Here is a 72089-nt window from a genome sequence, read left to right on the forward strand (position 1 = left end):
TACTTAGGGCGCCCAGGCGAAACTACGAGAAAACTGGTTTATAACTACGGTTACAGAACCGAGGTATATTCAAGTTAGGTAAAAAGTCTAGACTTTTGACCTCGGTTCAAAAACCGAAGTAAATAACTTATGATTATTGTCTCGGTTCTAGTTTGAACCAAGGCTGTAAACCCTTAAAAATAATTAATTTAAGGGTCTAGGACCTCGGTTGGGGTCCAGAACAGCTGTCTAAAGTATGTTTTTTTTAAAAAAATATTATTCGTTTATGTAAGCATTCCATACAATATATACAAGAACACAAACCCAGAAACAAACCATTAATCTGAAGTTTAAAAATTATTTGCATTGCAAATCTTAAAAAGACTCTAACTTTCACTTCGATTAATCGTTTTCTATTTTTACAAAAAAAAATGTTTTTTTTTCAAACTTTGCAAAACGAAACATCAAAAACTTAAAATGAAACTAACCTTGAATGTCGAAGGTGGCTTCTATGCTGAAACAAAACGAAATAAACATCCAAAGAGCACATATACACAAAAATAATTGGTAAAAATGAAAGACATAGAGAAACAATTAATCAATGAAAACCGAAAGAAAAAAATAAAAGAAATTAAAGATAATAGTCTGGAAGGCGTGGAGAGAGCAGCAGCGGCGCAAAGGAGTTTACAAATGTTTCAAATGTGCAAGAGACTCGTTTAACCCTAAAAACATGTTATTACCTCGGTTATCTTTTTAACCGAGGCAATAAGGGTCTATGGCCTCGGTTCTATAAAGAACCGCTGCCTAAACCCGCTCAAAAAAATAAAAAACAAAATTCAGTTTTTTATGCCTCGGTTCTCTAAATAACAAAGGCATATACCTTTGTGCGATAATTACAAAAGTGTCACTGTGCCAATTTTAGACATCGGTTCTTTTTGAATCGAGACATATACGTTTGCAATAATTATAAAAATGTCACCGCACCATTTTTTGCTTCGGTTACAACTAAACCGGAATCAAATATGCAAGTTAAAATCCTTATTTTTTACTAGTATGTCAAACAATTGTTGATACAAAGGTTTACACTTAGATTTTGCTATAATTTTGTTTGTATTATATTCTGGTCAATGTTTTTATCATTTAATATCTTGCTTTTTTTTTTGGCACCAAAACATTCATTTCCACAATATCCTTTAAATATTTAATTTCTTAATTTAAATTCCTCAAATTTAATTATATTTTTCTTTCTTGAATAGTTAATTTTTATTTAGTTATTAACTATGATTTCTAACAATTCTTTTTTTAAAAAGTATTAAAATATAAATACTAAATTAATTATAAGATATAAAACATGAGTATTTGGGTATTACTTTTAACTAGAGCTGTCAAAATGGACCACCCGGCCCGGCCCACCACAGGTTGGTCACTTAGTGAGCCAACCCAACCCGGCTTATTTATTAGCGAGCCAGAAAAATTTGAACCCGGCTCGACCCACCACGGGTTGGTGGGTAAATGGGTTGGCTCACTGGCTCACTTAATTACAATTTTTTTTTAAATAAGAAAAATTACAAACTTTCTATAATACAAATCTAAACAAATTTCACTCCCAAATTTCACTTCCAAATTTCATTTCCAACATGGGTGTTTAATTAATTTTGAAAATAAGAAACTTAAATAATTTTTTCAAGCAAAAACAAAATAATAAATATTTTTTATAAAATTAAAATTAGATTTTAATAAAATAAAATTAGGTAGGTAGGTTGGTGGGTCAACCCGGCCCACCACGATTCAACCCGCATGAGCCGGGTTTAAACGAGTCGGGTTGAAATCTGACTCGCATAAAAAAAATACAATTTTTTCTAACCCAATCCGATTCAAACCTGTGGTGGGCCGGGTTGACTCGCGGGTTGTGACCCATTTTGATAGCTCTACTTTTAACTAAGGGAGATTCTCTAGAACAAGGCTTACCGTACATGAAAAAAAAATGAGTATACCATTTTCACCATTTTTATTGAAATAAGTTTAAATATAATCAAATTTAATATATTTCACTCCATTTTTAATATATTTTATAGACTTTAATAAACTTAAAACCAACTACCTCAAGTAACTTATTTTTTTCTATAGGTGTTTTTAACAATTAAATGTTTTATGTCATCACATAATTAAAAAAAATTAATGACTACATAAATTGTGAGAACCTAAAAAAGTGTACTTCTAGGAGTGAGAATGCTTTAAAATATGGAGATTTTTTTATTTTATTGATAAAATACTTTTATATAAATGAAAAGGGTGAGTGTCTATTTGCATTGTTGAGCATTCTATTTTGCGAATGCGTTGAGCGATAGCAAGACATTAGTGTAACTCTTGTATTAGAGGTCACCATTAGGTTTTAGGGTTGATGAGTGCATATTTATGCCCACATTTATGCTTTAAAATTTAAATTTTTGATGGGATAATTTGCTTAAATGATTGATTTTAAGTGAATTTGTGATGATTGGAATTGTTGGGTTTGGGAATTAAAGAGACGTAAAAAGTGAGTTTTAGCGCATAAAATATTCTTGGATGTTCTTACGTTTATTTGTGCAGCTGAAATTATAAGTTCTATTGGTCCAAATGGCAATTCAAGGCCCAAAATCAAGTTTTATTTGGAAGATAATGTACAAATGGGCCAAACAGGTAGACTTTACCCTTGCACCCCCTAAAATCCCTACATACACTCCTATTTCTGAAATAGGCCAAAGACCAAGCCCAAACACTAAGCCTTTTCTACTACACCTCCCTAAGTTTCCTATACACACCCCTCCTAAACTAGACTCAACCTGATCATGCCACATGGCAATCTAATACCCACACATCTGACCATCAAGAAGGTGTCATGTCATTAATCCTCTACACACCAAATTAACCAATCAGTTGTTGCCACGTCACCACCCTTGACACATCATCATCTTCTCCAAACAGAAACCCTAATTTCATCATCCTAACCTAACCCTAGCCACCACTGTCGTGCCGCCGCCGCAAGCCCCAACGCCGCTCTGCCACCAACCTTCAACGCACAACATCCACCGTAACGCGCAGCCTCCACGCCTTGCTTTAGGGCACCATCATCATCCAAATCGGAGCGCAAGTCGTCACCTTCATCGCGCCATTAACGACGACGCCACCATCAACACGCGTCAACCTTCGTCGTGAACCTCTATGGCCGCCGCAACCTGCACAACTCAACACACCACGATTCATGCTTCTCACCATCTCCACAGCACCGCCTCGGTCTCGCCATCACCACCACGGTTTGGCATCTCGACCATCTTCATCTTCTCCATTCTCGGAACCAAATTCCGCCACCGCAAGAAACCCCACCATCGACACGAGTCCTCCTTCCTCCATGCCGCCACCACAAAATCGTCCTCCTTTCTCGCCGGACAGCCACCATCAACCATTACCACCGTTCATCTTCTCTACTCGCGAAACACAATCGCACCATGTCGCTCTTCCAGTAATGCGAGCCCTTTTCCTGACCGCGACTCCCTCTTCTTCATCGCCCCAACCATCGAGAGAATCCTCCACGCATCAGACCGTCAACACGCATCTCCCATGGCAGCTATCATCGCGCATCCTCACCGTCATCTCCAACCCCAAACCTGCAAACAGAAAACCAATAAGGAACCAGAAACGCAAAAACGCAAGCAGCGACGCAGAGGAGCAAAGCGGCGCAGGAATTTCCCTTCCCCAATGTTCTGAAACCCTAATTGGGAGGGGAGAGTTCTGACACATGGCAGCACCTCATTGGTGCATCCTCCTCTGGTCAAAGCTGGTCAACTAAGGGGCTTTCTTGCAATTTCAGAAATTCAGAAGGGGCTAAAGTGCAGATAGAGACAATTTCAGGGTATTTGTGCAATTTTGGAAAGTCAGAAAAAGTTAAAAGATAAAATTCAGTTGTTGAATTAATTTAATTTGGGAATATCAACAGAAAATATCTTCCAAATAATGTTATAATTATCTAAATCTTTTAGTTATTTGGAAGATATAAGATAAAAGATTTTGTCAACTGAATACTCAGAGTCCAAGCCCAATCAAGCCCTATATAAAGAGACCTAGGGACTTCACTTAATTCATTCATTCTCTCATACTCCTCTCACTTTTCTTTCATCTTGTATTCAATTCCATTCGTAGAGAGTTAAGCATCTAGGGCTATTCTGTTGTAATTCCATTATGGATTCCGAGGTTAGATTGAGTTAATGCAATTGTTTACTTTGGTTATTGATTTAAGTTGTTCTCTCTATGTCTTTCATCTCTCTATCTTGTTAAAAGCAAAGATTTTTGCATCATAATGTGTTTGAATCTACATGCAAATTGATTATATGAGTTTTAGGGTTTCTAGGTTTAAATTGAGAATCTACTTTGATTTAATTTAGGAACTTTCATATGATTAAATGGTTTTTACTATCAATTGAGAATGTACTTTGATTGATTAGTAATAATTTCAACTATAATCAATTGAGAATTTACTTTGATTGATTAGCTTTTAATTTGGTTAGGAGATTTAAGAATAGACATGATTAAACACAATAGAATTTGATTGAGAATGTACTTTGGTTGAATTTATTGTGAATAATCTAGAAAGGTTTTGCATTTGATTGAGAATTTACTTTGGTTAAATGCATGATCGCCCTCAAATTAATTAAGAATGTACTTTAATTAATTTGAAACTAAAACAATAATCAATTGAACAATTATCCGTGAATAATCGATGACGAATCTACCTTGGAAAAGCAGTGGAATTAGTCTATTTCATCGTAACTATTTTTAAGTTTCTTATTTGTTCTTTAAACATTCTCCAAACATTACTTTTATCCATAAGTATTGCATAGCATTCGTAAGAGTCAGATATTCAAAAGCAATTTCGTGTTCATTAGGAGACGACTCAAGGTTACTTTAGCCCTATCTACTTTCTTGAATACTAGTTGGCAATACTGAAGTTGCCTTGAAAAGTAGTATTAATTTGATAGCTTCAACGATAGCCTATCAAGGGTACTGAGCAACAAAAAGTTATGTTGAGCGTAACTTTTTGCAAGAAGAATATAGTTGAACGTCAATATTTTCATTAAGGGTTGCGAAAGGTTTGGCGCTAAGCGCTAATTGGTATGTTGGATTTGTTGTCTTCTTTTATTGTTTTATACAGATCTATAATAGACTTTGTGTATGTTTATGATTATTATTGTGTTTAATTGAAGTGAAAATGTTGTTGTGAGCATGTTTAATGGTGATGGTGTTTAAGGAATTTCAAGAAGAAATTTGTGGAAGTGATAACTTATTGTATGCGTTGACATATGAGATTCAGTAAAAGGGTATCCTGAACTCTAATAACCATTAACACTAATGTAGAGTAGAATGGAATATACGATGAGAGTCACAAGAGGTCTTAATCACTAGAATTTTTTGGTCCTAGACACAAAGGAGACTAACCTTGGAAGTAGTATGGTGATAACTTCTTTGTCTATGTCTTTGTACAGCATAAGTAATACAATAATGCACTCCTCTAGTGAATTCTAATATCAATGGCATATATCCAGATAATATAGTTTAATGTCAATTGTTTGTGTGAATATATATATATATATATATATATATATATATATATATATATATATATGATTTATTGTATTTATATACGTTTAGTTTATAACTGATATAATTTAAATATTTTAAGATAATTCTTTTGTACACTAGCTTATCATGTTGTTCTTTTGTATCATTTTGCATATTGTTTGTTTCTTTTATGATGATCACTTCTCGACATGAGCAGATGAGGAGTTAGGTTATGATACACATCTAATGAAAGGCGGAGATGAGGAGTACTTTCTTTTTCAAATACTCATGTGAATCATAGTTGTTTTATATATATTTTCATTATTATAGTTATTTTATTTTGGAGATAATTGTATTAATACATTAAATATGAAGTTTGTTTGTTTTTTATTTATCGATTTTGAAATGTTTTATTTAGTAGTTCTATACTTATTAAATGTGATATTACATGAATGACTAATGAGACCTGAATGAAAAATGAAATATTTAAATCACTACAAGAAAAATGAAAATTATTGATGAATCATTACCTACAACGTAAGATATGTCGCTAAACGTTAATTACTGACAAATATTTATGCTTCATTTACCGGTCGAAATATTAGTTAGTAAGTTTAATTTACATTTTGGATTTCGCTCCCTTAATTCCACTTTTCCTTTCCTTAAAATTTTAAGCGTTGTTCTCTCTTCCTTCAGCAGCCTCCACTCTGCCATCGTGCTTCACTCTAGCCTACACATGAAGTCTGGTGACCTTCGTTTGTTTGTTTTTTATTTATCGATTTTGTAATGTTTTATTTAGTAGCTTTATACTTATTAAATGTGATATTACATGAATGACTAATGAGACCTGAATGAAAAATGAAATATTTAAATCACTACAAGAAAAATGAAAATTATTGATGAATCATTACCTACAACGTAAGATATGTCGCTAAACGTTAATTACTGACAAAATTACTGACAAATATTTATGCTTCATTTACCGGTCGAAATATTAGTTAGTAAGTTTAATTTACATTTTGGATTTCGCTCCCTTAATTCCACTTTTCCTTCCCTTAAAATTTTAAGCGTTGTTCTCTCTTCCTTCAGCAGCCTCCACTCTGCCATCGTGCTTCACTCCAGCCTACACATGAAGTCTGGTGACCTTCGTTCTAAGCAACCTTGTCATCCTTCATACATCCATAGTAGAGCCTCCTTTAACACATCATTGGTAGAGCCTCTTGTTGTGTCTCCTACACTCGACACTCCTTTTGTTGCCTCTTCCAAGCCATTGTTGTGATGCATTGGAGCTCTAGCGAAGCCTTATATAGAGACTAGGTGTTCTCATTTATTTGTTTCTCTCTCGTGCCCTAATTAATGTGTTTTGTGTTTGGTTGTGTTAGATTTTCATTAGGTTGTTTGTTTCTGTTGAAGGTTATTATGGGTTATATGTTTGGGTTGCATTGTAACTTATATTGTTGATATTGTTTGCGATGTGAATCCCATGTTGTAATTTCATAAAAGGGAAATACATGGCTCGTGTTCTGTTTTGGTGAGGATGCAAATTTGTTTTCATGTTCTATTTTGTGCCTTTTTCCCTCTCCAAACTAAAATAGTAATGCCTTACTCTTTTATGATAAACTTATCAAAATTATTGATGGTAAGGTGATAGGTGTTATATATGTAGACCCCAAAAATGATTGGCACAAGAGTTGGGACACATTGTGCATGCTGATGAGGTGTTTCAACATACTCATCTTCGAAATCGATTTGGCCAGTTTGTTGATGAGAATCTCGAAGGACACATGTAAGCAAACTCTTTTACAAACTTAAAACTTGTACTATTCTTTAATAGGAAGAATTTTCAACTAGACTCTCACAAGTCATTTAAATGATGTCGGCCAAGCATGCCATGAACAAAGTTCCTTCATCTTTTTAAATACAATTAAGTTGTGGAGCCTTGAAAAATAAAGTAAAATTATGGGAGGGATAATCTCAGCTGATGAAACATCTTTAGTCCAGCTTTCAATAAATTATATGAAATTAAATTTTATTTATTTTCAATTGTTAGATTGAATTTTTTTTAAGAAAGTATCATTTTTCATATCACAAAAATCATATATTTCATTTACATTCTCTTATTTAAATACAGTAATGAAAAATATATAAAGATGGATAGAAAATATATCAGAGAACCCTCCCAGTTTTAAAATTACAATTCTCTTATTTTTAAAATATTTTTGGAAACAAAATGATTTTAGAATAGAAAATAATTTTACAATTTTTTAGAGTTGGTGATTGTAACATCCCAAAATATAGTATAACACTATATCATAGATTAATCACATATAATAATAAGGTAGATCAGTTCATCAAGGATTAGTAAAGTATTTAACAATTACAGTTATCCAAAAATAACCATAAAACTAAAAACTTTACAGAATATCATAAGTTTGATACAAAAGATAGGAATAAATCAAACTGTTATACTACACATTGTATAAGCCGATCAGTTCGCAAAAGGAATACTAAATCTATTTGACCGAACGGTTCAATTCAAAACTATACACCACTGATGACCGAGCGGTCATAACTTAAGCAACAAGATCTTCGCCTTCCAACACTTGCTCCACCGAACACTCGTCACCTTCTACTCACATCCACAGGATGATCATCGCAAGGGAAAAGAAAACCAAATGGACAAGACAAGACAGAACAAGAAAATAGGGTAAGCTATTGTAATTTAATTATAAACACATATATGCATTTCATGCAAGTTTAATCCATATGAAACTGAAAGGTACATCATACAACAATGAATACAATTCATCATCACATACAACCAAAACATCATAATTCATATAAATATATATAAACCGAACACTATGACTTGACCATCTGGATTGTATGAATATGTAGCTACAATCGTCCTTGCACTTGTGGTAGTGTAATGGTTGACACTAATCAAGCTACTACCTAAGGTTAATCCCATAATACCTACCTCGGCACCTTGAGGTGGTAGGACCTTCTACTATTCTCACAAATGATATACCTCTATCTTTGTGAGAATAATACTCATAGAATTTCAGGATGAACGCCATCTTAGCATATCCATACTCATACTTTACAAATCAATAACCATACATGAGACATTCCACCTTGGAATTCTCTTCCACTGTATTTAAAAGTTCAACCTTCTCATTTTTACCACAATCTATCATTCATCATTTATATTTCCATTCACAAAATAAAGAGAACATGTGAACGTTGTAGACTGGACACCTTCACAGTTACCCAACTGAGAGAACCGAACAGTTCATAACAGACAAAATAAAAGAAACTGACCGAACGCTATTATTGACCGACCACCATAGAAACCAACTACTAGACACTTAGCCCAATCCAAAGAGTTTAAACCACACACTCATAACTTACACTGAAAACTCTTAAAAACTTATATCAAATATTATACTAGACCGAGTACTCGCTACAAGAATTTGGCTTATTACCGAAGGCCTAGGGACCATCGGTAAATAAGTGTTTTCGACGGTCAAAATGAGCATTACCGAGGGACATGGTGAAATGTAATTACCGAAGGTCAAAAGAGCATTACCGAGGGGTTTGTGACCTTCAGTAAGAAGCTCGACCTCTTAAACTAAGTAATTGGGGGTATTGTAATAGCTCGTCCCCAATTTCGTAAGACAAGACCCTATTCCTTCTCTGTTCTCGTCCCCAATTTCGTAAAAGGTCGACTTTGCGTTGTGCTCCCCCATTCCCTCCCGATTCGTTCTCGTCCTCAATTTGTGCTTCCCATTCTCTCCCTCTCGCTTTTGTTTGACGTTTGTCTTCCTCTCCCTCTCCCTTTCCCGTCTGTCCGGTGGCATTGTGTGGGTAGGGTTCAGTGGTGTTCCAGCAGTGCGTTGGCGTTGCCGTTAAGAAGGTGGTCCGTTAACATCGCGGTGTGTGGACGTTGCTGTCAGGAGGGTGCTCCTGTGACGTGAGGGCGCCTGTCTTCGTCAAGGGAGGCTATTGGGAGACGCATTGAGGTATGTTCTTTACTGGCTTTTGGATTAATAAACTGGGACAATTTTTCCTTAATATTATTGGAAAGTCGAAATAAAATGAAAAGCAAGTTATTTTGAATTGGTTTAGTGAAATGGGAATAGGAATAACAAGAAAGAAAGATGCAGATTAGTTGGTAGAAGAGTGGTTCGTGTTGATTTGAGGAAGGAACAGATGCAGTATAGTTACCCATTGTAGACTGTTTAGATGGTTGAGTTAACATAGTAGAGATGAGAAACAATGCGTAGAGGAAGCAAAAGAAGAAAGTGGTTTTGGTATTCATGTTTACTACTAGGTTAAGAGTTAGTGTGAGATACAAAGAACGTAGTTTCTCAATATATAGCTATTTATAGTGATCAAGCCAAAAGTATAGAAGAGAGCCGAAAGTAAATGATAGGTCTTGGTTCAAGACAGAGAAGAAAATGGAGTAAATGATAGGTTCCAAGGGAAGAAATTCCCTTCTACAGAGGACAATCCCTGTTCTGAAACAAAATACACTCCACCCACAGAACTACAACACCCCTCTCCTTAAAAGACAAAAATTGCCTTACTACTAATTAAAACATCCTAACTGATGTTTAAACTCCTCCTAACTACCCTAACCACTTCATACTAACTTCTATGTTTTATTTTTTTTCCAAACTATATAACAATTGTCTACAAACTATCAAATACATTACATATGGTAACAGAAATGCCCTAAAATGGATTAAGAAAGCAAGATAATTCAGCAAAGTGGAGTAGAATCATGAAATTGAATTTTCAACATTGAAATTTTAAAAGTGTTTGATAAAAGTCCTGACTGAAATTTCTAGATTGGAAGTAGATTTATGCTTTTCAGATTTGAAGATGGAGCTTTGGATTACTAAAAAATTAACAGCCTTTTACACATATATTTTCATTCTTTCAAGCTTGTTGTACATTATTTTTGTTGATTCTAGGCTTTTTCTCAATCCAACCAAGTCTTCTTGCAATGTGAAATTAAAATCAGACTTGACAACTTCCACTTATACCAAAAATGAACTCATAATGGGTTTTTGAGATGTGAAAATGCACACAAGTTGCTCTAAGGTCAATTAATCAATTCCAGCAACTTTATATTATGAAATTAGAATTGTTTAAGCTGGAAATTGGTACATAAACAACATAGATCAGAATATGACCTCTTAACAACCCATTATGTAGGAAAATAAGCAACCTCACACCCCAAACAGAGTTTTAGTGAAAAAAAGCACCAAACAACAATGCAAACAACTTTCAAATAGGTATTGACACTGAACTAAGCTGGAAAATATAAACTAGGTAAAATTAAACTCTAATAAATTGATTGCCTTGTTCTTCCCTAGTTATGTGCAATGTGTCCATCTAATTGGGTGTTGCCCTCCTCTTACCAATATGCGTGAAGTTGTTTGCACTATGGATATTTCTGCTTTGGCACCTTATATGTATCATGTGATAATGTGAATTGTTTGGCTTATACTGGGATTTTGGGTTGAGACCGTGAGCAAAATGGGGAGACCAGGTAGGTTAGTACTTATCACGTTTTCTGTTTAATTCCTATATGGCATTCTGTGTACTAGAACTTGTTCTGGTATTGTTGGCAAGTTAGTTTTGATTCCTCTTGATTTTTTTTCGAGCTTGGAATAAGTTTTGGTGATTTGTTTTGGTATAAGAGAAACTTTCAGTAGTTCCCTTTTTATTATGCTTTAATCCAGTGCCTAGTTATTATGTTGTTGTTGTGAAGTGTTTAAAGTATACATGTGTTGCTATAAGGTTCCTAATCCAAATGGTTGGTGGTCAAATTGTTCATACCAGTGTTCCAGTTGTTTTAAGGAACAATTTCAGTTGCTTAGTTGCTAAGAACCAATGTCTTTTAGGTAATTGAGTTATTTCCAACGTGCCCTAACTGTTTTAGGACCTAAGTTAGCAATTTTAGTTGTTGTAAGGCCTTTGTACAATAGTTCAGTTCCTATAATTGGAAGGGGGAGTTTAGGGATGAGGAAGTAAAGGAGAAAGGGAACAAAGGGTGTTAATTTATAGAGGAAAAAAAACAGAACAGTAAGGAAGAGCAGAGAGTCACAGACAGACACAAAGGATGAAAATAAAAACATAAATAAAATAAATTATAAAAAGAGAGAGAGGGAGAGAGAAAGAGTGGAGGGACGTGCCCCTCTTCTCTTTGACACAACAATCATGCATGTGTAAGCATGGAAGGCGGTCGGTTAGTAGCCTAAAAGATTTTATGTTTCGCTTCTATGATGATGCTTATGGCGTCATGCCAATCATGATGCTATACCTTTCATTTTGCTTTTCAATTTTTTTAAGGGTACGTTCTTTCTTCTTTCATCACTCAAATGTTGGTTAGGGTTCACATTTGCCACCAACTATACTTTCACATGATTGGTACATATATATTTAATCTAGATTACATACAAGTATCTTTAGATATCACTCTTTAACTTTATGTCCAAATGAACAGAAACAAAACAAAGCAATTTGGTAAGAAACTAATCTGGTTTAATACAAAAGAAAAGAAGGAAAAATGTGTATGGGGAGGGTAGAGTGGGAATAAAAATGGTTATAATGGGAGAGAAGAGGAGAGGAGAAATAATGGGGGCTTTCAGTTTAGTGTTTGGAAAATGATGATGGGCTAGGTCGTCCCAAGATATGCAATGATGGTTTGGATTGGGTACAAAACCACCATCAACACCCTTCCTTAACCCCTGACCCCTATCATCAATTATTGTTTTCTTTTATTTATCCTCTGGTTCTTCTATTTTTAGGTCTCCATAACACTTTCGTAGGTGTAATTTTCATGTGTTGGGAAGTGTTGGCAGTAGTATATTTTTAGGTCTCCATAATTAACACAACCAACGCTTTGATACTTGTCGTTGAAATGCAAGTTTTTGGCGTTATCTGACTTGTTTTTAACTCCAATTTATCTACAGAAAGAACATAATTGTGTAGTGAGGAATTGCCATAAGATAACATATTGTTCTTGAGTAAAAGGATATGGACATGTGGTCTTTGTTGAATACAGAGATGCATAATTTTTATTAAACAATAACTATTGTTGTTGCAGAATCTACCAATTATGTTTGTGCCTTTCTCTTTCTAACAAGATCATATCTCCTAAAGATAAGGATCCAAATCCATATATCTCCTAAAGAAGTACAACACTGAAACCGTACACATCACTCTTTTATGTGATCCTTAAACTGTATCCATATTCTGCAGTTTGAGAGATAATGTTGTGGTGATTAGTAGCAGTCACAATGTCATAGGGATAATGACCCAAAATGGACAAAATATACGAAACAAGAATAAAAGAAGATTAAAGTAGGATATAGCTCTTAATTCTAATACGGTTTCAGGAAACTATTATAGGTGTGGCCCCCTTCAACTTCCCCCTTTGAATCCTTCTTTTGGACTTTGCTTGCATCAATGTATGTTATCTAACACACTTCCCCCTCCATCCTTTTCAAATTAATCTTTCATCCTTAACACACTTGTCTACTTTCTTTCTTTTTTAAAATTTTCATCTAAGTTCAAATTTATGTTTTTATTAGCATCTTTTTATATCTTTTAAATTAAAATGTGAAAGTGTTTAGTGTTTTCAAAAGGTATTCATGGATATGTTGGTAGGTTGTTTATAACTCATTTTAGAGTTTAAAGACAATTAAAATCATCAAACAAAGTTGCTTGAACATTCAGTTGTGTGTTTAAATCATTTGGAAATGCTTTTTAGTATCAAACCACCAAACTAGGGACTTTCTCTAGTGCAGAATTTGTTTTCCAGCTAAGGTTTGATTCTTTTCTCTACTTGTAGTGCATTTGTAGCCATATATGAATCATATAAGGCAATGAGACAATGTCTAACCTTGATTATATATGCTACATCAGTTAAAACATTATTTTGTTTCAAAAATTCTGCACAAAAAGGAATAAATGTAGTGCAATCTCATAAACTAATCACTCCAGCAACTTCATTTGGTTTTTTGAAGCTTGTTCAAATTTTGAATTGGCTCTTATCCAAACTGTTACTCAAAAACACCTTTCCAGGTCCAAAATTTGACTCAAAGTTGATGATTTAGTATCTATTATGCACTTAGACCATTATATCACTAATTGAACCATGCTAACAACTTTTATACATCATTTTAGACTTCCTCAAACAGTCACACAACATAGAAATGCTAGACTTCGAAATCTGACTTTCGTTATGGGCAAAAATGCAGAAAAATCACTCCATCACACCACCAAAACTAAGTTTATAAGATTCAATGGACTAGGCAATGTTAAAAGTGACTCTAGAATATGTAACTACATAAGACCAAGCTGGAAAATAGTAGGAAGGTGGAGTTAAACTGAAATTAGACTCATACACAACTTAAACAGCATGGGTCTAAAGTGCACTAAATTATAATGCAGTTATTTTGGTCAAATTTTGGTAACTACAATGAAGTAACCTAAGAAACTACAAAGAAATTGTTGTAAGATGTTTCGATGAGTAAAAGAAGGCTAACTAAAAACTCACACTACAAAAACCATCTAGAACTCAAAATATGACACCGTAGAACCTAAAAAGTGTACTAAGTTGGTGACAATTTCGAAAATCACCTAAACTAACCTAAGAATGTGTAATGTTCTTATCTTAAAATATTGAAATGATTAGCAAAGTGTCAGATTAAGCAAGTTGTTGAAACTATTGATCTAGAGCTACTGTTGTGTAATTTTATTTGCTTGTAGAAATTTGTTATCAAACCTCCACTTAGACCATGACTGAATGTTCATGTATATGTTGTATGTTGATGTATATATTGTATGTTCCTGTATATTGTATGTTCATTTGTTAGACTACAACCTGATTAAGTTAAGTAGTCATTTAAAGTCCTATGGTACTACACACATTCTCAATAGAATGAGAACGGTAAAAGTACCTTAAACAGTTACAATGTACAAAATATGTGGAAGTACTCTATAAAAGAGAACTTTAGTAATGTCAAACAATTGACTCCCCCAAATTTAATACATAACCACTTAGGATGTCAAAGACATTTCAATACTGAGGACTTCTCTTTGCATGCCCTTATTGAATGCCTATGACAATAGTGTTCAAATTGCCTTCCATGTTCGACTTGAGTAGTAATAGGTTTATTACTTATGTCACATGGAGTGTTGTTGTTTCGGCTAAGTTTTTTTTTTTTGGCTTGTCACAGAACATGGCCCATTTTCCCAACCATCGTGGATGGATGTATGATCGTTGTTATAGTGGAAGAAGAGGTTTGAAGGAATCTTTTGTCATCAGAGTTGAAGAGTTTGTGGAGACGGCTCGACGATATCAATATTATGCTCTTGATGGAGGGATTTGATGCCCATGCATCAAGTGCGAATGTACAAGGATTTTGAAAAATGAAGTCATCAAAGTTCACCTATACCAAAAAGGATTCATCCTACCCCTCCAGTACACCCTTCTCATACCCTTGCAACAGACTCTCTTCCTTCTCTTGTGATTATAACCCCACTCCTCCCCCTGTTCCTATTACCCCCACTCCACCCCCCGTGCCTATTACCCCCACTCCTCCCCCCGTGCTTATTATCCCCACTCCTCCCTTGTGCTTATTACCCCCACTCCTCTCCCTGTGCTTATTACCCCCACTCCTACCCCTGACCCTACTAGGATACCTTCCTCATCTTTTGTACCGCCTTTTGAGACTGTCACACCATCTGCTGAGCCAGATTCAGCTGTTGATGGTAAAGATGTTGACCCGCCCCTCCATGATCGACCATGGATTGAGTCGTTTGGTAAAGGGTAACATTTTAATCCCTTTTTTAACCATTTTGATGTTTAAAGATTGTTTTAATTCAATTAAATTTTATTATGTAGGTTTGTTCCATCCAAGATTTCTTCTCAAGCCATCACATGATCAATTAAGCAACAGTTTTTAAGTCCATGGCCTACTTGGGGAGGAATACCTAATGACGAAAAAAAGCCATTCTGGGAGCATTTTCAGGTGAAAAATCCATTAAATTAATTGTCATTCTTATTTCAGTGTGATGATTAATCAATGTTTGTTTTGTTTAATGTTATAGATGAAGGTGCAGTGGAAACCTGAACATGAAACACAGATTAAAAGAAATTTCCACATGAAAGCATCTCATCGGCTGTCAGAGATGTTTAGGGATGCTCGTAATGCAACAGAGCACCCTTATTGGTTGGGCGAGCACATTTGGAACTCTTTACTGGCTCGTTGGAATTCAATAGAGTTTCGCAATAAGTGCGCCAAAGCCTAGAGGAACCGAGCTTCTGAAAAGAGTGGCACCCTGCATACTGGTGGTTCGATCACGATTCATGAGCATGTCATTCGTATGGTAAACTTTCATTACTTTTCTGTTTCTTTCATATATAACTTACGTATTTTTTATTTCATATGCACACTTCTAACTCTAAATTATGTTTCAGGAACAAGCTCTAGGACGGGCGGTCCATGTTGATGAGGTCTTTGCACAGACTCATGTTTGGAAGGGCACTAATGAATTTGTTGATGAAAGATCTCGAAAGACTCATGTAAGCAAATAACACTATTATTATTAGTAATTTTTCATTTTTGTTATTCTATCATTCCCTAACATTGCTTTTAATGTTTGAATAAGAAGAATTTTCTACGAGACTTTCACAGGTTAGATATGAACATGGGTCAGCTCCTACACCAGATGATGCGAGTAATGCAGAAGACGACATCCGTAGGACACAGTGCTGGGTCAACATCGTTGATGGGAAGAAAGAGGGACGAGTGTACGGTGCAGGTCAACTTGCTGCAAACTATACAACATCGAGAGGAGGTACTCTGAAGCACCAACCTTCTTCTTCCACCATTACTGCTGACGAGGCCGTTTTCCGCCTCATGCAGCCACTAGAGCAACGTGACCAGGAAATCATTGATTTGAGATTAGAGTTTAGAAACTTTAAGGCCCTGGTCATGAAAGTGTTGCCTGAAACTTCACAAGATCCATTCATTATGCCTGCGACCTAGCCACGATCCTCCTCGTCACCCACCATCCCTCAGCAACCCACATCAGTCCAACCCTCATCCGTCCAACCCACACCAGTCCAGCCATCTACAGAGGAGCAGGATGATGAAGATCATTCTGGTGATAACTATGTACATTATTAGTTTTATTTTGTTATTGAACATAGTTGTTATAGAAACATTTCGATATTAGAACATTTGGATGTTAGATCATTTGGATCTTAGATCAATTGGATGTTAGAACATTATGTTAGATTGTTTTATGTTTTATGTTTTATTTATAAATACATGTCCTATGGATAATTGGATGATTCAGATGTTATATTGTTTTTTTAATCAATGATTGGATGATTGAGATGCACATTAGGCAGGTTTGTATGTTGTTAGAATATGTTATGCAGGTCTGTTTGTGCTGTGAAAAAATTTATACAGGTTTGTTTGGTTTTATGACCAATCCAATTTTGCTTGACATTTGCATGGAACTTACCGAAGGCATCTGCCCTTCGGTAATTACCAAGGGTCATAGCCCGTCGGTAATGGTTAGCGACAACATGTTTACAAACGGTCTCACAGCCGTCGCTAAGCCTTCGGTAATGCCCTCCTTTTTAGAGATTTTTGGATACTCTATCCAGACCGAACACTAGTTTAATATTATAACACTGCGATTAGACCGAACGGTCATAAATAGATAATACTGCTAATAGACTGAACCCAGTTAATGACTGAGTACGTAACACATCCGAATGGTCAACAAAACCAATCTTTGAATAATACTTCTTAAACCAAAACAAGTTATTTTTCTTAATTTCTAACCCTCCAAACGTGATTTCTAAGTTATTTTAAACCTATTCCACTGAACCTATTACACACTGCTCACCACTCACATTTTCACACACTCTCTTCTCTCACCCATACTGACTGAACGGTCTACATTAGGAAACTCCAACCCAGTTCACAGGTCTCGGCCAACACAGAATTTGAATACAATTCAATCAAACATACCATCATTCATACATGTAAACGTTCACACATCAACTTCAAATACATAAAAATATAATTAAATCACTAGCTTCCCTTACCTTGGATAAACGAGACACTTCCTAAGCTTCCACAAATTTAACTAACCAGCAACCACTCATAAAGCAACCCACTACAATTCCGATCGGTGAAAAGGGACCAACTAGAGGATTAAAACAAAAACAGGTTCAGAAAAAGATAGATGAAGAACACATGCAAGTTGAACCGTGCTTGCATGTTCCAGAAAATACCGAAACTTAAAAAGAACAAATGAGTTTACTTACTCACTTCACACAACAACTAGATTGATGGAAAAGAACTTCTTGCAAACAAGGAAGAACTCACACACAGTCTAGATGATGATCAGAAGAAGGATAAAGTGAGGATTTTTAGAGAGAAGAAGGAAGGTTATAGAGAGAAGGAGGAGAAGCTCAGAATTCTTGAGAGAAGAGGTTCATGCAAAAGTGGCTCAACATTTGAAGATTTTTCGTATATATTACCGTAAAAAACCAATTGGCCAACCAGATACACACACCTGTCTTCCACTTTCTGAATTTTCTAAACCCTCATACTAACACCTGGATTCCACTGAAAGCTGAATTTAATGGTTTTGACAGTGATTGTTTTATTACTCTTTGTTGTTCAGTTTGTTTCTTGATTTTGTGGTACATTTGATGATAACACATTTGTTTTGTTGGTTTTCCACTGTGAAGTGTCGGCAAAAAAAAAAAAGGGATAATTTTGCTGCAACCTACAAGAACTTAAAGAAAAGGAAGAATTGTTGGATTAAGTTCTGCCACAAGTGCCTCTTGAGTAGGTCAGTTCAGCATTATAAATCTCGGGTTTTTTTATTTATTTATTTTAGATGTTTGTATTTTTCATAAAAGTGTCATGCTTAGCACCACGGTTGAGGAAGAAATCTCAACTAGGTTACTGCTATATTCCTTCCTATCATATGCAGCATAGCAGAGATATATATGAAAATATGGGAACAGTGGAAGGGCATAGAGGAACTCGAGGTCTTGGTTTTTTGCCATTGTTTTGCAAGAGTATACAAAGAAATCAAAAAAATATCTTATCTTGTACTATATATAGGTCACCGATATCCCTCATGAGATACTATATCTTGTGTGAACAGGGTAAGACCGTGAATAACACAGTTGTTGTCTATAGTGGTTCAGCATAGCTTGAGTAAGATTGTTTATTATACTTCATACCTGTGGCCTTGTACATACAAAAAAAAAAAGACAACACATTTTGGTGGTTTTTGTGTGTTTCAACTATAGTTGCAAAGCAATGGAATTTTGGACACACGTCCAATGCAAGGAACAACTTAAAATTTTCTAAAATCTATGACTAATATTGTTTTTTTAAATGTGAAATGTTCAAAATGTGGGGTCCAAACATGCTATACATTTAGAAGAAGTTAGGCTCTGATTGTCGGATGAGATATCCTGGTACAAAATGAAAGAATAAGAGAGTATAATATATGTATATGTTTTCTTCAATGACGATTTCCCTGTAATGAATTAGGTATGGTTGAGAATACTGAAGAGGTCGTGCAGTGTGCTAATTGGAGATTTGAAACTAAAGCCAAAGTCACCTTGAGGAAATATACTTCTTCTTAACCTTATTTCATGACATGATTAAAAGTAAGACGAATAGATTTTAAAAACTATCTTGTAATAGAACAACACATTCACCGTTATAACTTTTCAACTTCAAAATTTCTAAACCTTGGCGTCCAAAACTCATTTGATTGTCACAACATTATAACCACTTTTCTCTCTAAATTAGATAAAACAAATATCAATCATTACAAAAGTAAAAACATTAAATTTTACCACATATAGAATAACAAAATATATATATTCAAATGTAAGAGAATGTTAGCTATGTATAATTGATATAGTTAACAATTGGAACTATAACTTTCAACACCTAAGAGAAGAGAAGATGAAGAAAAAAATGTTACTTTTATGCTTCGTTTAATTTCTAAAAATATAAAACAAATGAATAAAAACCATAAAAAAAAAGTACTTAACTGATTATTCATGAGATCAAATTACACATAATCATATATGAGAATATTTATTCACCTCGTCCAACGTCCAAATGTTACTCACATTGAGAACAATATTTAGTAATATAACACTTACTAAATTTAATCTTAAGCCTATCATGGTTAGACAAATAGTGAGTAAAAAAATTACAAAACTAATAATATATATTTTCTTTTTTAAAACCTATGGATAGACTTAATATTGAAGGTTTAAAGTTACTAATTTAGTTCTAAATTATTTATTTAAAATATGCTTTTCTTCCAAAAATGAGAATTGAATTTAAAACATACACTGCTCAAGTTGAAGAGTAAGTAATTTTTATCACACACTTCATCAAATTTTCGTCTTATCTTTGTAAGAAGAGCATGTATTTAAAAAATTGTCCATTCCTAAACATAGTCATTTTAAATACTATAATTAATTTACATTTTTGTTATGTATTTGTATACCTCATTGACTTTTTTATGTATTATACTCTGGCACATGTAATCATGCAATCAGATGATGCCATAATTTTGTTTAAAAGAGCATGCTCACACTTACTGACACAATACACTATTCTCCATTGATTTAATTATATAATGTATAAGGCATATATCATTGATCCACAACAAGAGCAACAATAAAAACATGTGCATTCAAATAAAGTCAAATTAAGCCTGCACTCCCAAATAAAAATCATTAATTAATTTCCTTTTACAAAGGATATGCAACTAATGAGGTCTTTATATAATTAAAAGATGACAGTGAACCCATTTTATAATAAGAACATATTATATTAAAGAAGAAATAGGTATCTGTTAGTGCATTTACCAATAATCACAACTTACAATTGAATTTCTATTGTTATTCTCCGTATTTTCTATTGAAGAAAGAACATCAATAAGTGAATATAAAAATAAAAAATATAATAATTGAAGAATCAAACATTTGAAAAGTGACAAATCATCAAAATCAAAATGAAAGATGTATCAAGTTTAGAAGAAAAAGAAAACATGCATACTTTACCTATTCATTTTGCAGCAATCCAAGTAAAGCAATTAAAGAAACTGTTTAATTTTCATATATTTGAAGATATTAAACACATTTTTATTCTGTTCAAGAAGAATTGGCACACACAGAAGAAAGAAGTTCAGAAAGAAAAATAGCATTGAAAAGTTACTTAAACCAATATGATCCTGCATAACACTTAAAACAACATGCTCAATACAACCTCGGATGAAGTGAACCATTCCTTCAATGTTTTATTATAAACGCAGAAACACAGCAGTAAATTGGTTGTTCTTTTATTGGTTCAGAAAAAATGCAGTTTTCAATGAAAAAAAGATGCTATTGAAAAAGATGAATACAGTTGGCAATAGAAAAAACCCTAGAAATTGCAGAGAGGTTTCGTCTACTACCTTTCTTTCATATTCATCCTATTGGTTCAGAAAAGAGGTAAAGGAAAACAGTTTTCAACAAAAACAAGATTCATTGAAAAAATAAACCTGCTGTGATCGGAGACACAGTGCTTCCACATGATATTGCAGAGAGGTTCGCTAGTCCTCTGCTTCTCTTCTTAAATAAAATTTGTCTTCTTGCAGAATTCAAATATTTTAATTTTAGTTGTTTACCTATGCATGAACATTAGTGTATATATTAATTTCTTTTAATGATTTGAGACTATATGTAGAACAATCAAGAAAAATGAAAAATCATTTGTTTTAAAAACATTCATAAAATTTGTATAAAAACATAAAAAAAAAAAACTAATAACAATATTATAGATATTCAACAAACCTTTGAAATTTATAAATAATTCATACACATTGACCTAATAAAACTATTTATTATGAACAACTTCTACAAATAATCTTACACACTTCTAATAATGGATTATATGGTTATGGAAAATAGTAACACTAAGTAGTATATTGCTAACATTTGATCAAGACAAAAACTCTAGAATTCTTCTTATTGTTACTATTAGAAATATTCAGAATACATTATCACTTTATAATGAATATATCATTGTACATCTAACTAGTTAAATAAAAAAAATACAACTGTAAATAATAATTAAATTACAAAAAAATCATTTCATTTCGTATTCCACTAAAATAAAATACAAAAAAAATTATATACAATTATTACACTAATGAAGGTCCCTTGAGTCCAAAAACAAAGGAGATTTCCAACGAAACCTACAAAAATAAAAAATGATATCATGTTAAAAAGAATGTTAGCAACATATTGTTATTAGTAGATAAATTTACAAGAGTCTCGTCATTAATACAATACCATTACTCCACTGAAAGAAGAGCCATATGGAATGAGGGTGTTTGCCAGCATTATGCTATTAAGAACAATTAACATTAAACACAAACTCCTACAAACTTTTTTGAGAATTGAGACTCTTCAGTCTTTTAGCCCTGCAACCAAGGTAGAAAAGAAACATGTGATTCAATAGCTGTGGCTTAGTTTACAAATAAAAACATCCGAATAGGACATTAAAAATTTAAGAAAAGAACTCACTTTGAAGATATATAATTATCAATCTCATCCTTATCTGGAAGACCGTAAACAAACCAGCTTTCTTCTAACAGTTTCATCTTGTATCTTCATATCTGCATTGATGCTTTCTTTTAGAAAACTTGCTAATTCCCTAGTCAAAATGGTATCATCAATCAGACAAATTGAGCTCATAAATTTTGAGAATTACCTTGCAGAAGAACCGATTCGTCATTGTAACTTTGTAAGTTCCAAAATGTCATCCCATTGTTGTCCACAAACTCTGGATTGATTCTTGTGGCATCACATCCACTTTTGTCTTTAACATAAGAAAAACAATTGTCAACCCTTACAATAGCATAAACATTAAAACTAGTAACATATAAAACAACTATATGTATCCAAACATTCCATTTTGGCCTTGTTAAGAGGGTTAATTTATTTAAAAAACACAATTACCTACACATACTCTATTTTCTGTTTTTACCACATTAAGAACATTTATTTCTTTATTAAACCAAGACCTACCTAGATGTTTAACCTTAACATCTATTAAGAAACAATTAATCATGACATACATTTTTCACCTGTGCTCTTTAACCTTAACATCTCAATGTGTGCTTCGTCAACCTCAATTCTTATCTTTATATGAGCATCATGCTCCTCCCCTGGAATGGAGGACACTTTGGAATTCTCATTCTGGAACTTTTGTGCAAGACACTTTATCTGTACATATCATACACACAGAATTATTATGAACTGTAACAGCAAGGATAATCCATATACAAAGAGCATCATAAGACCTTGTTTTCTATTACCTTTTCCTTAGCTGCAGCAATCTTAAGTTTTGTTTCTTTCACTACTTTTGCATCTTTTGAATTTTCGTCCTGAATATAGCTCCTTAGTTTTCTGAACATATTAAGCAAGTTTCCAACCGCTTTAATTGATATTAAGACAACAAAAGTAAGAAGAAAAACAAAAAAAAGATGAAGTGTTGAAGTAATAAAACAAAAGAAGAATACACAAAAAAAGAATATTTTTTAACAGTACTGAGTGCTCAAAGCTTGGTCACAAAGAAGAGTCATCAGTTTAAACTTTTTACACAAATCCAATTTATAGTATCCACTTATGCCTTCTTGAAACCAATTCCAAAGAGAAATCATTTAGAAGGTGATATGATTGCATAATCAAATCCTCTAAATGTTTCAACCATGAATTAGTTTCATTCTTGGTTGAGAAGGATGGAGACCTACACCAAAATAATCCATATGGAAACTTTAATTCAAGCATTTCAAAAAAAATTAATCACTGAGAAAACTTCAAACAAGAGTTGTAAGGGATAACTCACTCTTTTTTCGAATTGCTTACAAACAATCCCAACAATCTAATGTGAAATTGAATCAGTGAGGAGTTATGTTCATCCATAATTTCTTCAGTGATCAATTCTTTAAAAATGGCTTCAGCTTCTCCTTCCTTGAGATCAAGAGCCTGATTAAAATTACACACAGGAATAACAGTGAAAAAACACTTGATTAATATATTATGAATAGTATAAAGCAAGAATTAAGCTTGAACGATAATACCATTTTTTTCTAGGGTATATAATTTAACGTAACAGAAGGGAATATCATTCATGGTCAAAACGTTCAATTAAATGACCAACTGCAAAATCATCTAAAATTTGACTTTCAAGTTGCATGATATTGACAGAAATAATTAGTTCCAATTTGGTAACATCCCTCTATAGCATTAAAGGAATTTGCCGATCGTGATTATTCAATCAGTGAACTATTAAATGCAATTAATTAGAAAAACCATCAGGAAACTTTGTTAACATGAAACCATACCTTTCCAAACACTCTGCAAAACTCTAAAATCTGTAACGCATTCCCAACCTCTTTGGGTGGTAACTCGATGCCAAATATTTCTTTTAACTCCATGCCCGGTGGCAAAAGAATTTCCTCTGCAATTGCTTTGCTCTCTAAGTTCATTCCAAAATTCTCACCACCATCATCTTTGGTGCAAACTGCAGTGACATTTGCATCTGAAAAATTTTCATTTCCAAGTTCTCCTGAGAGAAATACTTCAGACTCCTGCAAGAAATAACAAAAAAAAACACGAATCATCTCATGAAAAGTTTATCATAAATTGAAATATAAACACATTCACTCATATCATCATTAACTTATCATGAATTTGCACAGTTAAACAAGGGACCCTTTTCAACCAAATCTGTCAACCACAAGAGATTTAGCAAAGGAGACAGGTAGAAAAATAGCATACCTTTATCAGATTTAATGGATTTGATGTTTCTAAATTCTTCTTCATTGCAAGCATTTCTGCAACTGACTTAAAGCCAGATTCCTTGGCACTACGATATAGGGGACTAGTAGGCTGTTCACCTCGTTGCTTTCTACGAACATAACTCCTTTATCAGAATGAAATCATGGATACACTACCAACTCAAAAACCAAATAGAAAAAATCGAAAAGAAACTCACTGGCAAAGACTACAGTTGCAAATGCCTTGACACTTCGGACATGTCCAATTAGCCAACTGTACAACCTCTTCAGCATTCTCTCCATACCTAATTTACCACAGGAAAATCGTCATTGGAGAAACATATACATATATACAAGTATTGTATTGTTATACTTCCGATTCTTTCATTTTGTACCAAGGATATCTCAGCTGACAATCAGAGCCTAATTCCTTCTAAATGTATAGAATGTTTGGACCCCACATTTGGAACATTTCACATTTACAAAAAATATATCAGTCATAGTTTTTAGAAAAATTTAAGTTGTTCCTTGCATTGGACGTGTGTCCCAAATTCCATTGCTTTGCAACTATAGTTGAAACACACAAAAACCACCAAAATGTGTTGTCTTTTTTCTGTACAAGGCCACAGGTATCCAGCATAATAAACAATCTTACTCAAGGTAAGCAGAACCACTATAGACAACAACTGTTTCATGGTCCTACCCTGTTCTCACAACATATAGTATCTCATGAGGGATACCAGCGACCTGGTACAAGACAAGATATTTTTGATATTTCTTTGTCTACTCTTGCAAAACAATGGATCTTGGTGTTGCAAATTAAAAAAGGCTTTCCCATAAACTGGCCAAAAACAAGGTCCTATGCCCTTCCAATATTCCCATATTTTCATATATATATATATATATATATATATATATATATATATATATATATATATATATATATATATATATATATATATATATATATATGCTGCATATGATAAGAAGGAATATAGCAGTAACCTACTTGAGATTTCTTCCTCAACAGTGGTACTAAGCATATCACACTTCTATGAAAAATACAAACATTTAAAATAAATAAATAAAAAATCCAAGATTTATAATGCTGAACTGACCTACTCAAAAGGCATTTGTGGCAGAACTTAATCGGACAATTCTCCTTCTTTTGCCGGCACTTCACAGTGGAAAACCAACAAAACAAATGTGTTATCATCCAAAATGTACCTCAAAATCAAGAAACAAAATGAACAAAGAGTAATAAAAGAAATCACCACACTCCAACATGCAAAATGAAAAATTGCAAATACATAAATTGTACTCTACGAATGTAACTGAGATGTACAAGTAGATATTTAATTTCTTTGACAAGGCTAAATTTTAGAACTCTTTTTTAAGTTGAGAAAGACGACCATCATTATGTTATTTGAGTTGAGAAATTTGTGGATGTAAATAATGAAAAACAGAAAAAAAAATATTTATATGTATTATATTTAATTTTCAGATTAATTTTATAATAATTTGTTACCATAGAACTTAGGTGAAAAATATTTTTTATTTATGGCATCCTTGTAATAGATTAAATGATACGTTAGTCGTTTATCTTACTTGCTCATCTTTTTTTATTCTCCTCATTGATGAGAGGATAATTAATTATTTAACTTCTTCCATTTTTACATTTGGAAGAATCAATATTACTTTATAGAAGGAAGCAATTTTAATCTGCAGATTTAATTTTTTGTTACAAACGTACAAACACAGCAGTAAATTGTTCTTCTATTGGTTCAGAAAAAATACAGTTTTCAGTAAAAGAAAAAAATGCTATTGAAAACCCTACAAGTTCAGCTCATTGATTCTAAAAAGAGGCAAAAAGAAAAACAGTTTTCAAATAAATTAATATTCATTGAAAAGCTAAACATGCTGCGTTGCTATGCAGAAATACAAATATCAAACAACAGCCACAAAATTGCTGAGTTGGAATTCAAAACTCTATAGTTTGTTTCATAGCCTATGGTCCCATCCAACTCATTGGTTCATAAAAGAGGCAAAAAGAAAACGGTTTTCAGCAAAATATAGCTTTCTATTACCTTTTCCTTAGCTGCAGCAATCTTGAGTTTTGCCTCTTTCACTACTTTTGCATGTCTTGAATTTTCGTTCCGAATATAGTTCCTTAGTTTTCTGGACATATATTAAGCAAGTTTCCAACCACTTTAATTGATATTAAGACAACAAAATTAAGAAAAAAAACAAAAGAAGGATGAATTGGTGAAAGTAATAAAACAAAAGAAAAATAAAAAAAGAATATTTTTTAAGAGAATTTAAAATACTTACTCATACAAATCCAATTTATAGTATCCAGTCATGCCTTCTTGAAACCAAACCGAAAAGAGAAATCATTTAGAAAGTTTTCAACAAAAACAAGATTCACTGAAAAGATAAACTTTTTTTCATATTACCTTCATTGGTGTTAGTATTTTGAGGTTGTGAAAGGAATAGTTGATGATAGAGAAAATGTAGAGATAGTTGAATGTAGAAGTAGTAGTTGGAAGAAGTGTTGTAGTTGTCTTTAGTTGTAGTAGATGTTGGTTCATACAAATGATAGATGTTGGCTACATACAAATGGTAGATGTTGGCTACATACAAATGGTAGATGTTGGCTACATACATCAAATGGTAGAGTTCATGGGTATTTATAGACCCATAGATTATTCTAGAACATACTAGCCACAACTTATGTGGAATGTTCTAGATTTTTACCTATGTAGAATATTCTTGATTTTTCTTCCTATCTTAGGTTTTTCTATAATATTCTAGAACTTGTATTACATGTCAATTCTTCTATCTAAGGAGCTTCTACATTCTTCTAGAATTTGCATTACACTTTAATACTCCTCCTTAATGCAAATTCGGTAACTCCAAGCATTGTGCGCAGTAGTTCAAATCTTGGTCTTGGTAACATATCTTCAATTTGATCTTCTTCCTCCATTTCCTTGACCATAGTTCTTGCTTTGATGCTTCTTCATAACAGTTAGGTTCAATCATGGCCATATTGCAGGTTTCATACATGTCTACCAAAGATCTTACTCTTCTTGGACTAGATTCAGGTGAAGAATCTTGTTGTGCAGGTGGAGAAAGCATACCTGAATTTTCTACCTCTTCTTGAGTTTCTTCTTGAGATTGTTGCACTAGAAGTAAAATGTTGCTTTTAACAACTTTTTCTTCTTCCCAATTCCAAGAAGCATTTTCATCAACTTCAACATCTCGACTGATGATGAGCTTTTTCGTTTGTAGGTTGTAGACTCGATAGCCTTTTGATTGTGTGCTATATCCCAAGAATATTCCTCGTATAGTTTTGTCTTCAAGCTTGTGCCTCCTTTGATCAGGAACATGTATGTAGCAAATAGACCCAAATACTCGTAGGTGTTTAGCCGATGGCTTTCTCCCACTCCAAGCTTCAATAGGAGTCTTGTCTTGGACTGCTTTAGTTGGACATCTGTTTAGAATATAAACTGCAGTGTAGACTGCTTCAGCCCAAAAAGTGTTAGGCATACTTTTCTCTTTCAGCATTGATCTTGCCATCTCCATAACTGTGCGATTCTTTCTCTCTGACACGCCATTTTGTTGTGGAGTATATGCGACTGTAAGTTGTCGCTCTATGCCTTCATCTTCACAGAATTTGTCAAACTCGCGAGATGTGTACTCCTTGCCACGATCACTTCTAAGTATTTTTAGCTGTTTTCCACTTTGCTTCTCAACAAGGGCCTTGAATTTCTTGAATACTCCAAAAACTTCTGACTTTGCCTTTAAGAAATAGACCCATGTCATTCTAGAGAAGTCATCAATGAAGAGGATGAAATATCTGTTGTTATGATGTGAAGGTGTTCTCATCGGTCCGCAAACATCGATATGAATCAACTCCAATAAGTCTTTTGCTCTCCATGCTTTGTCTGTCGAGAATGGTAATCGATGTTGTTTTCCAAGGAGACATCCTTCACATGATTCATTATTCTCCTTCAAGTATGGAAGATCTCTCATCATGTTTTTCGTATATAGAAGCTTTAAGGCATGTGTGTTGAAGTGGCCAAATCTCCTATGCCAAAGCCATGAGTCATCAACTTCTACCTTCATGGCAATATTAGTTCCAGGTTTGAAGCTTATAGGAAAGCTTCTATTTCTCTTCCCCATTTTTACTTGGCCAATTTCTATCATTTTATTGTCATAAATTTTGCATGTATCTTTCTCAAAATGAAGAGAATATCCATTCTCCATCATTTGGCCAATACTTAAAAGATTTTCTTTAAGATTTGGAACTAGTAAAACGTCTTTGATGAATTTAGTACCTTTCTTTGTCTCCACCATGACAGTTCCTTTGCCTCGAGACTCCACTGTGGTGCCATTTCCTAGCCGAACTTTGACATTGACAGATTTATCAATGTCTTTGAAGATACTTTGATCTTTTTCCATGTGATTACTGCATCCACTATCCAAGTACCAACTTCCTTCTCTACCAGAAGATTCTTGATTGGCGTAGAATAAGAGTTTCTCTTGATTATCTTCTTCAGCAAAGTTTGCTTGATGTCTATTTTTACTACGACAATACTTCTCTATGTGACCAAACTTCTTGCAATACTTGCATTGAGGTTTTCCATGATGCCAACAATCTTTTTCCAAGTGACTTGTCTTTTTACATATGCCACATGGAGGATATTTTTCTTGACGAGTCATAGAGAAGCTTCTAGGATTTTCTTTATTTCTAGAAATTTCTTCTCTACTTTTATCTCCTTCATATTCTTTATTCTGAGACCGTAATTTTAGTTTTGATTGAAAGGCATTTTCAACCGAGTCTTCTTCATGCCTTTTCAATCTTTGTTCATAAGCTTCAAGAGAGCCCATTAGTTGTGTGATTGACAATGTAGCCAAATCTTTTGTTTGTTCAATCGCGGTTGCGATTGCATCATACTTTTGGGGAATAGAAATTAAAATTTTCTCAACGATCTTTTTGTCAAGAATATTTTCCCCATAGGCTCTCATCTGACTAACTATTTCTTTTATTCTAGAATAGTAGTCTTTAATGGTCTCAGATTCTTTCATTCTTAATAATTCAAACTCTCGTCTTAGAGAATGAAGTTTAATATTGCGTACCTCGTCACTTCCTTGAAACTCCTCTTGTATTGTGTTCCAAGCTTGTTTTGCACTTGTGGCACCAATTATCCTTGGAAAAATTGTGTCATCAACTGCTTGTTGAAGAACAAATAAAGCCCTTGAATCCTTCTGCTTGTTTTCTTTCAACTCCTTCTTTTGAGCTGTAGTAAGAGTAGAAGTGTCTTCTGGAATAGTGAATCCCTCTTCTATGATATCCCATAAATCTTGAGAGCGAAAGAATGTCTTCATTTTGACACTCCAAAAATCATAACTTTCTCCTTTGAAAATAGGTACTGGAATTGATGATGTTTGATTAGTAGTAGCCATTGTTGAGAATATATTTGGGAGTAGTAGAATGAGTTATAGTTTTGTTTGAGGTAGTTGAAAATTTTATCTACGCCCAGTAGATGACCGAACGTAGCTCTGGTACCACTGTTAGTATTTTGAGGTTGTGAAAGGAATAGTTGATGATAGAGAAAATGTAGAGATAGTTGAATGTAGAAGTAGTAGTTGGAAGAAGTGTTGTAGTTGTCTTTAGTTGTAGTAGATGTTGGTTCATACAAATGATAGATGTTGGCTACATACAAATGGTAGATGTTGGCTACATACAAATGGTAGATGTTGGCTACATACATCAAATGGTAGAGTTCATGGGTATTTATAGACCCATAGATTATTCTAGAACATACTAGCCACAACTTATGTGGAATGTTCTAGATTTTTACCTATGTAGAATATTCTTGATTTTTCTTCCTATCTTAGGTTTTTCTATAATATTCTAGAACTTGTATTACATGTCAATTCTTCTATCTAAGGAGCTTCTACATTCTTCTAGAATTTGCATTACACTTTAATAATTGGATTGATTTAATGTTTCTGAAGTCTTCTTAACTGCAAGCATTTCTGCAACTGGCTTAAAATCATATGTCTTGGCACTTTGATATAGAGTACCTGATACAAGATAAGATATTTTTGTAGGGTATGGTCTGATCAAAACTTCAATGCACAAAGTAACATATGTTGTAGGGTATGGTTTGATCCAGTTCATATGTGAGAAAAGAGAACAAAAATATGATTTACAAAGAGAGAAAACAAATACCATTGGAAGCAAGCTGAACCCATTGCCACCACCATTCAATACAAATATGAACCTCAGATGAAAAAGCAGTGACCGAGTTCAGTGATGAGTTGGGAGCGAGTTGATGGTGAAGAGTAAAGAATCGATGACCTGAGGACAGTAGCTTCATTGGACATTGCAGAGATGTTTTTCTGGTAATAGCTTTTTCCTTGTTATCATACAGAAATTTATTATTAATGGTAAGAGGGTTCCATCTTTACAAGGCCATTTATAACCAATGTGCTTTCTAATATAGTGCTTCCATAATTATACATAGCCATGCAACGGTGTCCCCTCCAATAGGGTGTCTCCTTAACGAGATATCACGTGATGTCCATTTTATTTTTTATGCACCTATGTCCAGTCCAATAAAGTACCCGCTTACTGAGATATTATCCATTTTATTTATCATGTTTTATATATTTTATATTACTCATTTACCTTGCTCATCGTTTTCTTTTTTCTCATTGATGAATCTTTTTATCAATATTACTTTATAGAAGGAAGCAATCTCAGTCTGCGCATTCAATGTTTTATTATAAACGCAGAAACACAGCAGTAAATTGGTTGTTCTTTTATTGGTTCAGAAAAAATGCAGTTTTCAATGAAAAAAAGATGCTATTGAAAAAGATGAATACAGTTGGCAATAGAAAACACCCTAGAAATTGCAGAGAGGTTTCGTCTACTACCTTTCTTTCATATTCATCCTATTGGTTCAGAAAAGAGGTAAAGAAAAACAGTTTTCAACAAAAACAAGATTCATTGAAAAAATAAACCTGCTGTGATCGGAGACACAGTGCTTCCACCTGATATTGCAGAGAGGTTCGCTAGTCCTCTGCTTCTCTTCTTAAATAAAATTTGTCTTCTTGCAGAATTCAAATATTTTAATTTTAGTTGTTTACCTATGCATGAACATTAGTGTATATATTAATTTCTTTTAATGATTTGAGACTATATGTAGAACAATCAAGAAAAATGAAAAATCATTTGTTTAAAAAACATTCATAAAATTTGTATAAAAACATAAAAAAAAAACTAATAACATTATTATAGATATTCAACAAACCTTTGAAATTTATAAATAATTCATACACATTGACCTAATAAAACTATTTATTATGAACAACTTCTACAAATAATCCTACACACTTCTAATAATGGATTATATGGTTATGGAAAATAGTAACACTAAGTAGTATATTGCTAACATTTGATCAAGACAAAAACTCTAGAATTCTTCTTGTTACTATTAGAAATATTCAGAATACATTATCACTTTATAATGAATATATCATTGTACATCTAACTAGTTAAATAAAAAAAATACAACTGTAAATAATAATTAAATTACAAAAAAATCATTTCATTTCGTATTCCACTAAAATAAAATACAAAAGAAATTATATACAATTATTACACTAATGAAGGTGCCTTGAGTCCAAAAACAAAGGAGATTTCCACCGACACCTACAAAAATAAAAAATGATATCATGTTAAAAAGAATGTTAGCAACATATTGTTATTAGTAGATAAATTTACAAGAGTCTCATCATTAATACAATACAATTACTCCACTGAAAGAAGAGCCATATGGAATGAGGGTTTTTGCCAGCATTATGCTATTAAGAACAATTAACATTAAACATAAACTCCTACAAACTTTTTTGAGAATTGAGACTCTTAAGTCTTTTAGCCCTGCAACCAAGGTAGAAAAGAAACATGTGATTCAATAGCTCTGGCTTAGTCTACAAATAAAAACATCCGAACAGGACATTAAAAATTTAAGAAAATAACTCACTTTGAAGATATATAATTATCAATCTCATCCTTCTCTGGAAACCGTAAACAAACCAGCTTTCTTCAGGTAAAGTAGCAGTTTCATCTTGTATCTTCATATATGCATTGATGCTTTCTTTTAGAAAACTTGCTAATTTCCTAGTCAAAATGGTATCATCAATCAGACAAATTGAGCTCATAAATTTTGAGAATTACCTTGCAGCAGAAGAACCGATTCGTCATTGTAACTTGGTAAGTTCCAAAATGTCATCCCATTGTTGTCCACAAACTCTGGATTGATTCTCGTGGCATCACATCCACTTTTGTCTTTAACATAAGAAAAACAATTGTCAACCCTTACAATAGCATAAACATTAAAACTAGTAACATATAAAACAACTATATGTATCCAAACTTTCCATTTTGGCTTAGTTAAGAGCGTTAATTTATTTAAGAAACACAATTACCTACACATACTCTATTTTCTGTTTTTACCGCATTAAGAACATTTATTTCTTTATCAAACCAAGACCTACCTAGATGTTTAGAAAAATACAAAATCCAGGAATTTAAACTAAGAAAGGAAACACATCTTACAGGATATTATGTAAGCGAATACTAATGTGCAAGAAAAGAAACAAGATATTAAATGAACAGTATATAATGCAAATGAAATTATAGAGAAACCTAAGACTAAGCACTTGTTTGCCATTCATATTAGTTCTTTTTCATCGTAGATAAAACAAAACAACCATTTTATTTTGCTTTCAGAGTCCTGAGCTAATAACTAGTTGTTTACAACTTGGATAACTTTGAACCATGGACTTTTGTACCACACCAAAATATTTTGACCTAAAAAGATGAAAGTGGAGAACTTTAGCCAAGATAACATGAATTTCATAATCAATGTGTGCTTCGTCAACCTCAGTTCGTATCTTTATAAGAGCATCATGCTCCTCCACTGGAATGCAGGACACTTTGGCATTCGCATTCTGTAACTTTTGTGCAAGAATGCCTTATATATTATATATTTTTTATTACTTTAGAATACTATTATTTTATAATTTTTTGAAAAAAATAATCCCAAAACATTACAAAGGTCTAAATTCAATTTAATTCCCAAATAAATATAATTTAATTTAAATTGCTTTATTATATAAGAAAAAAAGAATCCAAGGTCATTGTTCATACACTTTTCCAGTAAACTGCACACTATTATCATATAAAAAAACTAAAACAAATATCATTTCCTTCTGCATTAAGAATATTTTAATTAAAAAATAATTTACTGAGTTGTTACATCTTAACATACGTACTATTTCTATTTATTTAGTAATATCTTATATAAGAGTGCCTTCTAAATTAAATATTTTAATTTTATTTTCATCATGTCATCTAGGATTACAGCTTTTTTTTAAGCATGATAGATATTTAATTTGTTTTCATCAAAAAGTATTATGCTGCATCCAATAGTCTATTTTCATAGAGGATTTACTTTCTGATAAAATTTTGTTAAAATAAGATGAATATATTTAATTTAAAATTATAAAATGTAACACATACAATGAAAAATATTAAAGGTTATCCTAAAACACAAGCACAAGCAATCTAACAAGGAAGAACAAAAGCTATTTGGAGATGAATATAAAATATTACAAGAAGATCAAAAAACACAAGCAGGGAAGAACAAAAGCTATTTGGACATTGATGAAGGCATATTTATGCACATGTTTATGTTTTAAAATTAAAATTTTTAACAAGATTATTGTGCTTAAATGTTTGAATTGAAAAGAGTTTGTGATGATTGGATTTATTGGGTTTGAGAATTAAAGAGACGAAAAAGGTGAGTTTTAGCACATAAATTATTCTTAGATGTTCTAATGAAATTAAAGCTTTATTGGTCCAAAATTTCAAATCAAGGCCCAAAAGTCTCAAAAGGAAATTAGTTTATTCAAGAAAAGGGCTGAATGCACCTTTGTTTTTACAAATGTACACCATTCTTTTCTAAAAAAGGCCAAACAGTTCTACACCCCTAAATTTTCCTACCTACACCACTCCTAAATCAAACTCATCAAATGATGCCATGTCAGTAATCCTTGCATTCACCATTCACCCAATGAGAGAGTGCCACATCAATAGCCTTGCCACATCGCATGCCATGTCATCACCATCTTCTCTAACAGAGAAACCCTAACCCAGCAACCATCTTCTCTAAGGGTTATTTTATGGTCATTTGAAACTTATCTAAGCTCTTAGTTAATTGAAATATCAAATAAATGAATTAGTAGTTGAACTGTTAAGTAGGATCTGAACTGAACCTTTGAGTTTGTTCAGTTATAATAGTGTTTTCCTATCAATTATAATGTTGAAGGAACCAATTTGATCAATAGAATGAGTCTTAAGTGCATCAAAAGCCATTTTCGAAGTGTGTTGTCAATTGGTATAGCGTCCCTAAGCACCCCTATTTTAGAGGCGTCATCGCTAACTTTTTGACTCTGAGCGCCCACTTTGAATGGCCAGGGCGTTGAGCGCCCATTTCCAGTGGCCCCGACACTAAGCACCCACTTCTAGTGGCCAAGGCGTTGAGTGCCAACTCTTGGGCGTCGAAGCGCCCTTCGTACAAATTTTTGATTTCCTTTTTCTGAGTTATTCTGTGATCTTGGATGCACTGTTTTGGGTTTCTTTGACGAAAGTGAAATATTTTCATGAGTTTTTGTATGATATATGGTGTTATATGTATCCATGAATGGAAAGTTGTGAAAAGGAGTTCCGTGGAGGAATTTCTTATTGTTGGTTACTTAGTATTGTGAATATGAATGTATTGGAGCTAGTACTGATAGTTTATCCTGACGCTCTCAATAACCCTAACCTCAAGTAAAGATGAGTGGTTATATCGTGGAGAGTAGCAGGAGGTCCTAGTCTAGAGACTTTATCTTGGCCAAAGACTTTTGTTGGAGGAGTAACCTCGTATGGTAGAGTAGTGCAGTAAAGAAATACAACAACAGTTATTTTCTCCAATTCGCACCGGTTCTGCAACCGAGGTATATACAAGCGAGGAAAAAAGTCTACCACTTTTTGCCTCGGTTCTAAACCGAGGCAAAAAGGTGTATGCTTTTGCCTCGGTTAAAATTAAACCGAGGCGGTAGAGGGGTTCCTTTTTGACTTTTTTTTTTCGCCATACTTTTGGTCTAGGTTTCTAGTGAACCGAGACAGTAGAAGAGTTTTTTTTTTTCCTCAACCTTTCTGCAAGAATGGGTAATATACATTTTTAACATCAGGTCATGAACAGATCCACCTTCCATGAACTTGATCAACATTTGCTTATTGTCATTTTCTCTATTGCATCATCTTTTAATCGCGACTCTATAGAAATCTGAAGTCAGTCTTCTATCCCACAACTAGAAAAAGAGAGGAAAATATCATAGAAATAATAAACTTTAAAACTAACACCCAGGCTAGAATCATATTCAGTTCCTTTCATAACATAATAGAATCATATAACACAAAAAGAAAAAGAAACCGTTTTTCCTCCAAGCAAGTTCATCCCTTCAACCTACACTACACGGAACACACCACAAAAGCCATATCCAGAGAGGAAAACATCACTTTCTCCTTCAATTCCTCCCTAACAAAACATGCCAGAAAGCCATAAATAAAACAAGATAGATGTGCTCTGCGCCTTCTTTACCTGTGTCAAATGGAGCCAATAGCCAAATGAGACTCAATACACCCGTATTTCTTAAGTAACACATCAAATTTTGTTAAGCCATTTTTTCCTAACCCCCGATTCCTCTCCTCTACAAGAAAAAACCCAACCACCCCGAATTGGTTACGGCGACCATTAACAAAAACAAATAATGAAATTAAGCGTCCACGCCTCTCTGTTCATCTCCAATCACCAACAAAGGAGTCGAACCCTTAAGCAAAAACCACGGGAGATTACCTTAGGGCTTTGGGGGGTTCTGTTTTAAAAGGAGAAGAGAGTGGCGTTCTAGCGACATCTCTGTTTGGTCGCGGTGGGAGCAACTGTCTCCCAGGGTTAAGGTAGCAAAGGTAGAGGCCGAACTGTCGTACACGGCACGACTTCCTCCAACGTGAGCAACGACGACTCCGACAACTAGCCTCGGTGAAGACGTGGCGCGAAGGATTTTATCACGAACATTTTTGGTTGAAAAATAGATCTACATGACTTTTATGTTCTTAATATGTATCATTTACTTTTTAGTTCCATTAATATTTTTTTAACTGTACCTTCTAAAATAAATATTTTAATTTTAGTTTTTTACCTATGCATAAGCATTAGTGTATTTATTTTCTTTTAATGATTTGCATTGTAGAACACTTAAGAAAAATGAAAAATCATTAAAGATATATATATATATATATATATATATATATATATATATATATAGATATAATATATTGTTTAAAAAATAAAACTAGTAGTGGGTCCACTAGTTCAATTTGTGAAGGAGAAGAAAGTTATGCAAGGAGTAGTGGGTCCTATTGTTTCCAAGAGGTAAGCTATGCAAGCAACAACAACAAAGCTAATCAATAGAATATAGGGATCGCATTACTCAAACCATTTGGTATGGTCCCATTCTTCTATTTTATTTTTAATGAGTAAAAGATTTTCCAATTCTCCCAATATGAGCAAAAGATAATCTCACGTCCATTTGGAGTAGGAGAAAGGAATTCCCGCTTTGAATGCTGAGTTGAAGGGAATAGCAAAGGTAAGACAGCTGGTTTGCAATTTTGAGTGTCCTTTCATAACTTTCTTTACTGATTAACCCCAACAATCTAATGTGAAATTGAATCAATGAAGAGTTATATTTATCTACACTTTCTTTACTGATCAATTCTTTAAACATGTATTCAGCGTCTCCTTCCTAAAAAATAGAGCCTGATTAAAATTACACACAAGAATAACATGGAAGAAGCACCATTATATATTATGAATGGTTGTCACACCATAAGTGTAAAGCAAGAATTAAGCTTGAACAATAATACCATTTTTTTATAGAGTATATAATTTAATGTAACAAAAGGCAATATCATTCGTGGTGAAAAAACTCAATTAAATGACTACCTGCAAAATAATCTAAATTTTGACTTTTAAGTTGCATGATACTGATAGAAATATGTAGCTCCAAAATTTGTAACATGCTTTGTAACATTAAAGGAATTTGCCAACTGTGATTGTTCAATCAGTCAACTATTAAATGTAATTAATAAAAGAAATGAGGAAATATTCTTAACATGAATCCATAGCTTTCTGAATACTCTGAAAAAGTGTTAGGGGCAGGCGAGTTTACGAGAGAAGAAGATATAGGAGAGAGAGAGAGAGAAGGGGTCCATACGGTAGAGGACAGTGGCCGAATGGTTGAAAGGGGGGAGCACAATGACCGAACGGGCGAAAGGGGGGAGCACGAGGGCCGAACGGCTGAAAGGGGGGAGCACGATGACCGAACGGTGGAAAGGGGGAAGCACGAGGGCCGAACGGTTGAAAGGGGGGAGCACAATGACCGAACGGGCGAAAGGGGGAAGCACGAGGGCCGAACGGCTGAAAGGGGGGAGCACGATGGCCGAACGGTAGGAGAAAGAGAAAAAGAGGGCTGAACGAGTGGGGCAACGACGAGCGTCCTAAGCGAGTGGAAGCAACAACAGTTAGGATGAGTGGGAAATTCATTAGAAATTAAGGACGTACCTCAGGATATTATAGAAGTAAATATAGTAAATAAGGATAGAAATATTCTTACCAGATAATTATAATAAATAGGCATAATTACTATTATTCTTTACCTTTTCGGGAAGGAGTAATTAGTATTAATAAAGGAGGAACATAGGGTTTAGGAAGCAGTTTTTATTACGGAGTTTTGTAAGAGAGGTTAGGCTCTCAGGTAACTGACGGAGACCCTGCTCCCAGTTATTGGTTGTTATTGTGATACCGATATTTCCATTTAATAAAGAGGTTTATTCAGTGAAATACCATTGTTTATTGCCTGTGGGAGTGTGAAAGGTTGTATTTGGGTAGTTTACGTACTCAGGTACGTAACAATTGGTCCAACCTGTCGGATCATCAAGGGAGGAAACTGTCGGATCATAATAGAGACGAGTGAAAGACATCATGGAGGGAAGAGTGAATGCTGTCGAAGGAAGATTGGAGGTCATAGAAATCTCCATGGGAGGACTGGAGGCAGCACTCTAGGAACTGGTGAAGGTGATGGGAGAGCGAGGTCGACGATATGAGGGAAATTCTGATGGAAGTCAGGGGTCTGTCAACGGGAGAAGGAATGAGGAGGATGAGAGAGATGAAAGCAGGCTAGATGGTGGACACCGAGAGGAGCAACCGTATTGGAGGAGAAGGGTAGACTTACCCATCTTTGAAGGAAGCGATCCGTTGAATTGGATCTATAGAGCGGACAAATTCTTTGAACTACAAGGAGTGTCGGAGAAAGAAAAGTTGCACCTAGCCTATATCAGCATGGAGGGAATCGCGGGACACTAGTTTAGGTTTTGGAGGGAGAAGGCCAGGAACCGCTCGTGGACAGGATTAAAGGAGTCGTTGGTGATCCATTTCGGAGGAAGAAGCCGAGGAACCGTCTTCGAGAGACTGGCGACCTGTAAACAATCAGGGACCGTGGAAGAATACATCAAAGAATTTGAAGTATTGGCCGGCCAAGCAGAAAAAATACCTGATGCATAGCTGATGGGATATTTCATGGCAGGATTGTAGGAGGGGATCCGTAATCAACTCATATTGCTTGATCTGAGGGAATTGATGGACGTAATGAGACTAGCAAAGGACGTGGAAGAGTTCCAAGGGGGCACAAAGGCTGGAGGTGGAATCATAAGCAAGAGCCAGACGTGGGGAAAATCGAGCGGTTCAGTAATGAGGACGAACCCCAGTCGGCATAATCAGAACCGAACAGGAATCGTAGAGAGGGGGCAGACAGGAGGAAAGGAAGGGATCCCGAGGAGAGAAGGAGAACGATCATTCTCAAACAACCAAGGAAGGAACGTGCGGGATCTACCGTACGCTAAATATGTCAAACGAAGGGAAGAAGGGAGGTGTTTCAGGTGTGAGGGACCGTTCGGTCCAGGCCATCGCTGTCCGGAAAGGAGTCTTCGGATGCTGATACTGGCAGAAGACGAGGAATCAAGCAGGGAAGAAGAAGCTGAGGCCGAACTCGACCAAATGGAGCTATCGACATTCTCGGCAGGGGGGCTCACCCAGCCCAGAACGATGAAATTGCATGGGCAGATAGGGACGAAACAGGTACTGATTTTGATTGACAGTGACGCCAGCCACAACTTCATTAGAAAAGAATTGGTAGAGGAACTGGCATTACCCGTAGTAGATACACCACCCTATAGGGTGAGTTTGAAAGATAGGCAAAGAAAGGAGACGAGGGGGTGTTGTGAAGAAGTAATGATTCACATGGGAGAGGCGGTGATCACCGAACGGTTCCACTTGTTTGAACTAGGCGAAGTTGACGTGATACTGGGGGTAGAATGGCTGGCTAAGCTGGGAGAAGTAACATTAAATTGGGGCAAGCTAACCATGGTGTTCGATCAAGCAGGGAGGAACGTGACCATTAAAGGAGATCCTACTCTAACTCGGAGATTGGTGGAACTCGAAGCATTGTTCAAAATGAAAGAAGTAGAGGCCTGGTTGCTGGTGTGGGAGTTTAGGGAGACAGAAAAGGACGAGGGAAGAAAATCATACGATCAGGGAGAAGGACCGTTCGGTCCGGAGATGACAAAGAAGTAGAAGCATGACATGAATCAAATTTTGGATCAACACGCGAGCGTATTTCACGAGCCGAGCGGACTACCTCCAGATAAGGGCATGGTTCATCAAATTCCATTGAAAGAGGGTACGGATCCCGTGAATGTAAGGCCATACCGTTACCCCCATGTGATGAAGGGGGAGATTGAGAAACAGGTGGCTGAAATGCTAAAAACGGGCGTCATAAGGTCGAGCAACAGTCCATATTCGAGTCTGGTAATATTAGTGAAGAAGAAGGATGGCAGTTGGAGATTTTGTGTGGATTATAGGGCCCTTAACCGAGCCACGATACCCGATAAATTCCCTATCCCACTAATAGAGGAATTGCTAGATGAACTGAGAGGGGCCAAATATTTTTCAAAGGTGGATTTGAAGTCAGGCTACCACCAGATCTGAATGGGAGAAGAAGACATAGAGAAAACGGCCTTTCGGACGCACCAGGGTCACTACGAATTCATGGTGATGCCGTTCGGCCTCACCAACGCATCAGCCACATTCCAGAGTGCAATGAACAACCTGATGCAGCCGTACCTACGAAAATTCGTACTGGTGTTCTTTTATGATATATTGATGTATAGCCGATCCTTGGAGGAACACTTAGAGCATGTGGGGACGGTGCTAAGGGAACTCGTGACGAATAGGTGGGTGGCCAACAGAAAAAAATGTGAGTTCGGCAAAACTCAAATAGGCTATTTGGGTCATCGGATATCCGCGAGAGGTGTAGAAATGGACGAAGACAAAGTAAAGACCGTGATAGACTGGGAGAAACCTAAGACGGTGAAGGCTTTGAGGGGATTTCTAGGTCTGACAGGATATTATAGGAGGTTTGTGAAGGATTATGAGAAGATTGCCAAACCTTTGACCGACCTTCTTAAAAAGGGGTAGTTTACATGGACGGAGCAAGTGGAGGAAGCTATGTTAAGGTTAAAGAAGGCCATCACTACTGCACCAGTGCTGGTTCTACCTGATTTTGACCAGCCTTTCCACATTGAATGTGATGCATCGGGAAGAGAGGTAGGAGCGGTACTCATGCAAGGAAAGAAACCCATAGCTTTCTTTAGTAAAGCGTTATCAGAGGGGTCATTGATTAAATCGATATATGAGAAGGAATTCATGGCGTTGGTTTTAGCCATACAACACTAGAGGCCCTACCTCTTGGGACAAAGGTTTGTGGTTCACACCGATCAAAGGAGCCTGAAGTACCTTTTGGAGCAGCACATAACCACTCAGAATCAGCAAAATTGGATTGCGAAGCTCCTGGGTTATGACTTTGAAATTGTGTACAAATCAGGAGTCACCAACAAGGTAGCAAACACCCTATCACGGAAGGAAGAGGATGATCCACAAGAAGAAAAGGAATTGAGGGTTGTGGCCAGACCGTACTAGCAAGACTTTAGGGAGATTTTGGAAGAAGTTGAGGCAGATGAAGAGTTAAAGAAGGTGATAGAAGATTTGAGAAAAGACCCCAACTCACATCCCTCGTTCACTCTAGAACACGAGAGGTTACACTATAAGGGGAGGCTTGTGCTGTATGCCCGATCGGCCTGGGTGCCCAAGTTGATAGCAGAGTTTCATACCACACAAACAGGAGGACACTCAGGGGTATATCGGACTTATTACAAGGTAGCGCAATCTCTTTATTGGGTAGGAATGAAGAAAGCCGTAACTGACTTTGTTGCAAGTTGCCTGGTATGTCAACAACATAAATATCTGTCATCCTCTCCGCAGGGGTTGTTGCAACCTTTACCCATACCCAACGCCATTTGGGAGGAGATAAGCATGGATTTTATCGTTAAGTTGCCCAAGTCCCGCGGGTATGATGTTGTGTTGGTAGTGGTGGACCGCCTCAGCAAATATGGACACTTCATACCATTAAAACATCCCTATTCTGCTCGAACCATAGCTGAAGTGTTTGCAAAGGAGATTGTCCGGTTGCATGGGGTGTCCATATCTATCGTGAGTGACAGGGATCCACTATTCCTGAGTAATTTTTGGAAGGAGTTATTTAAATTACAAGGAACTCAACTGAAGATGAGCACCGCTTATCATCCTGAATCCGATGGACAGACTGAGGTCGTGAATAGGGTATTGGAGGGTTATCTGAGATGCTTATGCTTAGAACAACCAAAGGGATGGAGCATAATACTACCCTGGGCGGAATATTGGTATAATACCAGCTATCAAGAGTCGGCGAGATGCATCCCATTTGAAACAGTATATGGGAGGTCTCCTCCTTCACTGCACAGGTTCGTTCCGGGGGAAACCTTAGTGGAAGTCGTCGGCTAGGAGTTACAGACGAGGGATGAGGCACTCAACCAGCTAAAATTCCATCTAGCAAGGGCTCAAAAACTAATGATGAGGCAGGCCGACAAGGCAAGAAGACCATCCAATGTGGAGGTGGGAGATTGGGTGTATTTAAAGATCAGACCCCATCGACAAACGTCGATGTCGTCCACACTACATTCTAAACTAGCCGCTCGGTATTTTGGACCTTTCCCGATCATACAACAAATAGGAGAAGTGGCATTTAAGTTGCAACTACCCGAAGCCGCGCGGATACACCCAGTGTTCCATGTGTCGTAATTAAAGAAGGTCGTGGGGGAGAACAGTGTGGAGAAAGAGTTACCCATATACTTAGAGATGGAGGGACTGTCTTCCTGGCCGATCAGAGTTTTGGATAAAAGGCAGATGCAACAAGGAGAGGACGAACGACAGGAAGTGTTGATCGAATGGCAAGAGAAAGGACCGGACGGGGCCACATGGGAAGATGCCATAACCATCCGAGATCAATATCTAAACTTCAACCTTGAGGACAAGGTTGATCTTCAGGAGGTGGGTAATGTTAGGGGTTGGCGAGTTAACGAGAGAAGAAGGTATAGGAGAATGAGAGAAGGGGTCCGTACGGTAGAGGATAGTGGCTGAACGGTTGAAAGGGGGGAGCACAATGACCGAACGGGCGAAAGGTGGGAGCACGAGGGCCGAACGGCTGAAAGGGGGGAGCACGATGACCGAACGGTGAAAAGGGGAAAGCATGAGGGGCGAACGGTTGAAAGGGGGGAGCACAATGACCGAACGGGCGAAGCACAAGGGCCGAACGGCTGAAAGGGGGGAGCACGATGGCCGAACGGTAGGAGGAAGAGAAAAAGAGGGTTGAACGAGTGGGGCAACGACGAGCGTCCTAAGCGAGTGGAAGCAACGACGAGCGTCCTAACTGACAACAGTTAGGATAGGCGGGAAATTCATTATAAATTAAGGACGTACCTCATGATATTATAGAAGAGAATATAGTAAATAAGGATAGAAATATTCTTACTAGATAATTATAATAAATAGGCATAATTACTATTATTCTTTACCTTTTCGGGAAGGAGTAATTAGTATTAGGCTTAATACCTCTTTTTGTCCCTCTTTATAAGGGAAATGTTCAAGTTCGTCCTACCTTTTTTAAAAAGTTCAATGTGGTCCCAAGTTGTGAAAAAAGTGTCCAATTTAATCCTTTTTTGTCACGGCGTTAAATATTTAACGATCCAGCTGACAGCGTGGACTGATCTGTGCAACGTGGCTATTTACCTTCGTCATGTGGCAGTGACAGTGTTGTTAATTAAATTTGACGTGGCGGCAGTGATTTTCATTAAGTAAAGGCATAGGGTTTGGTTTCCTCCGAATTGGTCTTTGAGGATTGGGAAGTGTTTGAGGAGACATAGGAATGGGTTCCCAAGGGTGTTCTTCGTTTTCGAAAAGTTGGCTCAAAGGATCTTCCCGTTCGTCCCATGGTGGTGCTTGTATGGGAGGTGGGTTAATCCCTACTTGTTACTGTGGTGATACTGCAGTAATCAAAGTGGCCAGAACTACGAAGAATGCTGGGAGAAATTTTTGGGGTTGTCCTCATTACAAGGTTTGAAGTATACCATTCTCAGTTAATGATTTCTTGAGTTGATTTGATGCATTTGTTCATAGATTCCCTAACATGGTGAATAACAGGGTGGATCTTCAATTGGGAGCTGCTGTAACTTTTTCAAGTGGTGTTGTGAAGACAACGTGGATGAAAAAGATTGCACAATTCTGAAGAGAATAAGTGAGTTGGAAAATGCAGTGAAGGATTTGCAGAAAATGCAGAAAAGGATGGAGTTGTTAGTTGTAGCTTTGTGTGTGTGTATTGTGGTTGAGTTTGTCATTTTCAAGTTGTGTTTAGGTTGATTTAGTTAGATCGTGAATTTGGGTGTTTGTTATAAGTTGGCTTAATACTGTTATGTATTTGGATGCTTGAAAAAAGTACGTTGACAATGCGAAGGTGTTTTGGTTGGTGTAACATTACTTATGCAATGCAATGTACAAAATGTTGGAATCAGTCTCCCATTTGGTTTAAAAATAGAATAGATGAAGTTAAATTCAGTGGAGATTATTCGAATTAGTCCCCCATTTGGTTTAAAAATATAGAAATAGATCAACCCAATAATGCATATGATGATGACTAATGGCACATATTACAAATCTAAGTACAAGCTTTGACCAAAACATGATGAAACCACTTTGATTCATTAAATAAAGGCAGTACATGTTTGTCACCAAAGTACATGATAGTGAATACATATAACCTCCAATTCATCTAAAGAGACAATACATGTCTATGACCAAAATAAAGATAGTATAGTACATAATAAACCAATTCATCTATCTATCTATCTTTTCTTCTAACTCTGAATTTTGTTGGACGGGATGATTGGGAACTTGGAGGTGGCTGTGATGGTTGTGTTGTTTCTGGTGACTGGGTTGTTTGTGTTGGCTGGGTTGCTTCTGGTGGTTAGGTTGCTTCTGCTGGTTGGGGCTGTAAAGGGCAGTTATTCCTGTTGTGCTTTGTCTGACGGCAAATGGTACACTTTTTCCTATGCCCTCCAACACGCATTTGAGTGTTGTCCTTAGTTAACTCCCATGCCTCCAACTTCCGTTTTTTCTTTGGCCTCCCAGGCAACTTCCTTATCAGTGGTGGTAGTACATCATTGAAATTTGTGGTTTTCCACAGTTGGGGACCATTGAGTGGAAAAATTATGGACGCATACACCTCTTCATATGTGGATCTTCTGAAGCAAGTGGGTATAAAATTGTCTGGATCAACATTACAGTAGTTCATTGCTGCAATTGCATGACAGCATGGGATGCCACTGATCATCCACTTTCTGCAGCTACACTCTTTAGTGTCCAGATCCACTGTGAACTTGTTCCCAACGGATGAACTGTGCCTAACCTCAAAGATCTTTCGTGCAGCCCAGTTGAAAGCAATGAAGCACATCAATAATGAACGTAAATAACAAAATGTATATAAACTGTGGTCATAACATTACCTTGGCAGCCAAAATCTTGACAAATTACATTCTTTCTGAAGCTTGTTCTTTATCTTTGGGCATATTGTGAAGTCCATAGATGTCACCTTGCTTCTATTGGTGGCCCACCTTTTCATGAGATACACTCTGATATCCTCCATCATTATGATAATTGGTTTTCCTCTTGCATGAATGAGAACATTGTTGAAAGCTTTAGTGATGTTGTTATCAAGGGTATCACACATTGGTTGACCTGTGAAGCGAGACCTTGACCAAAACCTGTTGCACAAAAGAATTCTCAAATGGGTTACAATGCATTTGTGACACTAAAGTGTATATAATGGCTAGTGGGTTACCTAGGGGGAATGGCTATGAGGTATTTATATGCTTCAACATTGACTTCTTTAATTTTCAGCATTTCTCTCTCCCAAGCCTGGGGATATGTGGTGGTTGCAGCACTCCACATCAGATTTTTTAATACTTGTCCACCAAACCTTTTCCTAAAGTTTGCATAAAGGTGCCTTAAACAGTATCTTTGTTCTGCCCGAGGCAGAAGCTCCTGGATAGCTAAGACTAACCCCTGCACAATTAAATTTAGTAATAAAACCATATCATATACAAAAGCATTAACTGAAAATGAAAATACGGTACACATTATACCTTCTGCTGGTCTGACATCCATGTGCACCCTCCACATACATCAGTGCCCCCGAGGTCTTCAATTAACAATTACAAAAACCATGTCCAGTTGTCTTTCTTCTCCACTTCTACTACTGCATAGGCAAGGGGTAGCATTTGATCGTTTGGGTCCCTACCAACAGCAGTCAGCAACTCCCCCTTGTAAACACCTTTCAAAAAACATCCATCTAAACATATAATGGGCATACAGCTTATGAAACTATCTTTACAAGCTTTGAGACAAACATACATTCTTTGAAAGATTGGGTCACCATTATGAGAGTCAACTTTAATCTGCACTGTTGACCCTGGATTACACCTCAACAGCTCATGTCCATAGTCGTACACCCTTTTATATTGTTCTTTGAAATCTCCTTCAACCTGTCTTGTGGCAATTAACTTTGCCCTTCTTGCCTTGGATATTGAAACATTTGTATTCCATTTTCTTAATGCTTTAGTACGAATATCATTGACCTTTAAACTAGGATTCTCAACTAAAGATCTATCTATTTCCTGACTTAACCACTTAGCATTCATCAGTTTAATATTAAGTTGCCTACTACAACTATGAGTATCAATTATCTTCCTCAATTGCCAAATTTTTCGTGATGACAAATAACCACAATAAACTAGCCATGGGCACTTACCTTGGCCACCCATGCATGTCACCCTCACCCTACGGTTATCATTTTTGATAAATTTTAGATCCCTCCCAGCATGAACAACATACCTTCTAATAGCATCCTTAAACTCTTCCCTGTTAGTAAAAACAGTGCGCACTTCCCACTTGTAATCTGCCATGGACTTCTGTTTTGCATAATTTGAGAAAGGACCTACATATATTGTATCATCATTGTCATCCTCCTCACTTGCACTATTTTCAGGAGTTAAAAGCTTATCAGACTCCCAATCATCATCTGACAAACCCCTACATTATTGGGTTTCTTTTTCACTGTCTTCATCCACATATTCATCACCACTCAGATCATCCATTCCTGCTTCATCATCACTGTTCACTTCCACTTCCACTTCCACTTCTTCTTCACTATCAACCTCCCCTCCATCCTGAATGTCCACGTGAAGTACTTGTTCACTTTCGACCTCAATTTCAGCCTCATTATCCACTTCCAATGCTTCTTCACTTACATCCTCAACTTCATCCTCATTCTCAACCTCCACTGCAACCTCATCATCTTCTGCATCCTCATGCTCAACATCCTCGTTATCCACTGAATCCTCCTTCTCAACCTCCAATGCATCGTCATGCTCAACATCCAACCAATCCTCATTGTCAACATCTAGTAAATCCTCCTTCTGAACCTCCAATGCATCGTCATTGTCAACATCCCGTACATCCTCATTGTCAACATCCACTGCATAGTCATTCTGAACCTCCACTGCACCCTCCACTACGTCTGTAATTCCTTCTTCACCACCCTCAACATGTGCTTCTCCTCCTACGCCACTACTCTCACCACTCTCTACATGACCTTCACATACCAAAAGAATCTCATTCTCATCATTTTCTAAGATAGTTGCTTCGTCCACCCCATGCACAACATACAGGTTCACTTTCCCCAAATACTTAGCCACATTCACCATGTTCATAGCTCCTTTATCATCATCAACCTTATGTAGAACATCTTGGACACTATAATATAATTCTTCTACTTGCATGTAACCCATATGGTTAAGTGAACCTAATACTCCAAAATAACACCATTTATCGGGGTCTACGTCCCAATTAACTATCTCCCCGCCTATATAATTAAAGGGGACTTCTTTGATCAAGGTCCCACCATGGTGGACCACTACCCGAACCCTGCAAATGCAAACGGGGGACCACTAATTTCAGTTAAAGTAAGACCTATGGGACCACTATCATGCATCAAAAGAAGACAACTTTTCACACAAAACAATTTCACCCATAGTTAAACCCCCTGAAACGCGACAACAATGAAAACAAATCGAAAAACCTCAAACACTTCAAATTATCAAATGTAAACTCTAACCTGATTTGCGGAATTGGATTTGCTCTGTAGATTTCACCTTCAAGATCACCCAATTTGGATTTCCAGTTCCTCCAAGATGCTTATCCCCAAATTGCGATTTCGAATACCCAAACCCTAACTCAGAATTTTTTAATCACTGCCACTGCCACGTCAAATTTAATTAACAACACTGTGACTGCCACGTTACGAAGGTAAACAGTCACGTTGCACAGATCAGTCCACGATGTCAGCTGGATCGTTAAATATTTAACGCCGTGACCAAAAAGGATTAAATTGGACACTTTTTTCACAACTTGGGACCATATTGAACTTTTTAAAAAAGGTAGGACGAACTTGAACATTTCCCTTATAAAGAGGGACAAAAAGAGGTATTAAGCCTTAGTATTAATAAAGGAGGAACCTAGGGTTTAGGAAGCAGTTTTTATTACGGAGTTTTGTAAGAAAGGTTAGGCTCTCAAGTAACTGACGGAGACCCTGCTCCCAGTTATTGGTTGTTATTGTGATACCGATATTTCCATTTAATAAAGAGATTTATTCAGTCAAATACCATTGTTTATTGCCTGTGGGAGTGTGAAAGGTTGTATTTAGCTAATTTAAGTACGTAACAAAAAGTTTAAAAACTACAAGTCATTTTCACTCACATAGTCATTACCTTATCACAAGTTAGAAAAATGACATACCTTTTCTAATGTTTTTGAAGTCTTCTTAACTGCAACTGACTTAAAATTATATCCCTTGGCTCTTTGATACAGAGTTCCTGACATAAAACAATATATTTTTGTGATTTCTTTGTATATTCTGACAAATTAAAAAAGGCTTTACCATAATTGAGTTCCTCTATACCCTTCCACTGTTCCCATATATATATATATATATATATATATATATATATATATATATATATATATATATATATATATATATATATATATATATATATATATATATATATCTTTGATATGATGCATATTATAAGAGAGACCATTCAATCAAAACTTCAATGCACAAAGTAACATATGTTAGAAAAGAGAACAAAAATATAATTTACAAAAAGAGAAAACAAATACCATTGGAAGCAAGCTGAACCCATTGCCACCACCATTCAGCACAAATATGAACCTTAGATGAAAAAGCAGTGACCGAGTTCAGTGCTGAGTTAGGAGCGAGTTGATGGTGAAGAGTAAAAAATCGGTGACCTGAGGAGACAGTAGCTTCATTGGACATTGCAGAAATGTTTTTCTGGTAATAGGTTTTTCCTTATTATCATACAGAAATTTATTATTATTGGTAAGAGGTTTCCATCATCTTTATACAGCCATTGCAGAGAAATGTTATCACCGATGTGCCGTCCAATAGAGTGCTTCCATAATTATAGAGCCATGCACCTATGTCCCCTCCAATAGGGTGCCTCCTTAATGACATATCACGTGCATAATGAGATATTTTATGTTGTTATTCAATTTTTTAAATCATTATTTTACTCCTCTAAATATCTGTAAAGTATTAAAAAAATGTATGTTTTATATTATAATATTTAACAGTTTGTAGAGAATATTTATGTATAATTATCTTTTTTTTATTTTCTTAGGTAATCAATTAATTTAATTTAAATTATATATATTAAATTTAATTATTTCTAATGTTCTAAACTTTTCATTTTGAAAAATCATAATCGATAAATTGTGTGGACTGGTTATAGTGGAGAGTCTTGCGGGTTATGTTTTGCATGGGTAGAGAGAAGTGAAGGTGTGTTGTTTGGATAAACGTATGTACTTATATCAATTGTTTAAAAGTGAATACATATACACATAGAAAATTGAATAAAATCATTTTAAATTAAAACTCCAATATATTAATTTAATTAAGTTATTATGCAAGGTTGTTGTAATAAAGAAATAGTATCAATACAAAAATTAAATTAAGTTAGCAAGTAGAAAAATGAAATTTAGAAAATATTGTCTGATAGATTATATTTTTTTAATTATTAAGAATCTAACTATTTCATAATTTACTAAAAATATATTTATAGTAGTTTCTAATCCATCTATCTGTTGAAGAAGAGTAGTCAGCGATTGATAAATTTATAAATGGTATGAAAGAAAAGAAGCAATAACAAAGATATCACTTACTAAGGGCGGTGTTTCTTCTTCTGTTCAGAGGCTCTTTTTATGCGATATTTACACATACAGTTCATACATATATGCAATCATATATCCTACCGAATAATGATTTTCTATAAAGTGACTCAAAAATATTATTATATCCTTCACATATTAATTGGTTAGACGTATGTACTTATATCAATTGTTGTGAATACATATATATTAGCAAAAAAATTGAATAAAATTATTTTAAATTAAAACTCTAATATATTAATTTAATTAAGCTATTATGCAAGGTTGCTATAATAAAGAAATAGATCAATACAAAAATTAAATTTTGTTAGCAAGTAGAAAAATGAAATTTTCTATCAGCGTCTTATAATAAAACCACAAACTTATTTTGTTTATAATTACTTTTGTATAACTATTATGAAAACTTTTATTTTCTTTGTTTTGTCGATGGTTTTATTTTATTAATTATATAATAATTCTTTTATAGTTTGTAACATCCCAAAAATACAGTATAAAACTATATAATAGAATGATCACATGTTAATAATATTTCAGCTCAGTCTTACAAAAGATAGGGCACAACTCTGGCCGAGTGGCCTTACAAAAGAGTAGAAAAATTTAAATTTGTTCAAATGTGAAACCAAGGCTGAACGGTTTACAAATAACTTATACCGATCAGTCTAGTTACAAGAAAGGAGACAAACAAAAGGCCGAACGTTCATATAAAAAATACCAAAGATCGACCAAACGCTTCTACTGTTCGGTCTTCATTTCTACCTCAACCAAGTTTTCTTCTTCCAGCGCTTCTTCCAGTCGTTCTTCTCCTTCTACTCACATTCACACGGATGATCATTGTGACAGGACAACAAACGAACGCACAAAACAGACAAGACAAGAAATAGGGTAAGCTTATGTAATTTAATTCAAGTATCAACATATATATATATATATATATATATATATATATATATATATATTTCACACAATCAACTAAACAAGATAAATCATTAACTCTTTCATGCAAAGCCTAATACTAGACTATGACTGTCCGAATTGTATGAATTATGTGTAGCTACGACGTTCGTGCACCCGGGTGATGTAGTAACTGGGATATCCTCAACAGCTGCCACCCGAGGTTAGTCCGTTCCGTCCAAATTAATCATAAGGACTAGGACCTCCTGCCATTCCCACACATGACTTACCCTTCTCTACGTGAGAAACGAGTAATCACGGAATATCAGGATGAACCGCCAGCTTAGCATGCCCACATTCATACTTTACCAATTCCAATATACATTCATGAGATATTCCTCCCCGGAATACTCGTTCGTAACCAAAGTCATTTCATCCATATCATATTCCATCATCTTTCATCATTAAAACCTCAATTGAACCAATTTGAATAAAGATCCCTTAGGATACCAAATACCGAACGTTAGTTTTTAATCCAGAACAAGACCGAACACTTGGAGTGAGACCGAGATGTCTCCGATTCAAAACAAATCGAATCAAGAGAGTTACTCACTGGTTGTGAAAGGAACCGAATATAATAATACTTTTCAGAGACTAATATAATCGAACGTTATTTACCAAGTGAGCCAATTTAATGAACTGACTCTTGAGAGTCCAAACCGAACACCGTAAAGCCTAGGCCGAGTACTAAGACTCTAGGCCGAAACCAATGGAGACAGACACTGTAGGACATCAAATAATAGTACTTGACGGAATCATATGAAGAAACCGAACGTCAATAAATACTTAGCTTCTTAATGAGTTAAACATCAAGAAAACCGAATGCCAGTCGAAGATCGAGCACTGTAGAGAGCGAACACTATTGAGTTTGGACAAACGCTCTTATTATCAAGATAGATTAAGAAAGGAGAACGAGCGCCTGGTGTAAGACCTAGCACTTACTTGGTACGAGCGCTTGGTATAAGACCGAACACTACTTAGTATTATAGAATAAAGGCTTGATAAATATAAGATACCTTTTAAGTAGTGTTCAAGACGAACAATATATATACAAATACATATAGATATACTTAAGTTTATAACAAAATACCAAGGAACGAATATCCTTGGTTGAACACTTATATACAAATATTACTAAACGAAGACGCTCGGTCCTCAATTGGAATTCCATCCAAATGAAAGAATCCAGTTCCAACCGAGTCCACAAGAAAATCGAACGGTCAAAGACCTTCAGTGACGAACATCAATTTTCATATGGAATTACATACTTAGAATTCTTTATATCAATTCATTTCTCAACATCTATCTTCATAATTTCATACATTCATATCATAGTAAATATTCATACTTCATACAGTCAAAACATAGCAACAATCATATTTCATATTCATTCAGCAAATCAACGAACATGCATCCATTCAAAACGAACATAAAATCAAATTATATAAGCTTCCCTTACCTCTTAACGTGACCGAACGCTCACAGAGTCAGAATATGGGTTCACCTCTACCAGTCCTTCTACCCTCAACGCTCGACAACTTCCAAAGCAGCTCAGATTCACAAACCGATCGGTTCAATCGAAAGCCCTTGACACCGGAAGAGTGGAAATGGTGCCTGAGTGATGATCGGAGAAAGAAAAGATGAGAATTTCTTAGAGAGAAGTAAGAGCTTTTTAGAGAGAAGGAGGAGAAAATAGTTTCAGAGATTTGGAGAAGAAGGTAAGCATGCAGAGAAGTGACACAACATTTGAAATTTGGCATTAACTACTGCCGTCATCTAAAAACAAACGACCACTCTCCTGCAACCACCTGTTTCCACTTTCTGATTTCTAGATCCCCTTTGCTTGACATCTGGCTTCCACTCAAATGGGGTTTTCAGAATTTTAGTGGGTCTGACATAGTTTAACATTATTTATATATATTATATTTAATTCTCATATTAATTTTTATAATAATTTGGTGAAAAATATTTCTTATTTATGGCATAATATATTAAAGGATACGTTAGTCATTTACTTCGTTTACTCATTTATGTTCCAGCAGCTCATTGGTTTATAAAAGAGGAAAAAAAAAAGTTTTCAAACAAATCAATATTCATTGAAAAGCTAAATAACCTGATGCGTTGTCAATAATTTTTAATGTCCCTAAAGTTTATAAATCTATAAATATATTAAAAAGGTGAAGTATGTGATAATTTTCTAACAGAAGAAACATATTTTATTAAACCTGCTTATATTTAAACTTACTTATTTAAATAAAAATGATAAAAGTGGTATATTTATTTTTTTATGGAGGAAAGACTGACTTTAGATAGAATCTTTCTTTTATATGTGTATTTGTATGTTGATCACTTTTATGAAGTTAGAGATAAGATGTTCATATGAATTCAGTATAGTTGAAAATATTATGTTTTTATATAGTGTAATATCACTCTTAGAAATATAAAACTTTGTGTGTATATAATTAATATTATAATTATATTTAAGATAGTATTGATAGTTGATTTGAGTTGTCTCTTCTTTCCTTCTTTTATATACAATATCTCTTTTAATAATTTGTAATATTATAGCTATCATAAGAAACTTTCTTTAGAAATGGCAGAATATTATAAGGCGGTATCAACTTTTTTTTATCAGGAACATTTTTGGTTGAAAAATAGATCTACATAACTTTTATGTTCAACATGTATCATTTACTTTTTAGTTTCATTAATATTTTTCAACTTTATCTTCTAAAATAAATATTTTAACTTTAGTCTTTTACCTATGCATGAACATTAGTGTATTTATTAATTTCTTTTAATGATTTGCAATGATATGTAGAGCAGTTAAGAAAAATGAAAAATCATAAAACGATATATATATATATATATATATATATATATATATTCATAAAATTTGTATAAAAACATAAAAAAAAGTAGTACCAGAAAGTCGTATATTGTTAAGATTAGATCAAGACAAAAAAATATCAAAACAAAAAAATCTAGAATTCTTCATATTGTTACTACTAGAAATATTCAGAATACATGATCACTTTTTAATGAATATATTATTGTACATCTAATAGTTAAATAAAAACAAATACAACTCAGATGCAAGATTGGTTTCCTTGGAATGAAACCTTGTTCAGACATCGATTTGCAATCTTTGGTTCTTCAGATGATAGAAGTGGGTTCCATTTTGAAACTAAGGCTGACCAATCTTCTTCCACTAATTCAGAAGTACATGTGGTTGATGGAATGTAAATTTCTCAACTTGTAATTGGTTTTACAAACAAAATGGAAGAGCGACATCGTACTAGTGAAGAAGAAGAAAGTTTTGCCACGGAGCGGGTCATGTTGTTTCCAAGAGGAAAGCTATACAAACAACAACAACAAACCATTTGGTATGATGCACTTTTCCATTTGGTTTGTAAGACCATTCAACAAGTTAAATCAAGAGGATGAATTAGAGGATGACAACGAAGAGGACCCAAACTATTCTTTGTTTGGTTCTAGATCTAGGACCAAAATCTAGATCAGCCTCAAAGAAGAATTCACATATTCAAAGCAAATCATTCAAAGTAATCGAGTTCAGCACTGAGTTGCAGAGATGTTGCTTTGTTAATAATTTGAGCTTTCCTTGCTCTTTCTTTTGAAGGATTGTTATCATACAAAACTTTATTGTTCTTGGTAACAGGTTTCCATAATTATACACCAACACACCGATGTTCCGTCCAATAGCGTCCAATAGAGTACCTCCATAATTATTCAGCCATGCACCGATGTCCGGTCCAATAGAATGCCTCCGTAATTGTACAGTCATACACCAATCTTATGGTCAATCTGATTACCTACTTAATCAAATATCACGTTATATTTAGTTTTATTTATTATCTTTTTCAAAATATTTTTTTATCACATGATTCAGTCACTACTGCTTAATCAGATTATCACATGATTTTTTTTATCCCATTACTCCTACATAGCAGTATAAAAAAATTATGTTTTATATTACAATATTTGATCTGCAGAGAATTTAAATATTTTATATATATATATATATATATATATATATATAGGTTTAAATTGAATTTTATTTTTTCTAATGTTTTGAAATTTCCTTTTGAAAAATTATGATAGATAGATTTTAATATAATTAAAAAATATAATTTATATTGTAAGAGGTTATTTTTTAAATCTTTTATAATATTAAAATTGGTTTCATTATATATATATATATATATATATATATATATATATATATATATATATATATATATATATATTCAAATGTAAGACAATGTTAGTTATGTATGATTGATATAGTTAACAATAATATAACTTTTTGGAACTGTGACTTTCAAAACCAAGAGAAGATGAAGAAAACTATTACTTTTATGTTTCATTTAATTTCTAAAAATATAAAACAAATGAATAAAAACCATAAAAAAAAGTACATAACTGATTATTCATGAGATCAAATTACACACATAATCATATATGGGAATATTTGTTCACATGTGTCATTCAAATGTTACTCATATTGAGAACAATATTTAGTAATAGCACACTTAATAAACTTAATGTTAACCCTATCATGGTTAGACAAATAGTGAGTAAAAAAAATTACAAAACTAGTAATATATATTTTCTTTTTTGAAAACTATGGATGAACTTAACGTTGAAGGTTTAAAGTAACTAATTTAACTCTAAACTATTTATTTAAAATAAACTTTTCTTCCAAAAATGAGAAGTTAATTTAAAACATACACTAAGATGCTCAAGTTGAAGAGTAAAAAGTTTTTTTTATCACGCATTTCATCAAATTTGCTCTTATCTTTGTAAGAAGAGCATGTACTTAAAAAATTGTCCATTCCTAAACATAACTATAGTCATTTTAATTACATAATTTCTCTACCTAATTTAGATAAGTAACTTTGAACATTAAATGTATTAAGTGTCTTCTTGTATTTCTACCGTTAAAAAGTAATGTTACCATATATTGTTAAGGTAACCAATCAATAATGTTATTGATTAGGTCTCATTATTACTATTTATTTTTATATTACTTAATTTATAAATTAATATTATAATTAATTTATATTTTTTATGTGTTTGTATCTCACAGACTTTTTTAGGTATTATAGAGTATATATTTTATTTTTGAATAAAATTCTATGGTTGATTCCATATTTAATTTGTTGGAGAAATTTAAAAAAAATAAATGAAATTTATTTTATATAAAGAACATTTTTCTTCTTTTGTTTGTATATATCATATACTTTATTTTGGTATAATAAAGTATGTGTTTTACTTTTGGAATTTAAAATTTATGGCTAATTTCATAAAACTTTTGGTATAATTAAAGATTTAATATGAAATATCTTTTTTAAATTAGATACTCAATGGATTATAACTTTTACTATTTTCTTCTCTAACACATATTCTTTTACATTAAATTTTATCTTTACTGCTATGGATATTTTAACTAAAATTTTAAGTATTTTAAATTTCTCTTTTACTGTATTAACTCATTGTTTCTGTGAAGATCAAGGGGGTTTTAATACTTTTGTAATATATTATGTTTTCAACAAATTAACGGGTATAGGAGTTGAAAGACTCATATATATATATATATATATATATATATATATATATATATATATATATATGGTAGGATATCTGAGTCAATCGACGGACATCTCAGACGACCACTAAAGATAAATAAAGCGCACGATAGCGAGCTGTCTTATGACCATTCCAAGAACGATCGTCCACCCATTAGGTAGAATGATCGTTTAGGAATATCATATGCTTGTCATCGCCGCTCTTAGCATCAATCATTCAGCGATCGTCTTCTAGCGATCGTCTGTTGATTGAACTAAAGAACGTTCGGTCAATTTTAGTCAAAATGGACATATTAATCCTAATAAACTAAAGAACAAGCGGTTAGAAATATCTGGCCATAATGTCGCAAATCACGGAATCAACTGACCCTGTATCAAGCACGACATAACGGTTGTGTTTTCCAGATGGTCAAGTTCTCCAACCAACCGGATTTTTAGGTAAACGGTTTATTTTATTGTTAGGTTAAATATGAAAAACCGTACGTTTTTTCCCTGAGAGAAATTGAGGAAGAGAATATTGATTTTCTTCTACGTTTTGAACTGAAAAAGGTTCTATCATTCCCTTTTTCCTGACTTGAGCGTCGGAGTGCCTTTGCAGGTACCCAACCCATTTTTCCCCAAAGAGTTCTACATAAGAGGAAGACGTGAAGATAATTGCACTGCTGGAAGGAGCAGAAGTGACTCATCAGACTTACATCTCGGCCTCAACTTTTATACAGAAACATTTTGGCGCCCACCGTGGGGCCGAGGTTTGATATCCCAAAGAAGTCCACAGAAGCCATGGAAGACAGTAACACCCGAGATTTGATCAAGCAACTGCAAACACAAATCGAGGCGCAGGCGCAAACCATACGAGAACAACAGGAAATTCAGCGCAAACAAACCGAAGAGCTTGCAGCGCTGAGGGCGCAACGTCCTCCGCCGGAAATATCGGCCTCCAACCGACAGGACGATAATGAAGGAAGCCATCATGGAGGACCGTCCGAACCTGTCGGAGGAGGAAGGAAGGGGCCCACTTCTATGCGCCTCACCAATCTGCTTCCATTTACGGAAGCCATCATGCAAGCTCATATGCCGGAAAAACCCCCTCCAACGTTAGAAAGATATGACGGTTCAGCAGACCCCGACAATCATCTCCGCAAATTTATAGACGCCATGGCGTTCTACACGGACAATGACCCCGTCATTTGCAGAGCTTTTTCATTATCTCTGAAGGATGAGGCACTCGAGTGGTATCACACTCTTCCTCAAAATTCAGTGGATTGCTTCGCTACGGTAGAAACCCTATTTCGAAAACAGTATGCTACCAATAGGAGACCGGAGATGACTCCTGCTGAGCTCGTGAATACTAAGCAAGAGAAAGATGAAACCTTAAAGGCTTTCATGCAAAGATACAATGAGACGACCCGATGCGTGAAGGACGTGAACTACACGTTCATAATCAACAATCTACCCTCGTGTTTGAGGCCGGGGTATTTCGCAGAACAGTTGTATGCAGATCCTCCAAAGTCTATGGAGGAACTCCAGTCAACAATCGCGAAATTCATCCGCATTGAAGACCTCAGAAACTTCAGGAAGAAACAACAGCATGACAGCCCAAACAATAACACCAAGAAAGACATGAAACGGTCGTCCAACGACTATAAAACAGATCGACCACCTCGAAAAGAGTCGAGGTGGACACCTAAATACGATCGCTATACATCTCTCAACACACCCAGGACAAAGGTCCTCGAAGAGGCTTTGCACGCTGAACTCCTTACCGTTCGGCGAAAGGCCACTCCAAAGAACGCTAACGGTAGTAAAGCGTGTCGACTTCATATGAACCATGGTCATGATACAGAAGAATGTAACATGGTGAAAGATGAGTTGGAAAGACTCATCCGCGCGGGGTACCTCCAAAATTATGTAAAGGAGAGGACATCCACCAGAGCAGCAACTCCCAACCGGAAGGAATCCTCCTGGCGAAGCCCCGAACGATCACCTCCCAAGGACGACCGGCGAAGACGGCGATCCCGGAGCCAACCCCGACGCTCAAAAAGAGAAAGATCGGTCCAGGGGAAAATCGACACCATATCTGGTGGCTTCGCGGGGGGAGCCTCAGCCTCCACCCGGAAACGACATTTGAGACACTTAAAGTCAGTGCATATGGTAGATCGACAACATCGATCCATACCCGACATCACATTTACTGACGCAGATTTCCACGCTCCCAACCCTGATCACGATGACCCCATGGTCATCACGGCCGAAATAGCCCGTTACGACGTTAGCAAGGTCCTCGTCGATCAAGGCAGTTCTGTCAACATTTTGTACTGGACAACCTTCAAGAAAATGGACTTGTTCGAAGACCTGATAGCCCTTTTCAACGAGCAGATTGTAGGCTTTGCAGGGGAAAGAGTCGACACTCGGGGATACCTAAACCTATGGACTCGACTTGAAACAGGCAGGGACGCACCAGAGCTTAGAGTCAGGTTCTTACTGGTAGAGCCAAATACCTCGTATAATGCTTTGCTGGGACGACCTTGCTTGAACGCTTTCGGAGCCATCGTGTCCACCCCTCATCTGGCCATGAAATTCCCTGCGGAACGAGGGACCATCTGTACCGTAAGGGTTGATCAGCGAACGGCTCGGCAGTGCTATGTCGCCGGTTTAAAGGTCACCCCTTTCATGCCATCTAGGAGGGCAAGAGGAGCCGAAACAGCGGCGATCCACTTGGACCCCAGAACCAATATAGACGAACGTCTCCATCTACAAGGAGACGTCAAAACATTCCAACTACGAGCGGATGCGTCCAAAACCACGACCATCGGAGGAAGCTTGGCGCTACATGATGAGCCTGATCTGACGCAGATACTACGAACTAACGCTGACTTATTTGCGTGGGTGGCCGTCGATATGCCGGGGATCCATCCGGGAGTCATGGCCCATAAATTGTCGATCTTCAGCGAGGCGCGCCCGGTTGCGCAGAAGAAACGACGATTTGGGGAGGAAAAACGCGAGGCCATCCAAGCAGAGGTCAACAAACTGATGAACGCCCAATTTATCAGGGAGGTAACTTATACCACGTGGTTGTCGTACGTGGTCATGGTCAAGAAGTCTAACGGCTAATAGAGAATATGTGTGGACTTCACCGACCTCAACAAAGCATGCCCTAAGGATTCATATCCCCTACCGAGCATTGATCGGTTGGTAGATGGAGCTTCAGGACATACTGTGCTCAGTTTTCTCGATGCGTACTCGGGGTATAACCAAATCCTCATGTACGAGCCCGATCAGAACAAAACAACCTTCATTACCGAGCGCGTCAATTACTGTTATGAAGTAATGTCGTTCAGCTTGAAGAATGCAGGCACCACCTACCAGCGCCTCATGGACAAAGTTTTCCACCACCAAATCGGCAGATGCATGGATGTCTATGTCGACGACATAGTTATCCGAAGCCAGTCTGTGGAGCAGCATCTCAAGGATTTGGCAGAAGTGTTCCTCTAGATCCGGTGATACAACATGTGACTTAACCCCTCCAAATGTACCTTCGGAGTCCTGGCTGGTAAGTTCTTGGGGTTCATGCTAACATGCAGAGGCATCGAGGCCAACCTAGACAAATGTAAAGCCGTGCTCGAAATGCAGAGCCCAAAAACCCTGAAAGATATACAACGTCTAGTCGGCCGACTCATAGCATTATCCCGTTTCATCCCGAAATTAGCCGAACACATCAGGCCCATCCTGAAAAACATGAAGAAGGGCACCACCCAACACTAGGACGATGATTGTGAAGCAGCTTTTGGTGCTGTTAAACACATTCTCACCAGCCCTCCAATCATGGCGATACCGGTCGCCGGATCCGACTTACAATTGTACATCGCAACGTCCCATCATGCTGTAAGTGTTGCTTTGGTACAAGAGACCCCCGCCCTTAAGCTGATATATTTCGAGAAGGTAGCATTGGCCCTGCTCACCGCATCACGCCGACTACGACCGTATTTTTCGAGTCATCAGGTGGTTGTCCGAACTAATCACCCGATCGCCAAGATCCTCAAAAAACCTGATCTGGCAGGGAGGATGGTCTCATGGTCAGTGGAACTTTCTGAGTTTGGACTCCGTTATGAGCCTCGGGGGACCATTAAGGGTCAACACCTGGCAGATTTTGCAGCTGAGCTGACACCCACGCCCGACAGCTCAGAACCGAGGTGGCTCCTTAACGTGGATGGATCCTCGGACAAGAGAGGGGGGGAGCTGGTATTGTTCTGGAAGGACCAAATGGTATAATCGTGGAGCAAGCCATCACATTCCGGTTTCCAATCAGCAACAACCAAGCAGAGTATGAAGCTTTGATTGCTGGTCTAACCCTAGTCAAAGAACTCACGGTCGCTCGATTAGAGTGCAGGATGGATTCACAATTGGTGGTTGGGCATATGAACGGAACATATCAGGTTAAGGATAATCAATTGTTGCGCTACTTCCACAAAGGTAACACCCTCCTCTAGGATTTTGTCGAGGTCAGCATTATTCATGTGCCTAGGGAGCAAAATGCAAGGGCAGATCTCCTGTCTAAATTAACTCACTCCAAGGAGAGAGCACAGTTGTCTTCAATCATCAAGATGACACTCGATCACCCAGTCGTGGAAGCTTTCGTCACTGATATTCTGACGCAGAAAATGGATTGGAGATAGAACATACATGACACTACAAAAAAGAAGGGCATTACCGAAGGCCAGAAGCCCTCGGAAACAGCCCAAAACCGTCGGTAAAAGGTAATTACCGAAGGCTTATCGACGGCTAAAGCGCCCTCGGTAAATCCCTTGTCGCTAACATTTACCGAGGGCTTTCGCCCTTCGGTAATTACCGAAGGGCAAAAGCCTTCGGTAATTTCTGAAGGGCGAAAAAAAAAACAGGGCGCTGGGCTGCTGCAGAATGTGATGCTAGAGTGTTAAACATATGATTGAAAATTAAGAGATATTATACAATAAAATTAAGAGATATAAACCTCAATCTGGATTATGTATTTTACTACTGCAACTTGAAGAGAACCAAAACTAAGGCTTGCACTGTGAAATAGAATATGTTGAACTGAAGTTCTATCATACAATACAAATAATTTATATGCCCTTTGTCCAAGTCATAAATCTTCACCAGTTACAAAGCCTAAGAAATTGCCAAATGTTTGGATATATAACCAGAAATGATAAGAATCAAATATGTGGAACTAATAACTATGACCTGGTCAGATCTAAAACTAAACCAGTTCAAAGAGCCACACACTTTGCACATATAAAAGCAAAAATCAGCTAAGGCAAAAAACTTAGCAACCAAACTTCAGTTCCTTCTAACACTCACCCTTTACTACAAGCTTAACCAAAGTATCAAACCAAGCAAGCATAGTACTTACAGCTTTTTCCTTATTTATTTATTTAGTAAGCATCTCAGTGCTCTTTTTCTGTCAAATAAATTTTACATTTCTAGTTTAATTATTTTATCTAACACTATTGAGATACCAGATAAAAAAAATGATCCATAGTTACATAAAAAGATATAAAAGTTATGGTGATGGAGAATAAAAGATCAATTTCCAGAAATATATAAGAACAAGCATATATAAGATCAATTTCCAGAAAGATAAAAGATCAATTGCTATGGTAAATTACATCCATATATAAGAAAAGTAAATATTCAAGTTTATTTTTGGTAAAGAAATTTAGCAAGAACAAGAATTGCCATAATTGCAGTGTAATGCATCTGATATGACACTTTATGTATTGGTTGGTGAAAGCAAATTATCTTTTTCATTGAATTAATTGGACGGTGAAAAGCATGAACCCACTAATTAGATCTCTCCACTTTCTTTCCAACTGAGAAGAAGTAACCTGTCATTTACCAAATTTACATGTACTTTTTATATATAGTAAAGAATCATATTTAAATTAGAGATGATCACTAAATGACAATTAATGACGAGAATTAAAAAATAAATAAGTATAAAGGGTCTTAAGAAAGTAGTCCACAATTAAGAAACAGTAATAAAAATCCAACTCAGGATAATAGCTGGTACTGTGAGATACACAAAAAAAATCACAAACCTGCATTCCAGCAGAAAATTGGTAATGCAACTCAGAATATACCTACAAAATAAAACAGCAATAAAGAGAAATGAAAAAGAAGTTCATATGTTCACCTACTCCAAGCCTTTGACCATTATTGAAATAAATACACTCTATCACATAAAAGAAGCTTACGTCATTCACTTCTTATACACTCATTTGACCAACAGCTTGAGTTAAAAAAATTCTTATTTAGAAAAATGAACCAAGGCAATGGAAGATTATAGAAAATTTATCTGCCTTACCATCAAACTTCAAAAGGAAACGAAGATATTAATCATAAACTATTAGCTCATAATCTTGGGGGAATAGAATCAACTCAATACCTCTGGTGGATATGCATCTCCACTGAAATTGTTCATAAGAATCCACTGATAGTTTCCTGTAAATGTTGCCCGTCCAACCATCCTGGTTAACAACAAAAGATGGCACTTGAGTAAGATGGGAATGAGAAGGAAAACACTTCAAATATTGATAATGATAAGCAATGAAAAGGCAAAATAGGGAGGACCAACCCTTCTCCAGCAATACTGACTGAATTATTCAACATCATTTTGTTAATCAATCCACCGACTCTGTCCTCCTCCTGAATCCCCAATTGAGACTCAGAAGAAAACCAGCACCCTTCCCCGTCTCGGTATGGAAAATTAGACACCCCAATAGTACGTGGAGGGAAAGGAGATGGCAAGGGTTCATAGTAGTGATCTTCCCAGATTAACAGCCTGACAAGTAAACCATACTCCAAGTTGAACTCGATTTTATGACTCAGATTGAAGGAGGGGTCCCATACGTCGTTCGGAAGAGGACGATCCGTCTCCTCTACAGTCTCCTTCATCTTCTTTGACGCATCGCCAGTGGTGTCAACCGCTTTGCCTCTCCGTTTCCTTACCAATGGCTGCTCCTCAACTACCATTACTTCGTCAGGAGAAGCCGACTGCACGCTCGGAGGTGGCGGAAGGGCTTGAGTGGGTTTGGAAGATGGGCCTGGACATCCAACGCCCGCCTTGCCAGTATCGATGGCTTGGAACCAATTGCGGACTGATCCTTTTCTCCCCATTATCTCTGCCAAATACAAGTCCCTCCAACACAGTCAGCAACAGTCCAGTAATATACAAAAAGAACAATAAGAGAAACATACCGAATACCCTCGAGTCGAAATCATCATGCTCGAGACAATTTATGAGCCGACGGGAAGAAAAGGGGCGTGGCAATGCCGTCAACACACTCAGAGCCTCTAATTCTCCGATCGTCATCTTATCCTCAGCCCACGAGGTGAATCTCAATGGATCCTGCGTCCAGTACAGAGGAAACTTCGGACTCCCATCTTCATCAAAAAAGTACGTCCGCCTTGAGTCGAGAATCGACACTTTAAAGAATTTGTCTTTAAAGCCCCTGTATGACTGCGAATAAAGCTCTAGGAGGGCATCACCCGGCTCAGAAATGAAAGACACCCAACCCTTCTTAGCAACCGGGCGACATCTAAAGAAACGCAAAAACAGCGCCACAGTAGGCCTAATAGCCAAGGCTTGACACATGACAGCGAACACCTGCATATACCCCCAACTATTGGGATGCAGTTGGGTGGGTGCAACCTTTAGGGTTCTTAACACTTCCATTTGAAAATTTGTCAATGGCAATCTCACATACATGTCATAAAACGGCGAGGCATAGCAGTAGAAAAAATCGTTGGTAGCGTTCTCTCTTCCATGAAAAACTCTCTCATTCTCACGATAGGCCACCAACTTGACGCAAGAGCTATAACCTAGGGTTCTCAAGATGCAACTATTTTCTACCCAATCTGCTAACACTACTCTATTTCTAAACAAGCTACGAAAATCACTTGCTTCCCGCGAAGCCCAATCGTAGTTACCACCACTAGTCGTGGGCTCAGAGCAATCTTCTGGACCTTCACTCAACAAGTTTCCGTACAAGAACGCACTTTCGCCGCTAAGAATGATGGTGATTTCATGACGTCCCGTCGTCGACGACGATTCCGGTGTATCAGCCCGGGCATTCTGCCCTTTTTCTTCCATTATCGACAATAAGCACACTAGAACGAAGAAAGGATTAAAGATTTACCTAGTGGGTTCGTATGGAAGCAGAATCAACTCGCAGCAAAGCAGGAGAACCGTCACCGAAGGGAAGAAGACGCTTTTTGATTTCGGCAAAAGTAACACACCTATTCACATTCCCTTTCGTGTTAAAGAAGTCAAGGGCGGCAGAACGCCACGCGCCGTAGGATCAACTTAATCCAACGGCTCTGCTTTCATGTCTTTACGTATACCCCAAAGGCGGGAAACCTTAAAACCTTTCGCCAAAACGGTGCGTCGCACTTACCTAATAATTGTACACTCAACGTCCTACAGTAAACTCGCATGCTTAAAACCGCGCTCGTTTACTCGGACTTGGGGGGCATTATGTATGGTAGGATATTTGAGTCAATTGACTGGCATCCCAGACGACCACTAAAGATAAATAAAGCGCACGATAGCGAGTTGTCTTATGACCATTCCAAGAACGATCGTCCACCCATTAGGTAGAATGATCGTTCAGGAATATCATATGCTTGTCATCGCCGCTCTTAGCATTAATCATTCAGCGATCGTCTTCTAGCGATCGTCTGTTGATTGAACTAAAGAACGTTCGGTCAATTTTAGTCAAAATGGACATATTAATCCTAATAAACTAAAGAACAAGCGGTTAGAAATATCTGGCCATAATGTCGCAAATCACGGAATCAACTGACCCAGTATCAAGCACGACATAACGGTTGTGTTTTCCAGATGGTCAGGTTCTCCAACCAACCGGATTTTTAGGTAAACGGTTTATTTTATTGTTATGTTAAATATGAAAAACCAAAAGGAAAAAATGTACGTTTTTTCCCTGAGAGAAATTGAGGAAGAGAATATTGATTTTCTTCTACGTTTTGAACTGAAAAAGGTTCTATCATTCCCTTTTTTCTGACTTGAGGGTCGGAGTGCCTTTGCAGGTACCCAGCCCATTTTTCCCCAAAGAATTCTACATAGGAGGAAGACATGAAGATAATTGCACTGCTGGAAGGAGCAGAAGTGACTCACCAGACTTACATCTCGGCCTCAACTTTTATACAGAAACAAAATATATATATATATATATATATATATATATATATATATATATATATATATATATATATATATATATATATATATATATATATATATATATATATATAAGATAAAATATATTTAATTCTGAAGGTAATTTTAATAATATTCACTACAAAAATAAATGTAATATAACATGTGTTTATTTCTTGTCCAAAAACTCCGAAAATTTCAGGTGGTTTATTAAGTAACCGCCAGTAAAGTTTTATTTATTATTTTGTTTTCGGCATCTCTCATTTTCTCTCGTTCTTTTTCTTTAATTCTTTCTCCTTCTTCAAACGGTGCCCTTCTTCTTCACTCTTGTCATTTCTTAATTTCATAGAGTTCTAATTTTGCGACCATGGAACCCTTGTTGTTGTGTTATTGAGCTCTCATTCGTGGTGGAGTTCATGGTGGTTGAAAAACGTTGCAGCGTTTAGGGTTTTGATTTGTGTTTGGGTGTTGAAGGATTATGGAGATGCGATTAAGGGGTTGTGCTTGTTTATTTGTGTTCTAATGCAGGTGTGGTTCGTGATGGAGGGTGTGGTGGTCTGATGATGGCTCATTGTGGTTTTCGCGTGGTTTCACTAGTTCAGATTTGCATTTTGGTGATGAGGCGCAATGCATTTGTTCGCGATTGGGTTTTGATAGTGGGAACAAAGTTGCTATGTGATTTGGGTTTGAAACTTGCTATTCTTGGGCGTTGGTGGTGCGCGAAAAGGTATGAAACCCTATATCATAGATTCTAGAACTCAAACCTCATGTCTTGATGTATTGTGCAACAATGTCTAATGATTTAGAGAAGATGGTTAACACTGTGGCGAAAGGTACAGTGGTTATCTCTGAAGGAGAACCTAATAGAGCAAATAAGGTTGTGAAGGGGGTAGCTATTTGGGTTTTGATCAAATGCATGACAGGTTTGTTTCGGGACTTGGGTTGTTTACCATATTGAACAAAAATGAGTATGCAATGAAGCTTTTTTTCTTATTTAATTACTTTCACTTTGACTTACAAGTTGTATTACTTTAAGCATTTAACTAATGATATGAGCATGTTGTGAAGCCACATAATATTGTCGGGAGATTTAAACTATACAATTTCTCTACCAGGAGAAACAACACGTTTATCAGGGAGGTTTCAAATTTCTTGAGAATGCCAAGAAAATAGTAAAAGTTATAATTCATTGAGTATCTAATTTAAAAAAGATATTTCATATTAAAATTATTGTTAAAAAAGTTTAAATCTTTAATTATACGAAAATTTTTATGAATTCAACCATAAATTTTAAATTCCAAAAATAAAACACATACTTTACTATACCAAAATAAAGTTTATGATATATACAAACAAAAGAAGATAAATGTTCTTTATATAAAATAAATTTCATTCTTTTTTTTAATTTCTCCAAATAATTAAACATAAAATTAACAATAGAATTTGTTTCAAAAATAAAATAAATACTCTATAATACCTAAAAATGTCCATGAGATACTATCACATAAAAAATTTAAATGTAGTTGAAATTCAAAATAGTTTTAAATAAATTAATTATAGTGTTTTCTTTTCTAGTATCTCTAAATTAAGTATAAAAATAAATAGTGATAATGATACTAAATCAATAACATTACTGAGAGTTCAACTGAATACCATTGGGTACAGTATAGCTTATGCGTTTAGTATAGTTCTCTTTCGACGCTTTGACTTGTTAGTCGTTTAACGTTGCGTTTGGAAGCTTTTAACCGTGTTGTTTTCCTAAGGTCTTTCTATGTTGATGGATCACTTGGGAATCTTGTTTCTAGCATTTATGTTTCTACCTATCTTATTGTTCAGGTTTAGGTGTTTTCAGATTCTTATCTCGTTTAATGTTATTCGATTAAACTTGAAAACATGAGAGTGTTTAGACGTATAAACGATTTTGTCTTAACAGTGGTTAGAGTTGTGTGTTTATATGTTGACAAGTGAGGGTTGGAATGTTTGGATCATGGGAAAGAATTACTGAATGTTTAAGTTGTTGGTATATGCATAAGAGTGAAAGGTGTGAACATTAATTCTATGATATGGAATGAGTTCTCTTTGTTTAGCATTGTGATGATTATTTCAAGATACATATGAGTTTCATGAGTGCTAATGTTCATATAGATGCTTAGAGTTTTCTAAAGATTATGTTTGAACTGAGATGTTCTGGAAATAAAAAAGGTATATAATTTCGTAAAATGGTGTTTGATGTGAGCGTTGAGTGATGAGTGGCGCCGTTGAGCGATGACTCAATGAGGTTGTCTTTCTAAACGAGATAGGGATTTTTTAGATTTTGTTTTAATGGTTGTGTGCATCTATATTGTTGATTAAATGATGATCCTTGGGATGGTGAATGCTATAATCAATCGTATGGTTTATATTGATCTATAAATGAATTGGATGTGTTCTTTTCATATAGTTCACCCATATTTATACTTTGAGTGGATGTTTATGGGTGTGATACTTTGATTATTATACTTTGAGATTACATATGCTTTGTGTTATTTTCATATAGCTCATCCATATTTTTATGTGTATACTACGATGTCGTAAGATATGTATGTTGTACGAGAACATATAGGAGGAACTAGTCAGGAGCCTTAAAAATTATTAAATACTTAATTGAGAAATAATTTTTTTCAAATGTACAGTTCATTTAAACTTGAGTTGGGGATATTTACGTTTTATAATTTGAATAAATTAATTTTATATTTAAATTTTCAACGTAATATTTATGAAAATTTGCACTTTGATATATGTTTAAGTAATTCTCAAAGTTAGGACCTTACATTTGTAGTATTAGAGTCAGGTTGGCAAAAAAATTTATATATGACTTTTTCAACTCCTATATCCATTAATTTGATGAAAAACATAATATATTACAAAACTATTAAAAACACCTTGATTTAAAAAAAAACATTAAACGAGAAATTTAAAAATACTTAAAATTTTAATTAAAATATCCATCAAAGCAGTAACGATAAAATGTAAATAAATATGTTTTAGAGAAGAAAATAATAACAGTTATAACCCATTGAGTATCTAATTTAAAATTAACCTTAGAATTTGTTTCAAAAATAAAATAAATACTCTATAATACCTAAAAATGTCCATGAGATACTAACACATCAAAAATTTAAATGTAGTTGAAATTGAATATAGTTTTAAATAAATTAATTATAGTATTTTCTTTTCTAGTATCTCTAAATTAAGTATAAAAATAAATAGTAATAATGATACTTAATCAATAACATTATTGATGGGTTACCTTAACAATATATGTTAACCTCAGTTTTTAAGTGTAGAAATAGAGGAAGACACTTAATACATTTAATGTTCAAAGTCACCTACCTAGACTAGATAGAGATATGATGTGTTTAAAATGACTATGTATAGAAATGGATAAAGATAAGAAGAAATTTTGAGAAAGTGCATGATAGAAACTATTAACTCTTCAAACATTAGTATATGCTTTAAATTCACTTCTCATCTTTGAAAGAAAAAGCATATTTTAAATAAATAGTTTAGAGCTAAATTAGTCACTTTAAACATTCAATGTTAAATTCAACCATGATCTTATGAACTTGACTGAGTTTATCTAAACCCTCACAGCAAATTACTTCTTCCAAACTCATCCTAGGATATGGTCTCATCCAGTTCATATGTTGAGAAAAGAGGAACAAAAATATGGTTTCCAATAATAGAAAATAAATATCATTAGAATATCTTTTAAATTTAAATTATATAAGGAGAGAAAATAAATACTATTATAGCATATCTTTTAAATTCAAATTATATGCAAATAGATTATATGGAAATATTTCTACTTTTGTAATGTTTGATATTTGTTTTATCTAATATTAAATAGAAAAGTGGTTATAATGTTGTGATAAGCAAATGAGTTTTGGACAAGAAGGTTAAGAAATTTTGGAAGATGAAAAGTTAGAATGGTGAACGGGTTGTTTTATTATAAGAATTTTTAAAATCTATTCATCTTACTTTTTTAATGCATTGAGGTTAAGAAGTATATTTCATCAACCTGATTTTGATTGTAGCTTTTTGCAGTTATTTTCTTTTTTTTATTTGTATTTTGAACTGGTATATTATATCCATGAATTCATTTTAAAAAATAATTTATGTTTATAGAAAAAAAAGTGAAAAACCTGCTGATATATCATTATGCCAATAAATTTAATTTTAAGTCTGTTGCAGAAATACTCGCAGTTAAGAAATTTTCAGAAATTTTAAAATTAAATAATATCAGTGACATTGTTGTTTTACCATCAAAAGAACTTTATGTGAAAGAAAATATGCAATTTTGGAGTCTATCACATTTCTAAAATCTTATGTTTAATTGTGAAAATTCATGGTAAATTGATGATGATAAATAGAAAATGTGTTTAATTTTAATTTATGAGAAGTTTTTTTTTTAAATGATCTTATGGTTGATGGTCTATGTTATTTAAATTGAAATAAAACACATTCTTTTTTATTATCATTAACATGCCATAACTTTGCCTAATTAAACAACATATTTGAAAATGAGATAGATAAAAAAATACCATACTTATTTTTTACTAGTTTTATTTGATGGTAATTGACATTATTTATTCATAAAGGTTTTTCAGTAACCTCTTAACTGTAAATATTTCTGCAACAGGCTTACAACTAAATTTGTTGGCATAACAATATAGAAGATTAGTAGATTTTGTTTTTCTACAAACATAAACATTTTTCATAATGAACTCAAGGATATAATATCAATTTAGAACGCAAATAGAAAAACAAATAGAATATAAAGAATTTATCATCATGTTTATTGACAAATATAAAGATGACAAGTTTCTCCATATCACCTTTATAAAATATCCTTCTGAACCTCTTATTTCAACCTCATTAAAAAAGTTGAACAAACAAATTTTTAACTTTAAAAATGTCTTAACATTATTGACCAAAAACTCATATTCGATACTCAGCATCAGAACCAATTTAAACTTTAGACAAGAAAACGTAATTTAAGAATAACATAACTATTAAATTTAAATTACATAAAAATCGGTTGTGGAAATATTTATTCACATATGTCATCCAAATGTTACTTATCCCAAAATCATATATAGCAGAACCATTCTAAAATAATAAAAATACATGCTTTAAGCACACAAAAAACCAAAAGACATGAGCACCTTATGCAAAAAGCATATTTATGCATTAAGAAATTAAGGAGGTACTATACAACTTACCCTTAAAAAAGAACACGTACGAGGCAAACAATTCTCCCTTGTTCTTCTTCTCTTCCCTAAAGAGATATGCTATTTCTTTCTCTCATAAAATGAATAAGTTGAAGTATATTTAAAGTACCAAACCTGTTCTCACCTATCTGCTCTCTAGTTTTGGCTTTTCAAGAAAAAACAATGCACCGTTACCATGGCCAATACAACTGTCTGACCTACAGACTTTAAGAAACTGATTCACGTGATTCTTTTTTCAATTTTTTTTATTTAAATCTTTTTAAATATTTAGATTGGATATAATTTTTTCTTTCCCTATGAATGAGCTGGGTATCTTTAAAGTAAGAAACCTACTCTCATTCCATTTCTATTTGATTTTGGCTTTCTAAGAAAAAACAAACCACCGTTCTTACTGCAAATACAAATGTCTGTCACCGTTACCACAACGAATATAAGAGTGTCTGTCTGTCACATACTTCAAGAAATCTTTGGATTTTTCTTTTAATTTCTCCCAGAAAAATAGAAGCACCGTTGTTACAGCCAAGTGCCTGGCACCGTTACCACATCCAATAGAGTGTCTGTCTATGACGTACCT

General features: G+C 35.3%; 4 protein-coding genes across 11 annotated transcripts; all 4 read right to left on the minus strand.

Moving 5' to 3' along the window:
- Positions 1 to 21663: 21663 nt before the first annotated feature.
- LOC108336406 (uncharacterized) lies at positions 21664 to 31053 on the minus strand. Of its 4 annotated transcripts, none has more exons than XM_052880903.1 (15): positions 30737 to 31050; positions 30494 to 30588; positions 26827 to 26864; positions 26583 to 26673; positions 25614 to 25672; positions 24714 to 24800; positions 24497 to 24626; positions 24061 to 24306; positions 23562 to 23701; positions 23032 to 23122; positions 22801 to 22939; positions 22425 to 22532; positions 22238 to 22329; positions 22004 to 22134; positions 21664 to 21906 (listed from the first exon to the last, which is right to left on the minus strand). In XM_052880903.1, exons 1-13 carry the CDS (start codon positions 30882 to 30884, stop codon positions 22268 to 22270), a joined length of 1434 nt encoding a protein of 477 aa, XP_052736863.1. In that variant the 5' UTR covers positions 30885 to 31050; the 3' UTR covers positions 21664 to 21906; positions 22004 to 22134; positions 22238 to 22267. The 4 variants fall into 4 exon arrangements, with proteins under 4 accessions (XP_052736863.1, XP_052736862.1, XP_052736864.1 ...); XM_052880902.1 differs by having other exon boundaries at positions 22792 to 22939; positions 30737 to 31047; XM_052880905.1 differs by lacking the exons at positions 21664 to 21906; positions 22004 to 22134; positions 22238 to 22329; positions 22425 to 22532 and adding an exon at positions 23264 to 23462 and having other exon boundaries at positions 22922 to 22939; positions 30737 to 31053.
- A 13776-nt stretch (positions 31054 to 44829) lies between these two features.
- On the minus strand, positions 44830 to 49650 carry LOC128197990 (uncharacterized). Of its 4 annotated transcripts, none has more exons than XM_052881094.1 (7): positions 49398 to 49650; positions 49011 to 49087; positions 48331 to 48444; positions 46301 to 48140; positions 45997 to 46220; positions 45662 to 45919; positions 44830 to 45573 (listed from the first exon to the last, which is right to left on the minus strand). In XM_052881094.1, the coding sequence occupies exon 4, from the start codon at positions 48002 to 48004 to the stop codon at positions 47252 to 47254; it is 753 nt and encodes a 250-aa protein (XP_052737054.1). In that variant the 5' UTR covers positions 48005 to 48140; positions 48331 to 48444; positions 49011 to 49087; positions 49398 to 49650; the 3' UTR covers positions 44830 to 45573; positions 45662 to 45919; positions 45997 to 46220; positions 46301 to 47251. The 4 variants fall into 4 exon arrangements, with proteins under 4 accessions (XP_052737054.1, XP_052737052.1, XP_052737051.1 ...); XM_052881092.1 differs by having other exon boundaries at positions 48331 to 48472; XM_052881091.1 differs by having other exon boundaries at positions 48331 to 48505.
- LOC128197885 (uncharacterized) lies at positions 45124 to 47119 on the minus strand. Its single transcript, XM_052880729.1, has 5 exons — positions 46456 to 47119; positions 46301 to 46356; positions 45997 to 46220; positions 45662 to 45919; positions 45124 to 45559 (listed from the first exon to the last, which is right to left on the minus strand). Exons 1-5 carry the CDS (start codon positions 47117 to 47119, stop codon positions 45124 to 45126), a joined length of 1638 nt encoding a protein of 545 aa, XP_052736689.1.
- Positions 49651 to 62621: 12971 nt separating the features above from the next.
- LOC108338716 (uncharacterized) lies at positions 62622 to 71580 on the minus strand. 2 transcript variants are annotated; one of them, XR_008250547.1, is made up of 4 exons: positions 71507 to 71580; positions 63450 to 63531; positions 63103 to 63144; positions 62622 to 62889 (listed from the first exon to the last, which is right to left on the minus strand). XR_008250547.1 is itself a non-coding variant. In XM_017575771.2 (4 exons), exons 1-4 carry the CDS (start codon positions 64034 to 64036, stop codon positions 62809 to 62811), a joined length of 603 nt encoding a protein of 200 aa, XP_017431260.1. In that variant the 5' UTR covers positions 64037 to 64126; the 3' UTR covers positions 62622 to 62808. The 2 variants fall into 2 exon arrangements, 1 of the variants encoding a protein (XP_017431260.1); XM_017575771.2 differs by lacking the exon at positions 71507 to 71580 and adding an exon at positions 63639 to 64126.
- Positions 71581 to 72089: the final 509 nt, after the last annotated feature.

This window comes from Vigna angularis, chromosome 7, assembly GCF_016808095.1.
Source record: "Vigna angularis cultivar LongXiaoDou No.4 chromosome 7, ASM1680809v1, whole genome shotgun sequence".
NCBI lineage: Eukaryota > Viridiplantae > Streptophyta > Magnoliopsida > Fabales > Fabaceae > Vigna > Vigna angularis.

What these genes read in the sequence shown, in the direction of transcription:
- LOC128197885 (XM_052880729.1), bottom strand. Translation starts at nt 47,119, where the DNA reads ATGGCAGATTACAAGTGGGAAGTGCGCACTGTTTTTACTAACAGGGAA. An exon ending in GGAGTTGCTGACTGCTGTTG is followed by an intron (nt 46,357 to 46,455) that starts GTAGGGACCCAA and finishes TGTTAATTGAAG; the next exon opens with ACCTCGGGGGCACTGATGTA. An exon ending in GGATGTCAGACCAGCAGAAG is followed by an intron (nt 46,221 to 46,300) that starts GTATAATGTGTA and finishes TTAATTGTGCAG; the next exon opens with GGGTTAGTCTTAGCTATCCA.
- LOC108338716 (XM_017575771.2), bottom strand. Translation starts at nt 64,036, where the DNA reads ATGGTAGTTGAGGAGCAGCCATTGGTAAGGAAACGGAGAGGCAAAGCG. An exon ending in GTCAGTATTGCTGGAGAAGG is followed by an intron (nt 63,532 to 63,638) that starts GTTGGTCCTCCC and finishes GTTGTTAACCAG; the next exon opens with GATGGTTGGACGGGCAACAT. An exon ending in GAGATGCATATCCACCAGAG is followed by an intron (nt 63,145 to 63,449) that starts GTATTGAGTTGA and finishes TTTATTTTGTAG; the next exon opens with GTATATTCTGAGTTGCATTA.
- LOC128197990 (XM_052881094.1), bottom strand. Translation starts at nt 48,004, where the DNA reads ATGGGTTACATGCAAGTAGAAGAATTATATTATAGTGTCCAAGATGTT.
- LOC108336406 (XM_052880902.1), bottom strand. Translation starts at nt 30,884, where the DNA reads ATGAAGCTACTGTCCTCAGGTCATCGATTCTTTACTCTTCACCATCAA. An exon ending in AAACATTAAATCAATCCAAT is followed by an intron (nt 26,865 to 30,493) that starts TATTAAAGTGTA and finishes GTTTGGTTTCAA; the next exon opens with GAAGGCATGACTGGATACTA. An exon ending in TTGCTGCAGCTAAGGAAAAG is followed by an intron (nt 22,940 to 23,031) that starts GTAATAGAAAAC and finishes TGATATGTACAG; the next exon opens with ATAAAGTGTCTTGCACAAAA.